Genomic DNA, 67732 nt, shown 5'->3' on the forward strand with positions numbered 1-67732 from the left:
ACACTAGAATGAAAATTTTAAAGCCTCCTGTTAGTGCTTCATCTACACGTTATAGCCCTGCATTTTCCAATGCCTATCTCTTTGCAAAAGAGAGATATCGGCAAGGAAAAGCTGCATTGTACTTTTGCATTTTTCTCCCAAACGAAAGACACTAGAATGAAAATTTTAAAGCCTCCTGTTAGTGCTTCATCTACACGTTATAGCCCTGAATTTTCCAATGCCTATCTCTTTGCAAAAGAGAGATATCGGCAAGGAAAAGCTGTATTGTACCTTTGCATTTTTCTCCCAAACGAAGGACACTAGAATAAAAATTTTAAAGCCTCCTGTTAGTGCTTCATCTACACGTTATAGCCCTGAATTTTCCAATGCCTATCTCTTTGCAAAAGAGAGATATCGGCAAGGAAAAGCTGTATTGTACCTTTGCATTTTTCTCCCAAACGAAGGACACTAGAATGAAAATTTTAAAGCCTCCTGTTAATGCTTCATCTACACGTTATAGCCCTGAATTTTCCAATGCCTATCTCTTTGCAAAAGAGAGATATCGGCAAGGAAAAGCTGTATTGTACCTTTGCATTTTTCTCCCAAACGAAAGACACTAGAATGAAAATTTTAAAGCCTCCTGTTAGTGCTTCATCTACTTGTTATAGCCCTGAATTTTCCAATGCCTATCTCTTTGTTATCATGCTGTTAACTGGGTTCAGATCACAAGTTGTACGGTGTGATTGGTGTGGCTGGTATGAGTCTTACCCGGGATTCAAAATCCTTCCTTATTGTGTACGCTCGTCCGGGCACAGTATCCTAACTGAGGCTTGGAGGAGGGTCATAGGGGGAGGAGCCAGTGCACACCAGCTAGTCCTAAAGCTTTTACTTTGTGCCCAGTCTCCTGCGGAGCCGCTATTCCCCATGGTCCTTTCGGAGTCCCCAGCATCCACTACGGACTATGAGAAATAGAATTATCGGTAAGTAAATTCTTATTTTCTGGACTGTGTCCAGGATCATCCTTAGGAATAGAAGACGTGTCGTCGGGATCAGCTGCGATTTTGGAATATTAAGAATCCAACCGTGCTGCCGCAACACTACCTGAGATAGTGCTACCCCGACTACCAACTGTTCCCTGGATCTTGCCCTTATCCGGAGATCGTCCAAGTAAGGGATAATTAAAACTCCCTTCCTTCGAAGGAGTATCATCATTTCGGCCATTACTTTGGTAAAGACCCGGGGTGCCGTGGACAAACCAAACGGCAGCGTCTGAAACTGATAGTGACAGTTCTGTACCACAAACCTGAGGTACCCTTGGTGAGAAGGGTAATTTGGGACATGGAGATAAGCATCCTTGATGTCCAGAGACACCATATAATCCCCTTCTTCCCGGTTTGCCATCACCGCTCTGAGTGACTCCATCTTGAATTTGAACCTTTGTATGTAAGTGTTCAAGGATTTCAGATTTAAATTAGGTCTCACCGAGCCGTCCGGCTTCGGTACCACAAACAGCGTGGAATAATACCCCTTTCCCTGTTGTAGGAGGGGTACCTTGATTATCACCTGCTGGGAATACAGCTTGTGAATGGCTTCCCATACCGCCTCCCTGTCGGAGGGAGACGTCGGTAAAGCAGACTTTAGGAAAACGGCGAAGGGGAGACGTCTCGAATTCCAATTTGTACCCCTGAGATACCACCTGAAGGATCCAGGGGTCCACCTGTGAGTGAGCCCACTGCACGCTGAAATTTATGAGACGGGCCCACACCGTTTCTGTTCCTGGGAACTGGCTGTTTGCTGCAGCCTTTTTCCTCTCCCTCTGCCACGGGGCAGAAATGAGGAGCCTTTTGCCTGCTTGCCCTTATGGGGCCCAAAGGACTGCGCCTGATAATACGGCGTCTTCTTATGTTGAGAGGCTACCTGGGGTAAAAATGTGGATTTCCCAGCCGTTGCCGTGGCCACCAGGTCTGTTAGACCTACCCCAAATAACTCCTCCCTTTTATAAGGCGATACTTCCATATGCCTTTTGGAATCAGCATCACCTGACCACTGTCTTGTCCATAACCCTCTTCTGGCAGAAATGGACAGCGCACTTACTCTTGATGCCAGTCGGCAAATATCCCTCTGTGCATCACGCATATATAGAAAGCATATTTTAAATGCTCTATAGTCAGTAATATACTGTCCCTATCTAGGGTATCAATATTGTCAGTCAGGGAATCCGACCAAGCTACCCCAGCACTGCACATCCAGGCTGAGGCGATTGCTGGTCGCAGTATCACACCCGTGTGAGTGTATATACATTTTAGGATATTTTACTGCTTTCTGTCAGCAGGTTCCTTAAGGGCGGCCGTATCCGGGGACGGTAGTGCCACCTGTTTAGACAAGCGTGTGAGCGCTTTATTCACCCTAGGGGGTGTTTCCCAATGTGCCCTATCCTCTGGCGGGAAGGGGTATGATGCTAATAACTTTTTAGGAATTAACAGTTTTTATCGGGGGAAACCCACGCATCATTACACACTTCATTTAATTCCTCAGATGCAGGAAAAACTACAGGCAGTTTTTTCTCACCCAACATAATACCCTTTTTAGTGGTACTGGTATTATCAGAAATGTGTAAAAACATTTTCCATAGCCTCAATCATGTAACGTGTGGCCCTACTGGAAGTCACATTCGTCTCTTAATCGTCGACACCGGAATCAGTATCCGTGTCGGCGTCTGTATCTGCCATCTGCGGTAACGGGCGTTTTAGAGCCCCTGATGGCTTTTGAGACACCTGGACAGGCACAGGCTGAGTAGCCGGCTGTCTCATGTCATCAATCTTTTGTAAAGAGCTGACACTGTCACGTAATTCCTTCCATAAGCTCAGCCACTCAGGTGTTGACTCCCTAGGGGGTGACAACTCCATTACAGGCAATTGCTCCGCCTCCACACCATTTTCCTCCTCATACATGTCGACACAATCGTACCGACACACAGCACACACACAGGGAATGCTCTGATAGAGGACAGGACCCCACTAGCCCTTTGGGGAGACAGAGGGAGAGTATGCCAGCACACACCAGAGCGCTAATAATATATATACAGGGATAACCTTATATAAGTGTTTTTCCCCTTATAGCTGCTGTATTGTTATACTACGCCTAATTAGTGCCCCCCTCTCTTTTTTAACCCCTTTCTGTAGTGTAGTAACTGCAGGGGAGAGCCAGGGAGCTTCCCTCCAATGGAGCTGTGAGAGAAAATGGCGCCAGTGTGCTGAGGAGATAGGCTCCGCCCCCTTCTCGGCGGCCTTTTCTCCCGTTTTTCTGTGGAATCTGGCAGGGGTTAAAATTCATCCATATAGCCCTGGGGGCTATATGTGATGTATTTTCGCCAGCCAAGGTGTTTCTATTGCTGCTCAGGGCGCCCCCCCCTAGCGCCCTGCACCCTCAGTGACCGAAGTGTGAAGTGTGCTGAGGAGCAATGGCGCACAGCTGCAGTGCTGTGCGCTACCTTGGTGAAGACAGGATGTCTTCTGCCGCCGATTTTCCGGACCTCTTCTTGCTTCTGGCTCTGTAAGGGGGCCGGCGGCGCGGCTCTGGGACCGAGCTCCGAGGCTGGGCCTGTGTTCGGTCCCTCTGGAGCTAATGGTGTCCAGTAGCCTAAGAAGCCCAATCCACTCTGCACGCAGGTGAGTTCGCTTCTTCTCCCCTTAGTCCCTCGATGCAGTGAGCCTGTTGCCAGCAGGTCTCACTGAAAATAAAAAACCTAAAACTAAACTTTCACTAAGAAGCTCAGGAGAGCCCCTAGTGTGCACCCTTCTCGGCCGGGCACAAAAATCTAACTGAGGCTTGGAGGATTGTCATAGGGGGAGGAGCCAGTGCACACCAGGTAGTCCTAAAGCTTTACTTTTGTGCCCAGTCTCCAGCGGAGCCGCTAATCCCCATGGTCCTTATGGAGTTCCCAGCATCCACTAGGACGTCAGAGAAACACTGATAGAGTACATTATATTTATGAATTAATTGCTTCCAGATTCTGCAGCAGCATCATCAGCACCACCAGTGTTACTCACAGTCACTTCACACTGACTGCTGCACAACACATCACTTAATTTCCGGGCCGCCCGCCACCTGGTGAAGAGACATGGGAGATGAAGGACCAGCAGTGCCACGTTGAGCGGAAGTATTGTGAATTAGTTACCCACACACTCCTTGTGACACCTGCTCCCCGTCTGCCCTCCCACCCGCCGCCTGCCGTCCGGAACCCGCACTGACAAGTAAGTCTCAGCAGAATGTGTCTGCCAGCAGCTCCCAGTCCCTCCTAGAGGAACACTGCCAGTGGTGTGGCGGCCGCGGCACACTAGGACTGAGAGACCGCAGCAGGAGGAAAGCACAGGTGGGCGGGAGGAGAGCATGGGCGGACATCACCATGTCACATTGCAAGGTGACGCCAGTCCCCCCAGTGAGGCCGCCGACGAATGCACTCAGCATAGTATTAGCAGCAGGCAGAGGGGGGTCGGGTGCAGCGGTGGTGGGAGGTACGGAAATGAGCTGCAGGCTAGGCTCCACCGATCACACACTCAGCGATCACTGTGCTACAGCAAGCGTGGCGTGCAGCGGTGCTGGACATTAGGGAGTGCCTGTGCGCACCAGGCACCCCCTGTACGCACGCCTATGCGCTACCACCACCCATATGCCACACTACATCACTATGCTACAGCCCTCCCATATGCTGCACTTCATAATTACACTATACCCCCCATACAACATACTACATCACCACACTACACTACTCACAATAAAATTAAAACATCCCAGTTCCTCATTCTTAATGAGCTCACGTGAGTTCTCTCCCCAACGGAGCTCCAGACCAAGTAACAATGAAGACACCAGCAGCGTGTAGGGGGCAGGCCTGGTCCACTTGTCAGGAGAGAGCAGTCACAGGAGGGTAAGAAGGGGGCGGGGCCTAGTCCTACAGACGGGAGAGAGCACAGACAGGAGAGAGCAAGGTACAGGGGTAGAAGGGGACGGAGCCTATTCTTACACGCTTTCAAAATTCGACTTTAAAATTCGACATTTGACAAATTCGACTTTTCTGCAATGGTACAAATGCGGCAATTCGACAAAAGTATATTCAATTGAAGTTTGTAAATTCGACAACAGTGCTTTTAAACAGTAAATTCGTCATTTTCAATCCGCCACACTTTGCTGGCGGAATCTAATAAAAAAAATTTAAAAACATGTTTTTTTTTTGCAGTTTTTTTTTTTTTGGTAATAGCATATCTATTTATATTAGAAGGGATTAGGTACTTGGTTTGTCTTTTTTGGAGGCACAAGTATTATTTATATATTTTTTAAAATATTATTTATTTTTTAAATGGAATGTGAAAAACCCGAAAAAAAATTGCGTGGGTCCCCCCTCCAAAGCATAACGAGCCTCGGGCTCTTCGAGCCGGTCCTGGTTCTAAAAATCTGGGGGAAAAACGGACAGGGGATCCCCCGTATTTTTAAAACCAGCACCGGGCTCTGCGCCTGGTGCTGGTGCAAAAAATACGGGGAACAAAAAGAGTAGGGGTCCCCCGTATTTTTTACACCAGCATCGGGCTCCACTAGCTGGACAGATAATGCCACAGCCGGGGGTCACTTTTATACAGTGCCCTGCGGCCGTGGCATTAAATATCCAACTAGTCACCCCTGGCCGGGGTACCCTTGGGGAGTGGGGACCCCTTCAATCAAGGGGTCCCCCCCAGCCACCCAAGGGCCAGGGGTGAAGCCCGAGGCTGTCCCCCCCATCCAAGGGCTGCGGATGGGAGGCTGATAGCCTTGAGAAAATTTAAATAATATTGTTTTTTCTAGTAGTACTACAAGTCCCAGCAAGCCTCCCCCGCAAGCTGGTACTTGGAGAACCACAAGTACCAGCATGCAGGAGAAAAACGGGCCCGCTGGTACCTGTAGTTCTACTGGGGAAAAAATACCCAAATAAAAACAGGACACAGACACCGTAAAAATTTAACTTTATTTCCCACCTGCCGACACACCCATACTTACCTATGTTGACATGAAGCAGTCGGTCCTCTTCTCCAAGTAGAATCCACGGGTACCTGAAAATAAAAGATAATTATACTCACCTGATCCAGGTTCCAGATTAAATCCACGTACTTGGCAAAACAACAAACCGAACACCCGGACCAGACGGACTGAAAGGGGTCCCATGTTTACACATGGGATCCCTTTCCACGAATGCAGACATCCGAATCTCGCGAGAATCCGACAGCGGGATGATGACGTTCGTGCGCGCTCGGGCTAGCCGAGCAAGGCGGGAAGGTTCGAACCTGCCTCGGACCCGTGTAAAATGGGTGAAGTTCGGGGGGTTCGGATTCCGACGAACCGAACCCACTCATCACTAGTATGTACGTGAGTGTCAGGTGCCGTGCGCGTACATACGTGTCAGTGCCGTGTGTGTACGTACGTGTGTGTCAAGTGTCGTGCGTGTACGTGTGTGTGTGTGTGTCAGGTGGCGCGTACCTACATGTGTGTATGTCAGGTGCTGTGCATGTGTGTACGTACAGGCGTGTGTCAGGTGCCGCGCGTGTACGTACGTGTGTGTGTGTGCCAGGAGCCGCGCGTGTACATGCGTGTGGGTGTCAGGAGCCGTGCGTATACGTACATACGTGTAGGTGTCAGGTGCCGTGCGTATACGTATATACGTGTGTGTGTCAGGAGCCGCGCGTGTTCGTACATGTGTGTGTGTGTCAGGAGCCACGCGTGTGTGTGTGTGTCAGGAGCCGCGCGTGTTCGTACATGTGTGTCAGGTGCCGCACGTGTATGTGTGTGTGTGTGTGTTAAATTCCGCGTGTGTACGTACGTATGTGTGTGCCTGGAGCCGCGCGTGTACATACATGTGTGTGTGTGTCAGGTGCTGTACGTGTATGTGTGTGTCTCAGGTGCTGCACGTGTATATGTGTGTATCTCAGGTGCTGCATTTGTATGCGTCAGCTGCCACGTGGGTGTCAGGTGTTGAGCGTGTATGTGTTTGTGTCGCATCTGTATGTGTGTGACTGTCAGGTGCTGCACGTGTATGTGTGTGTCAGGTGCTGCATGTATATATGTGTGTGTTAGGTGCTGTTCATGTATGTGGGAGTGGCAGGTGCTACATGTGTATATATGTGTGAGTGGCAGGTGCTGCGTGTGTATACGAGTGTGTGTGAGGTGCTGCGAGTGTATGTGTGTGTTAGGTGCTCTGAGTGTATATGATTGTGTGTCAGGTGCTGTGCGTGTGTGCGTTAAATGCCACATGTATGTATGTATGTGTGTCAGGTGCTGCGTGTGTGTGTGGGTGTGTCAGGTGCTGCATGTCTGTGTGTGTGGGTGTGTCAGGTGCTGCATGTGTGTGTGTGTGTGTGTCTGTCAGGTGCTGCATGTGTGTGTCAGGTGCTGCATGTCTGCGTGTGTGTCAGGCGCTGCATGTCTGTGTCAGGTGCTGCGTGTGTGTGTGTGTGTCAGGTGCTGTGTGTGTGTGTGTGTGTGTGTGTGTCAGGTGCTGCGTGTCTGCGTGTGTGTGTCAGGTGCTGCGTGTCTGCGTGTGTGTGTCAGGTGCTGCGTGTGTGTGTGTGTGTGTCAGGTGCTGCGTGTCTGCGTGTGTGTGTCAGGTGCTGCATGTCTGCGTGTGTGTGTCAGGCGCTGCATGTCTGTGTGTCAGGTGCTGCGTGTGTGTGTGTCAGGTGCTGTGTGTGTGTGTCAGGTGCTGCGTGCCGTGTGCGTGTGTCAGGTGCGTGAGTGTGCGTGTGTCAGGTGCGTGAGTGTGTGTGTGTCAGGTGCGTGAGTGTGTGTGTGTGTGTCAGGTGCGTGAGTGTGTGTGTCAGGTGCGTGAGTGTGTGTGTGTCAGGCGCTGCGTGTCTGTGTGTGTCAGGCGCTGCGTGTCTGTGTGTGTAAGGCGATGCGTGTGAGTGTGTGCGTGTGTGTCAGGTCCGTGTGAGTGTCAGGTGCTGCGTCTGTGTGTGTGTGTCAGGTGCTGCGTGTGTGCGTGTGTGTCAGGCGCTGCGTGTGCGTGTGTCAGGCGCTGCAGGGAGGGCGGGAAGGACGGACAGCAGGGAGGGCGGGGGGGGGACGGACACACAGCAGGGAGGGCGGGGGGAGAACGGACACACAGCAGAGAGGAGGAGGGGGGGTGGCCGGACACAGCGGGAGGAGGGGGGGTGGCCGGACACAGCGGGAGGAGGGGGGTGGCCGGACACAGCGGGAGGAGGGGGGGTGGCCGGACACAGCGGGAGGAGAGGGGGTGGCCGGACACAGCGGGAGGGGGGGGTGGCCGGACACAGCGGGAGGGGGGGGTGGCCGGACACAGCGGGAGGGGGGGGTGGACGGACACAGCGGGAGGGGGGGTGGCCGGACACAGCGGGAGGGGGGGGTGGCCGGACACAGCGGGAGGAGGGGAGGGTGGCCGGACACAGCGGGAGGGGGGGTGGCCAGACACAGCGGGAGGGGGGGGTGGCCGGACACAGCGGGAGGGGGTGGTGGCCGGACACAGCGGGAGGGGGGGTGGACGGACACAGCGAGAGGGGGGGGTGGCCGGACACAGCGGGAGGGGGGGGTGGCCGGACACAGCGGGAGGAGGGGAGGGTGGCCGGACACAGCGGGAGGAGGGGAGGGTGGCCGGACACACAGCAGGGAGGGCGCGGTGGGGAACACACTGCAGGGAGGAGGGGGGGGGACACACAGCAGGGAGGGCAAGGGGGGGGCGACGGACACACAGCAGGGGGGGGGAGGGAGACGGACACACAGCAGGGAGGGCGAGAGGGGGAGGGGGGGGTGACTGGTGACCATAGAGACCTTGATAAATACCGCATACTGCACGGAGGGAGGGCCGGACACAGCGGGAGGAGGAGGAGGGAGGAGTGGCCGGACACAGCTGCCCGAGGCGCCTCCTACTGCCAGCCGCACTACAGACGCGGGGAGGAGACGCAGGCAGCCACCAGGGAAGGTCCGGCGGGCGGCCGGGCACACAGCGGGCGAGCGGGCGGGCGAGCGGGCGGGCGGGCGGGAGGGGAGGGTGGCCGGGCGGGCGGGAGGGGAGGGTGGCCGGACACGCGGGGGAGAAGTGGAAGCTGGGTACACAGCGGTGGGCTGCCTGACAGAACTCACCCAGTGCTACGCAGCTCCGGCGATCTCCTCCCGCTTCATGGACCTCAATGAACTCACACGCCGGGAACCGCTGGCTGTCCTCCTGCAGCTCCACGTGACTCCTTCCCGCTCTGTCTCCTCGTGCCCAACTGCCAGAGCTACTCTCTGTACACCCCCTGCTGGCGGTCACTGCGCAGGCGCAACAAATTGAAATGCCCTATCTCTATAATGGGGCATATTTCTCTTAATTAAAAAAACCCTATAACTTTCTGAAAAACCACAACCCCAAAAGGCACTACACTGGGGCATACTCTATCTAGTAAAACAAACCCCAAGTCTTAATTCGTCCTCTATCCTGACTTATGCCTTCCCAAAAAAATCTTCATTCACTCTATGGGAAAACGTTGTCAAAAAGCCACAGAGGGAGTGGCAGAAAAAAACTGACAGTTGGAAATTTAGCTTACTCCCAATTCCTCATTTTTTATTATTTTGCCCTGAAATTTGTCCTGCAGCAGCGGGTGACGATTCTACGCGTCCATACCAAATTTCAGCTCAGTACGTCCAATCAGTTTTGAGGTGTAGCCCCTCAAACACCATGCCCCCATCTCAGAAGTTCCCTATGGGAGAATTCCGTTTGTTCGATTCAGCCTTAATATAAGGGCACGACCGTGCCCTTATAATTGACTGTATTGTTTTCTTTCAAAAATCCACTTAATTTTCTTTACCCGATTATTAAAATGGTAATTGACAAAAACAAACTACATTGTCACCAGAAGAGCAATACAAAATGTACAAGTGATATATTAAAATCATCTTTCCAGCTTGAATTTCAATGATGCATTGGGGCAACGATTTTGTGAGAAACATCTTCACCCTTAAATAAAGATTTTCTTAATTCCTTACCTGTGTGCTAATTAGATATCACCTTGTTTTCACATTAAACAGACTTCCACATGAGAAAACAGCAAAGATGCAGTGGCGTTAATGTTTCCTGGTGTCAACCTGTATTATTTCCGTAGATATTGAAATGAGGATGCATCTTGCTGCCTTTCCAATGAAGCAAGTTTAATTTAGTAATAGGTGAAAAACCATCCCTACAAAGATGTTAATCAGATACTTGGCTTTGTGGACACTTTTCAGAGAACAAATTTGTTATCATAAAAATAAAGCCAGAAAATGAAGAGCTGTTTAATCACTCAATTGGATTTTTCTGCCAGCATTTTTCTTTTTCTCTGCAACCCACTGCTAAATTGTGCTTCCTAGCTGTTTTTTTATAAAATCACTTAATCAAATCTAACTCTGATTACATCAGAGAAGGCCAGGTACCCTACACCATAAGAGGGGGTTTGCAATTTTGACTTGTCTACTTAAATATCACCAAAATCTGATCACAAGGTCAATTACGTCCCTGGGTGGGATTGAACCACCAACCTTTTGATTAATAGCTGAACACATTAACCGATTGCGCCACAGAGACACTTTGCAAAAACTATATACTGACAAAGACTAATAAGCATTCATCTAGAACGTTTCCTAGAAAAACTTTAAAAAGTCAATAATCTGGAGAGTTTTTGTAAGATGTTTCTTCCAGCAACCAATGAAGAAACACATTGGTACTTTCGCATGATGAGTGAGTGCTTCAGGATCTCTTGCACTTACATGTGCAGCAGAGTACTGCAATGGAAGCATGCTGGGCCCATAACCCAGAGGTAGGCAGATTGAAACTATCCTTTGCTATATGCATTTTTTTTTGTTCATTAAAGTAATCCAAAACTGGGATTGATATTTTAGCTTTTATTTTTACTTAAAGTACAATAACTTTTACCATTTTAATTTGTTTTAATAGTATATTGACAGTATTGTTTTCTTTCAAAAATCCACTTAATTTTCTTTACCCTATTATTAAAATGGTAATTGACAAAAACAAACTACATTGTCACCAGAAGAGCAATACAAAATGTACAAGTGATATATTAAAATCATCTTTCCAGCTTGAATTTCAATGATGCATTGGGGCAACGATTTTGTGAGAAACATCTTCACCCTTAAATAAAGATTTTCTTAATTCCTTACCTGTGTGCTAATTAGATATCACCTTGTTTTCACATTAAACAGACTTCCACATGAGAAAGCAGCAAGGATGCAGTGGCGTTAATGTTTCCTGGTGTCAACCTGTATTATTTCAGTAGATATTGAAATGAGGATGCATCTTGCTGCCTTTCCAATGAAGCAAGTTTAATTTAGTAATAGGTGAAAAACCATCCCTACAAATATGTTAATCAGATACTTGGCTTTGTGGACACTTTTCAGAGAACAAATTAGTTAGCATAAAAATAAAGCCAGAAAATGAAGAGCTGTTTAATCACTCAATTGGATTTTTCTGCCAGCATATTTCTTTTTCTCTGCAACCCACTGCTAAATTGTGCTTCCTAGCTGTTTTTATAAAATCACTGAATCAAATCTAACTCTGATTACATCAGAGAAGGCCAGGTACCCTACACCATAACAAGGGGTTTGAAATTTTGACTTGTCTACTTAAAGATCACCAAAATCTGATAACAAGGTCAATTAAGTCCCTGGGTGGAATTGAACCACCAACCTTTTGGTTAATAGCCTTACACACTAACTGATTGCGCCACAGCAACACTTTGCAAAAGTATATACTGACAAAGGCTAATAAGCATTCATCTAGAACGATTCCTAGAAACATTTTAAAAAGTCAATAATGTGGAGAGTTTTTGTAAGATGTTTCTTCCATCAACCAATGAAGAAACACATTGGTACTTTCCCATGATGAGTGAGTGCTTCAGGATCTCTTGCACTTACATGTGCAGCAGAGTACTGTAATGGAAGCATGCTGGGTCCATAACCCAGAGGTAGGCAGATTGAAACTATCCTCTGCTATATGCATTTTTTTTGTTAATTAAAGTAATCCAAAACTGGGATTGAAATTTTTGCTCTTTTATTTTTACTTAAAGTACAATAACTTTTACCATTTTAATTTGTTTTAATAGTATATTGACAGTATTGTTTTCTTTCAAAAATCCAATTAATTTTCTTTACCCGATTATTAAAATGGTAATTGACAAAAGCAAACTACATTGTCACCAGAAGAGCAATACAAAATGTACAAGTGATATATTAAAATCATCTTTCCAGCTTGAATTTCAATGATGCATTGGGGCAACGATTTTGTGAGAAACATCTTCACCCTTAAATAAAGATTTTCTTAATTCCTTACCTGTGTGCTAATTAGATATCTCCTTGTTTTCACATTAAACAGACTTCCACATGAGAAAGCAGCAAGGATGCAGTGGCGTTGATGTTTCCTGGTGTCAACCTGTATTATTTCAGTAGATATTGAAATGAGGATGCATCTTGCTGCCTTTCCAATGAAGCAAGTTTAATTTAGTAATAGGTGAAAAACCATCCCTACAAAGATGTTAATCAGATACTTGGCTTTGTGGACACTTTTCAGAGAACAAATTTGTTAGCATAAAAATAAAGCCAGAAAATGAAGAGCTGTTTAATCACGCAATTGGATTTTTTTGCCAGCATATTTCTTTTTCTCTGCAACCCACTGCTAAATTGTGCTTCCTAGCTGTTTTTATAAAATCACTGAATCAAATCTAATTCTGATTCCATCAGAGAAGGCCAGGTACCCTACACCATAACAGGGGTATTCGAAATTTTGACTTGTCTACTTAAAGATCAACAAAATCTGATAACAAGGTCAATTACGTCCCTGGGTGGGATTGAACCACCAACCTTTTGGTTAATTGCTGTACACACTAACTGATTGCGCCACAGCGATACTTTTCAAAAGTACATACTGACAAAGGCTAATAAGCATTCATCTAGAACGTTTCCTATAAAAACTTTAAATAGTCAATAATCTGGAGAGTTTTTGTAAGATGTTTCTTCCATCAACCAATGAAGAAACACATTGGTACTTTCCCATGATGAGTGAGTGCTTCAGGATCTCTTGCACTTACATGTGCAGCAGAGTACTGTAATGGAAGCATGCTGGGTCCATAACCCAGAGGTAGGCAGATTGAAACTATCCTCTGCTATATGCATTTTTTTTGTTAATTAAAGTAATCCAAAACAGGGATTGACATTTTTGCTCTTTTATTTTTACTTAAAGTACAATAACTTTTACCATTTTAATTTGTTTTAATAGTATATTGACAGTATTGTTTTCTTTCAAAAATCCAATTAATTTTCTTTACCCGATTATTAAAATGGTAATTGACAAAAACAAACTACATTGTCACCAGAAGAGCAATACAAAATGTACAAGTGATATATTAAAATCATCTTTCCAGCTTGAATTTCAATGATGCATTGGGGCAACGATTTTGTGAGAAACATCTTCACCCTTAAATAAAGATTTTCTTAATTCCTTACCTGTGTGCTAATTAGATATCACCTTGTTTTCACATTAAACAGACTTCCACATGAGAAAACAGCAAAGATGCAGTGGCGTTAATGTTTCCTGGTGTCAACCTGTATTATTTCCGTAGATATTGAAATGAGGATGCATCTTGCTGCCTTTCCAATGAAGCATGTTTAATTTAGTAATAGGTGAAAAACCATCCCTACAAAGATGTTAATCAGATACTTGGCTTTGTGGACACTTTTCAGAGAACAAATTTGTTATAAAAATAAAGCCAGAAAATGAAGAGCTGTTTAATCACTCAATTGGATTTTTCTGCCAGCATTTTTCTTTTTCTCTGCAACCCACTGCTAAATTGTGCTTCCTAGCTGTTTTTTTATAAAATCACTTAATCAAATCTAACTCTGATTACATCAGAGAAGGCCAGGTACCCTACACCATAAGAGGGGGTTTGCAATTTTGACTTGTCTACTTAAATATCACCAAAATCTGATCACAAGGTCAATTACGTCCCTGGGTGGGATTGAACCACCAACCTTTTGATTAATAGCTGAACACACTAACCGATTGCGCCACAGAGACACTTTGCAAAAAGTACATACTGACAAAGACTAATAAGCATTCATCTAGAACGTTTCCTAGAAAAACTTTAAAAAGTCAATAATCTGGAGAGTTTTTGTAAGATGTTTCTTCCAGCAACCAATGAAGAAACACATTGGTACTTTCGCATGATGAGTGAGTGCTTCAGGATCTCTTGCACTTACATGTGTAGCAGAGTACTGCACTGGAAGCATGCTGGGCCCATAACCCAGAGGTAGGCAGATTGAAACTATCCTTTGCTATATGCATTTTTTTTTGTTCATTAAAGTAATCCAAAACTGGGATTGATATTTTAGCTTTTATTTTTACTTAAAGTACAATAACTTTTACCATTTTAATTTGTTTTAATAGTATATTGACAGTATTGTTTTCTTTCAAAAATCCAATTAATTTTCTTTACCCGATTATTAAAATGGTAATTGACAAAAACAAACTACATTGTCACCAGAAGAGCAATACAAAATGTACAAGTGATATATTAAAATCATCTTTCCAGCTTGAATTTCAATGATGCATTGGGGCAACGATTTTGTGAGAAACATCTTCACCCTTAAATAAAGATTTTCTTAATTCCTTACCTGTGTGCTAATTAGATATCACCTTGTTTTCACATTAAACAGACTTCCATATGAGAAAACAGCAAAGATGCAGTGGCTTGGATTTTTGAAAGAAAACAATACTGTCAATATACTATTAAAACAAATTAAAATGGTAAAAGTTATTGTACTTTAAGTAAAAATAAAAGCTAAAATATCAATCCCAGTTATGAATTACTTTAATGTACAAAAAAATAATGCATATAGCAAAGGATAGTTTCAATCTGCCTACCTCTGGGTTATGGGCCCAGCATGCTTCCATTGCAGTACTCTGCTGCACATGTAAGTGCAAGAGATCCTGAAGCACTCACTCATCATGCGAAAGTACCAATGTGTTTCTTCATTGGTTGCTGGAAGAAACATCTTACAAAAACTCTCCAGATTATTGACTTTTTAAAGTTTTTCTAGGAAACGTTCTAGATGAATGCTTATTAGTCTTTGTCAGTATGTATTTTCTGCAAAGTGTCTCTGTGGCGCAATCGGTTAGTGTGTTCAGCTATTTATCAAAAGGTTGGTGGTTCAATCCCACCCAGGGACGTAATTGACCTTGTGATCAGATTTTGGTGATATTTAAGTAGACAAGTCAAAATTGCAAACCCCCTCTTATGGTGTAGGGTACCTGGCCTTCTCTGATGTAATCAGAGTTAGATTTGATTAAGTGATTTTATAAAAAAAACAGCTAGGAAGCACAATTTAGCAGTGGGTTGCAGAGAAAAAGAAAAATGCTGGCAGAAAAATCCAATTGAGTGATTAAACAGCTCTTCATTTTCTGGCTTTATTTTTATGATAACAAATTTGTTCTCAGAAAAGTGTCCACAAAGCCAAGTATCTGATTAACATCTTTGTAGGGATGGTTTTTCACCTATTACTAAATTAAACTTGCTTCATTGGAAAGGCAGCAAGATGCATCCTCATTTCAATATCTACGGAAATAATACAGGTTGACACCAGGAAACATTAACGCCACTGCATCTTTGCTGTTTTCTCATGTGGAAGTCTGTTTAATATGAAAACAAGGTGATATCTAATTAGCACACAGGTAAGGAATTAAGAAAATCTTTATTTAAGGGTGAAGATGTTTCTCACAAAATCATTGCCCCAATGCATCATTGAAATTCAAGCTGGAAAGATGATTTTAATATATCACTTGTACATTTTGTATTGCTCTTCTGGTGACAATGTAGTTTGTTTTTGTCAATTACCATTTTAATAATCGGGTAAAGAAAATTAATTGGATTTTTGAAAGAAAACAATACTGTCAATATACTATTAAAACAAATTAAAATGGTAAAAGTTATTGTACTTTAAGTAAAAATAAAAGAGCAAAAATATCAATCCCAGTTTTGGATTACTTTAATTAACAAAAAAAAATGCATATAGCAGAGGATAGTTTCAATCTGCCTACCTCTGGGTTATGGACCCAGCACTTCCATTACAGTACTCTGCTGCACATGTAAGTGCAAAAGATCCTGAAGCACTCACTCATCATGGGAAAGTACCAATGTGTTTCTTCATTGGTTGATGGAAGAAACATCTTACAAAAACTCTCCACATTATTGACTTTTTAAAATGTTTCTAGGAATCGTTCTAGATGAATGCTTATTAGCCTTTGTCAGTATGAACTTTTGCAAAGTGTTGCTGTGGCGCAATCAGTTAGTGTGTAAGGCTATTAACCAAAAGGTTGGTGGTTCAATCCCACCCAGAGACTTAATTGACCTTGTTATCAGATTTTGGTGATCTTTAAGTAGACAAGTCAAAATTTCAAACCCCCTGTTATGGTGTAGGGTACCTGGCCTTCTCTGATGTAATCAGAGTTAGATTTGATTCAGTGATTTTATAAAAACAGCTAGGAAGCACAATTTAGCAGTGGGTTGCAGAGAAAAAGAAATATGCTGGCAGAAAAATCCAATTGAGTGATTAAACAGCTCTTCATTTTCTGGCTTTATTTTATGCTAACAAATTTGTGCTCTGAAAAGTGTCCACAAAGCCAAGTATCTGATTAACACCTTTGTAGGGATGGTTTTTCACCTATTATTAAATTAAACTTGCTTCATTGGAAAGGCAGCAAGTGATGTCATCCAAGCAGTGGGTCAAAGTTGGCTTCAAACCTCGTCTGCTTATGAAAAGAGAAAAGGGGTATGCAGGGCATGGCGGCCTTTTGCGGTGCTTGGATGACCCCTAGTTCGCATTAAATAATGCAGTCGAGTTTCCCACATTTGGGGAAATCACAGGGGTCAGCATACCCAGAATGCAATGAATGAACCGCTCCCTGGGAGAACAGTCTTCATGACCATGGTATCTCCTATGCAAAATAAGTATGATTTGGGATAGGGCTGGGGAGGGCCGCTGCTCAGGCACATCTCTGTCAAGTAAAGGAGATTCAACTGAGGCAGCACAAGGGAACTCTCATCTGGGGACAACAACTGCAGGGAGAACACATATTTTCAGATGAACATGGGAGGGCAGAAGGCTGCCTAATACTGAAGCACCCCCAAACAACAAACCAAATGCAACAACTAGTGCAAGCATTCCTGGGGGAAGGCCTGCAGCAGATGGATTTGCATATGGCGATGTCATCCAAGCAGTGGGTCAAAGTTGGCTTCAACCCTCGTCTGCATATGAAAAGAGAAAAGGGGCGTGCAGGGCATGGCGGCCTTTTGCGGCACTTGGATGACACCTAGTTCACATTTCTTGCAGCAGCTGGGCACTGTAACAGCTCCAGAGCTGCTCTGTAAGGCAAGTAAAAGGGTGTGGGCCCTGCAGCACTACCTGTAGTTCGCATTGTGCGAGACCCCTAGTTCGCATTAAACACCCCCACCCTCCTTCGGTGTGGGGCTCATGTTGGCCATGCCCCAGCCCCTGAAGCATTCACGCTGATTTCTTGCAGCAGCTGGGCACTGTAACAGCTCAAGAGCTGCTCTGTAAGGCAAGTAAAAGGGTGTGGGCCCTGCAGCACTACCTGTAGTTTGCATTGTGCTTTGGAAGGCACAAAGTAAGCAGACGGGAAGAGAAGTCAGGATAGTGCACAAGGGTATAGACGGGAGGGGCTCAAGAAAAAAGAAGTGGAAACAGACAGCAAACTAGGCTTCCAATGCACAATGCAAACTACAGGTAGTGCTGCAGGGCCCACACCCTTTTACTTGCCTTACAGAGCAGCTCTGGAGCTGTTTAATCACTCAATTGGATTTTTCTGCCAGCATAATTTTTCTCTTACGTCCTAGAGGATGCTGGGGACTCCGTAAGGACCATGGGGGATAGACGGGCTCCGCAGGAGACATGGGCACTTTAAGAAAGACTTTAGATCTGGGTGTGCACTGGCTCCTCCCTCTATGCCCCTCCTCCAGACCTCAGTTTACTACTGTGCCCAGAGGAGACTGGGTGCTTTTCAGGGAGCTCTCCTGAGTTTCCTGACAGAAAGTATATTTGTTAGATTTTTTTATTTTCAGGGAGCCTGCTGGCAACAGACTCCCTGCATCGAGGGGCGGAGGGGAGAGATGCACACCTACTTCTGTGAGTTGATAGGCTCTGCTTCTTAGGCTACTGTACAGCATTAGCTCCAGAGGGATCGGTACGCAGGTCTCACCCTCGACGTCCGTCCCAGCGCCGCGCCGCCGTCCCCCTCGCAGAGCCGGAAGATAGAAGCCGGGTGAGTATGAGAAGAAAAGAAGACTTCAGAGGCGGCGGAAGACTTCATGATCTTCACTGAGGTAACGCACAGCAGTAAAGCTGTGCTCCATTGCTCCCATACACCTCTCACACGGCAGTCAGTGTAAGGGTGAAGGGCGCAGGGGGGACGCCCTGGGCAGCAATATAGACCTCTCTTTGGCAAAATAAATATATATGCAGCTAGGCACTGTATATATATATAAGAGCCCCCGCCTTTTTTTTACTATATTTGAGCGGGACAGAAGCCCGTCGCTGAGGGGGTGGGGCTTCTCCCTCAGCACTCACCAGCGCCATTTTCTCCACAGCACCGCTGAGGGGAAGCTCCACGGACTCTCCCCTGCTTATACCACGGTAGAAAGAGGGTCTTAAAGAAGAGGGGGGCACATAATTAGGCGCATATATATATGGAAATACAGCGCTACTGGGTAAACATAAAATTATTGTGTTTTTTTCCTGGGTCATATAGCGCTGGGGTGTGTGCTGGCATACTCTCTCTCTCTGTCTCTCCAAAGGGCCTTGTTGGGGAACTGTCCTCAGATAAGAGGATTCCCTGAGTGTATGGTGTGTCGGTACACGTGTGTCGACATGTCTGAGGTAGAAGGCTCTCCTAGAGAGGAGCAGGAGCAAATTAATGTGGTGTCTCCATCGACAACGCCGACACCTGACTGGATGGATATGTGGAATGTTTTAAGTGCTAATGTAAACTTATTACACAAGAGATTAGACAAAGCTGAAGCTAGGGAACAGTCAGGGAGTCAACCCATGCCTGTCCCTATGTCGCAGGGACCTTCGGGGTCTCAAAAGCGCCCACTATCCCAAATAGTTGACACAGATACCGACACGGATTCTGACTCCAGTGTCGACTACGATGATGCAAAGTTACAGCCAAAATTGGCTAAATGTATTCGATATATGATTATTGCACTAAAAGATGTTTTGCACATCACAGAGTCCCCTGTCCCTGACACGAGGGTACACATGTATAAGGGAAAGAAACCTGAGATAACCTTTCCCCCCTCACATGAGTTGAACGAATTATGTGAAAAAGCTTGGGAATCTCCAGACAAAAAGCTGCAGATTCCCAAAAGGATTCTTATGGCGTATCCTTTCCCGCCAATGGACAGGATACGGTGGGAATCCTCCCCTAGGGTTGATAAAGCATTGACACGCTTATCCAAAAAGGTAGCGCTGCCATCCCAGGATACGGCTACCATCAGGGACCCTGCTGACCGCAAGCAGGAGGTTACCCTAAAGTCCATTTACACACATTCTGGTACCTTACTCAGACCGGCAATTGCGTCGGCCGGGGTTGTAGCGCGGTGGCAGCGGAATTGCAGACCCGTCCTCAATTCCTGCTAAAAGTGGAATCATCCTTTCATATGAACCAACCTATTGTGATGCCTGTGGCTACGCGTGACTTGGAGGATTCCGAGTCCCTTGATGTGGTCAGGGCTTTGAAAATTTACGTGGCCAGAACGGCTAGAGTCAGAAAAACAGAAGCACTGTTTGTCCTGTATGCAGCCAACAAGATTGGCACCCCTGCTTCAAAGCAGACTATTGCTCTCTGGATCTGTAACACGATTCAGCAGGCGCATTCTATGGCGGCAAATCCATCTGCGAACTACAGGTAGTGCTGCAGGGCCCACACCCTTTTACTTGCCTTACAGAGCAGCTCTGGAGCTGTTACAGTGCCCAGCTGCTGCAAGAATTCAGCTTGAATGCTTCAGGGGCTGGGGCATAGCCAACATGAGCCCCACACCAAAGGAGGGTGGAGGTGTTTAATGCAAACTAGGGGTCAGCCTAGCGCCGCAAAAGGCCACCATGCCCTGCACGCCCCTTTTCTCTTTTCATATGCAGACGAGGGTTGAAGCCAACTTTGACCAACTGCTTGGATGACATCACCATATGCAAATCCATCTGCGGCAGGCCTTCCCCCAGGAATGCTTGCACTAGTTGTTGCATTTGGTTTGTTGTTTGGGGGTGCTTCAGTATTAGGCAGCCTTCTGCCCTCCCATGTTCATCTGAAAATATATGTTCTCCCTGCAGTTGTTGTCCCAAGATGAGAGTTCCCTTGTGCTGCCTCAGTTGAATCTCCTTTACTTGACAGAGATGTGCATGAGCAGCGGCCCTCCCCAGCCCTATTCCAAATCATACTTATTTTGCATAGGAGATACCATGGTCATGAAGATTTTTCTCCCAGGGTGAGGTTCATTCATTGCATTTTGGGTATGCTGACCCCTGTGATTTCCCCAAATGTGGGAAACTCGACTGCATTATTTGTGGTAGTGGGAGGCTGTGTTTGTGATTTCTTCTGGTCAGCTCTGGTAAAAGTCAGATTTCTTTGTTTCAGATTTTCCTTTAGCCTTGTTCTTCTTTCGAGAGTTCCCTTGTGCTGCCTCAGTTGGATCTCCTTCACTTAACAGGGGGGTGCCCGAGCAGCGACCCTCCCCAGCTCTAGCCCAACTCCTACTTACCTGCCAGGTGAGATACTATGATCATGAAGGTGCTTCTCCCAGGGCAAGGCTCACCCATTGCACTCTGGGTGTGCTGCCCCTGCGATTTCCCCAAATGTGGGAAACTTGACTGCATAATTTGTGTTTCCCCTGGTCGGCTCTCGTATAATTCAGATCTCTTTGTCTCAGATCTCTCTCCAGCCTAGTTTGCTGTCTGTTTCCACTTCTCTTTTCTTCAGCCGCTCCCTTCTATACCCTTGTGCACTATCCTGACTTCTCCTCCCGTCTGCTTACTTTGTGCCTTCCAATGCACAATGCAAACTACAGGTAGTGCTGCAGGGCCCACACCCTTTTACTTGCCTTACAGAGCGTCTCTGGAGCTGTTACAGTGCCCAGCTGCTGCAAGAAATCTGCTTGAATGCTTCAGGGGATGGGACATGGCCAACATGAGCCCCACACCAAAGGAGGGTGGAGCAGAAGGCTGCCTAATACTGAAGCACCCCCAAACAACAAACCAAATGCAACAACTAGTGCAAGCATTCCTGGGGGAAGGCCTGCCGCAGATGGATTTGTGGTGATGTCATCCAAGCAGTTGGTCAAAGGTGGCTTCAACCCTCGTCTGCATATGAAAACAGAAAAGGGGCGTGCAGGGCATGGTGGCCTTTTGCGGCGCTTGACTGACCCCTAGTTTGCATTAAACACCTCCACCCTCCTTCGGTGTGGGGCTCATGTTGGCTATTCCCCAGCCCCTGAAGCATTCAAGCTGATTTCTTGCAGCAGCTGGCCACTGTAACAGCTCCAGAGCTGCTCTGTAAGGCAAGTAAAAGGGTGTGGGCCCTGCAGCACTACCTGTAGTTTGCATTGTGCATTGGAAGGCACAAAGTAAGCAGACGGGAGGAGAAGTCAGGATAGTGCACAAGGGTATAGAAGGGAGCGGCTGAAGAAAAGAGAAGTGGAAACAGACAGCAAACTAGGCTGGAGAGAGACCTGAGACAAAGAGATCTGAATTATACGAGAGCCGACCAGGGGAAACACAAATTATGCAGTCAAGTTTCCCACATTTGGGGAAATTGCAGGAGCAGCACACCCAGAGTACAATGGGTGAGCCTTGCCCTGGGAGAAGCACCTTCATGATCATAGTATCTCACCTGGCAGGTAAGTAGGAGTTGGGCTAGAGCTGGGGAGGGTCGCTGCTCGGGTACCCCCCTGTAAAGTGAAGGAGATCCAACTGAGGCAGCACAAGGGAACTCTCGAAAGAAGAACAAGGCTAAAGGAAAATCTGAGACAAAGAAATCTGACTTTTACCAGAGCTGACCAGAAGAAATCACAAACACAGCCTCCCACTACCACAAATAATGCAGTCAAGTTTCCCACATTTGGGGAAATCACAGGGGTCAGCATACCCAAAATGCAATGAATAAACCTCACCCTGGGAGAAAAATCTTCATGACCATGGTATCTCCTATGCAAAATAAGTATGATTTGGAATAGGGCTGGGGAGGGCCGCTGCTCATGCACATCTCTGTCAAGTAAAGGAGATTTAACTGAGGCAACACAAGGGAACTCTCATCTGGGGACAACAACTGCAGGGAGAACATATATTTTCAGATGAACATGGGAGGGCAGAAGGCTGCCTAATACTGAAGCACCCCCAAACAACAAACCAAATGCAACAACTAGTGCAAGCATTCCTGGGGGAAGGCCTGCCGCAGATGGATTTGCATATGGTGATGTCATCCAAGCAGTGGGTCAAAGTTGGCTTCAACCCTCGTCTGCATATGAAAAGAGAAAAGGGGCGTGCAGGGCATGGTGGCCTTTTGCGGCGCTTGGCTGACCCCTAGTTTGCATTAAACACCTCCACCCTCCTTTGGTGTGGGGCTCATGTTGGCTATGCCCCAGCCCCTGAAGCATTCAAGCTGATTTCTTGCAGCAGCTGGGCACTGTAACAGCTCCAGAGCTGCTCTGTAAGGCAAGTAAAAGGGTGTGGGCCCTGCAGCACTACCTGTAGTTCGCATTGTGCGTTGGAAGGCACAAAGTAAGCAGACAGGAGGAGAAGTCAGGATAGTGCGCAAGGGCATAGAAGGGAGCGGCTCAAGAAAAGAGAAGTGGAAACAGACAGCAAACTAGGCTGGAGAGAGACCTGAGACAAAGAGATCTGAATTATACGAGAGCCGACCAGGGGAAACACAAATTATGCAGTCAAGTTTCCCACATTTGGGGAAATCGCAGGAGCAGCACACCCAGAGCAATGGGTGAGCCTTGCCCTGGGAGAAGCACCTTCATGATCATAGTATCTCACCTGGCAGGTAAGTAGGAGTTGGGCTAGAGCTGGGGAGGGTCGCTGCTCGGGTACCCCCCTGTAAAGTGAAGGAGATCCAACTGAGGCAGCACAAGGGAACTCTCGAAAGAAGAACAAGGCTAGAGGAAAATCTGAGACAAAGAAATCTGACTTTTACCAGAGCTGACCAGAGGAAAGCACAAACACAGTCCCCCACTACCACAAATAATGCAGTCAAGTTTCCCACATTTGGGGAAATCACAGGGGTCAGCATACCCAAAATGCAATGAATGAACCTCACCCTGGGAGAAAAATCTTCATGACCATGGTATCTCCTATGCAAAATAAGCATGATTTGGAATAGGGCTGGGGAGGGCCGCTGCTCATGCACATCTCTGTCAAGTAAAGGAGATTCAACTGAGGCAGCACAAGGGAACTCTCATCTTGGGTCAACAACTGCAGGGAGAACACATATTTTCAGATGAACATGGGAGGGCAGAAGGCTGCCTAATACTGAAGCACCCCCAAACAACAAACCAAATGCAACAACTAGTGCAAGCATTCCTGGGGGAAGTTCTGCAGAAGACGGATTTGCATACGGTGATGTCATCCAAGCAGTGGGTCAAAGTTGGCTTCAACCCTCATCTGCATATGAAAAGAGAAAAGGGGCGTGCAGGGCATGGCGGCCTTTTGCGGTGCTTGGATGACCCGTAGTTCGCATTAAACACCTCCACCCTCCTTTGGTGTGGGGCTCATGTTGGCCATGCCCCATCCCCTGAAGCATTCAAGCTGATTTCTTGCAGCAGCTGGGTACTGTAACAGCTCCAGAGCTGCTCTGTAAGGCAAGTAAAAGGGTGTGGGCCCTGCAGCACTACCTGTAGTTTGCATTGTGCATTGGAAGGCACAAAGTAAGCAGACGGGAGGAGAAGTCAGGATAGTGCACAAGGGTATAGAAGGGAGCGGCTGAAGAAAAGAGAAGTGGAAACAGACAGCAAACTAGGCTGGAGAGAGACCTGAGACAAAGAGATCTGAATTATACGAGAGCCGACCAGGGGAAACACAAATTATGCAGTCAAGTTTCCCACATTTGGGGAAATTGCAGGAGCAGCACACCCAGAGTACAATGGGTGAGCCTTGCCCTGGGAGAAGCACCTTCATGATCATAGTATCTCACCTGGCAGGTAAGTAGGAGTTGGGCTAGAGCTGGGGAGGGTCGCTGCTCGGGTACCCCCCTGTAAAGTGAAGGAGATCCAACTGAGGCAGCACAAGGGAACTCTCGAAAGAAGAACAAGGCTAAAGGAAAATCTGAGACAAAGAAATCTGACTTTTACCAGAGCTGACCAGAGGAAAGCACAAACACAGTCTCCCACTACCACAAATAATGCAGTCAAGTTTCCCACATTTGGGGAAATCACAGGGGTCAGCATACCCAAAATGCAATGAATGAACCTCACCCTGGGAGAAAAATCTTCATGACCATGGTATCTCCTATGCAAAATAAGTATGATTTGGAATAGGGCTGGGGAGGGCCGCTGCTCATGCACATCTCTGTCAAGTAAAGGAGATTCAACTGAGGCAGCACAAGGGAACTCTCATCTTGGGACAACAACTGCAGGGAGAACACATATTTTCAGATGAACATGGGAGGGCAGAAGGCTGCCTAATACTGAAGCACCCCCAAACAACAAACCAAATGCAACAACTAGTGCAAGCATTCCTGGGGGAAGTTCTGCAGAAGACGGATTTGCATACGGTGATGTCATCCAAGCAGTGGGTCAAAGTTGGCTTCAACCCTCATCTGCATATGAAAAGAGAAAAGGGGCGTGCAGGGCATGGCGGCCTTTTGCGGTGCTTGGATGACCCCTAGTTCGCATTAAACACCTCCACCCTCCTTTGGTGTGGGGCTCATGTTGGCCATGCCCCATCCCCTGAAGCATTCAAGCTGATTTCTTGCAGCAGCTGGGCACTGTAACAGCTCCAGAGCTGCTCTGTAAGGCAAGTAAAAGGGTGTGGGCCCTGCAGCACTACCTGTAGTTTGCATTGTGCATTGGAAGGCACAAAGTAAGCAGACGGGAGGAGAAGTCAGGATAGTGCACAAGGGTATAGAAGGGAGCGGCTGAAGAAAAGAGAAGTGGAAACAGACAGCAAACTAGGCTGGAGAGAGACCTGTGACAAAGAGATCTGAATTATACGAGAGCCGACCAGGGGAAACACAAATTATGCAGTCAAGTTTCCCACATTTGGGGAAATCGCAGGAGCAGCACACCCAGAGTACAATGGGTGAGCCTTGCCCTGGGAGAAGCACCTTCATGATCATAGTATCTCACCTGGCAGGTAAGTAGGAGTTGGGCTAGAGCTGGGGAGGGTCGCTGCTCGGGTACCCCCCTGTAAAGTGAAGGAGATCCAACTGAGGCAGCACAAGGGAACTCTCGAAAGAAGAACAAGGCTAAAGGAAAATCTGAGACAAAGAAATCTGACTTTTACCAGAGCTGACCAGAGGAAAGCACAAACACAGTCTCCCACTACCACAAATAATGCAGTCAAGTTTCCCACATTTGGGGAAATCACAGGGGTCAGCATACCCAAAATGCAATGAATGAACCTCACCCTGGGAGAAAAATCTTCATGACCATGGTATCTCCTATGCAAAATAAGTATGATTTGGAATAGGGCTGGGGAGGGCCGCTGCTCATGCACATCTCTGTCAAGTAAAGGAGATTCAACTGAGGCAGCACAAGGGAACTTTCATCTGGGGACAACAACTGCAGGGAGAACACATATTTTCAGATGAACATGGGAGGGCAGAAGGCTGCCTAATACTGAAGCACCCCCAAACAACAAACCAAATGCAACAACTAGTCCAAGCATTCCTGGGGGAAGTTCTGCAGAAGACGGATTTGCATACGGTGATGTCATCCAAGCAGTGGGTCAAAGTTGGCTTCAACCCTCATCTGCATATGAAAAGAGAAAAGGGGCGTGCAGGGCATGGTGGCCTTTTGCGGTGCTTGGATGACCCCTAGTTCGCATTAAACACCTCCACCCTCCTTTGGTGTGGGGCTCATGTTGGCCATGCCCCATCCCCTGAAGCATTCAAGCTGATTTCTTGCAGCAGCTGGGCACTGTAACAGCTCCAGAGCTGCTCTGTAAGGCAAGTAAAAGGGTGTGGGCCCTGCAGCACTACCTGTAGTTTGCATTGTGCATTGGAAGGCACAAAGTAAGCAGATGGGAGGAGAAGTCAGGATAGTGCACAAGGGTATAGAAGGGAGCGGCTGAAGAAAAGAGAAGTGGAAACAGACAGCAAACTAGGCTGGAGAGAGACCTGAGACAAAGAGATCTGAATTATACGAGAGCCGACCAGGGGAAACACAAATTATGCAGTCAAGTTTCCCACATTTGGGGAAATCGCAGGGGCAGCACACCCAGAGTGCAATGGGTGAGCCTTGCCCTGGGAGAAGCACCTTCATGATCATAGTATCTCACCTGGCAGGTAAGTAGGAGTTGGGCTAGAGCTGGGGAAAGTCGCTGTTCGGGCACCCCCCTGTCAAGTGAAAGAGATCCAACTGAGGCAGCACAAGGGAACTCTCGAAAGAAGAACAAGGCTAGAGGAAGATCTGAGACAAAGAAATCTGACTTTTTCCAGAGCTGACCAGAGGAAAGCACAAACACAGTCCCCCACTACCACAAATAATGCAGTCGAGTTTCCCACATTTGGGGAAATCACAGGGGTCAGCATACCCAAAATGCAATGAATGAACCTCACCCTGGGAGAACAATCTTCATGACCATGGTATCTCCTATGCAAAATAAGTATGATTTGGGATAGGGCTGGGGAGGGCCGCTGCTCATGCACATCTCTGTCAAGTAAAGGAGATTCAACTGAGGCAGCACAAGGAAACTCTCATCTGGGGACAACAACTGCAGGGAGAACACATATTTTCAGATGAACATGGGAGGGCAGAAGGCTGCCTAATACTGAAGCACCCCCAAACAACAAACCAAATGCAACAACTAGTACAAGCATTCCTGGGGGAAGTTCTGCAGAAGACGGAATTGCATACGGTGATGTCATCCAAGCAGTGGGCCAAAGTTGGCTGGAACCCTCATCTGCATATGAAAAGAGAAAAGGGGTATGCAGGGCATGGCGGCCTTTTGCGGCGCTTGGATGACCCTTAGTTCGCATTAAACACCCCCACCCTCCTTCGGTGTGGGGCTCATGTTGGCCATGCCCCATCCCCTGAAGCATTCAAGCTGATTTCTTGCAGCAGCTTGGCACTGTAACAGCTCCAGAGCTGTTCTGTTAGGCAAGTAAAAGGGTGTGGGCCCTGCAGCACTACCTGTAGTTTGCATTGCGCATTGGAAGGCACAAAGTAAGCAGACAGGAGGAGAAGTCAGGATAGTGCACAAGGGTATAAAAGGGAGCGGCTCAAGAAAAGAGAAGTTGAAACAGACAGCAAACTAGGCTGGAGAGAGACCTGAGACAAAGAGATCTGAATTATACGAGACCTGACCAGGGGAAACACAAATTATGCAGTCAAGTTTCCCACATTTGGGGAAATCGCAGGGGCAGCACACCCAGAGTGCAATGGGTGAGCCTTGCCCTGGGAGAAGCACCTTCATGATCATAGTATCTCACCTGGCAGGTAAGTAGGAGTTGGGCTAGAGCTGGGGAGGGTCGCTGCTCGGGCACCCCCCTGTCAAGTGAAGGAGATCCAACTGAGGCAGCACAAGGAAACTCTCGAAAGAAGAACAAGGCTAGAGGAAGATCTGAGACAAAGAAATTTGACTTTTACCAGAGCTGACCAGAGGAAAACACAAACACAGTCCCCCACTACCAACAAATAAAGCAGTCGCGTTTCCCACATTTGGGGAAATCACAGGGGTCAGCATACCCAGAATGCAATGAATGAACCTCACCCTGGGAGAGTAATCTTCATGACCATGGTATCTCCTATGCAAAATAAGTATGATTTGGGATAGGGCTGGGGAGGGCCGCTGCTCATGCACATCTCTGTCAAGTAAAGGAGATTCAACTGAGGCAGCACAAGGGAACTCTCATCTGGGGACAACAACTGCAGGGAGAACACATATTTTCAGATGAACATGGGAGGGCAGAAGGCTGCCTAATACTGAAGCACCCCCAAACAACAAACCAAATGCAACAACTAGTGCAAGCATTCCTGGGGTAAGTTCTGCAGAAGACGGATTTGCATACGGTGATGTCATCCAAGTAGTGGGTCAAAGTTGGCTTCAACCCTCATCTGCATATGAAAAGAGAAAAGGGGCGTGCAGGGCATGGCGGCCTTTTGCGATGCTTGGATGACCCCTAGTTCGCATTAAACACCCCCACCCTCCTTTGGTGTGGGGCTCATGTTGGCCATGCCCCATCCCCTGAAGCATTCAAGCTGATTTATTGCAGCAGCTGGGCACTGTAACAGCTCCAGAGCTGCTCTGAACGGCAAGTAAAAGGGTGTGGGCCCTGCAGCACTACCTGTAGTTTGCATTGTGCATTGGAAGGCACAAAGTAAGCAGACGTGAGAAGTCAGGATAGTGCGCAAGGGCATAGAAGGGAGCGGCTCAAGAAAAGAGAAGTTGAAACAGACAGCAAACTAGGCTGGAGAGAGACCTGAGACAAAGAGATCTGAATTATACGAGAGCCGACCAGGGGAAACACAAATTATGCAGTCAAGTTTCCCACATTTGGGGAAATCGCAGGAGCAGCACACCCAGAGTGCAATGGGTGAGCCTTGCCCTGGGAGAAGCACCTTCCTGATTATAGTATCTCACCTGGCAGGTAAGTAGGAGTTGGGCTAGAGATTGGGAGGGTCGCTGCTCGGGCACCCCCCTGTCAAGTGAAGGAGATCCAACTGAGGCAGCACAAGGAAACTCTCGAAAGAAGAACAAGGCTAGAGGAAGATCTGAGACAAAGAAATCTGACTTTTACCAGAGCTGACCAGAGGAAAGCACAAACACAGTCCCCCACTACCACAAATAATGCAGTCGAGTTTCCCAAATTTGGGGAAATCACAGGGGTCAGCATACCCAGAATGCAATGAATGAACCTCACCCTGGGAGAACAATCTTCATGACCATGGTATCTCCTATGCAAAATAAGTATGATTTGGGATAGGGCTGGGGAGGGCCGCTGCTCAGGCACATCTCTGTCAAGTAAAGGAGATTCAACTGAGGCAGCACAAGGGAACTCTCATCTGGGGACAACAACTGCAGGGAGAACACATATTTTCAGATGAACATGGGAGGACAGAAGGCTGCCTAATACTGAAGCACCCCCAAACAACAAACCAAATGCAACAACTAGTAAAAGCATTCCTGGGTGAAGGTCTGCAGAAGACGGATTTGCATACGGTGATGTCATCCAAGCAGTGGGCCAAAGTTGGCTGGAACCCTCATCTGCATATGAAAAGAGAAAAGGGTTATGCAGGGCATGGCGGCCTTTTGCGGCGCTTGGATGACCCCTAGTTCGCATTAAACACCTCCACCCTCCTTCGGTGTGGGGCTCATGTTGGCTATGCCCCAGCCCCTGAAGCATTCAAGCTGATTTCTTGCAGCAGCTGGGCACTGTAACAGCTCCAGAGCTGCTCTGTAAGGCAACTAAAAGGGTGTGGGCCCTGCAGCACTACCTGTAGTTCGCATTGTGCGTAGGAAGGCACAAAGTAAGCAGACGGGAGAAGTCAGGATAGTGCGCAAGGGCATAGAAGGGAGCGGCTCAAGAAAAGAGAAGTGGAAACAGACAGCAAACTAGGCTGGAGAGAGACCTGAGACAAAGAGATCTGAATTATACGAGAGCCGACCAGGGGAAACACAAATTATGCAGTCAAGTTTCCCACATTTGGGGAAATCGCAGGGGCAGCACACCCAGAGTGCAATGGGTGAGCCTTGCCCTGGGAGAAGCACCTTCATGATCATAGTATCTCACCTGGCAGGTAAGTAGGAGTTGGGCAAGAGCTGGGGAGGGTCGCTGCTCGGGCACCCCCCTGTCAAGTGAAGGAGATCCAACTGAGGCAGCACAAAGGAACTCTCGAAAGAAGAACAAGGCTAGAGGAAGATCTGAGACAAAGAAATCTGACTTTTACCAGAGCTGACCAGAAGAAAGCACAAACACAGTCCCCCCACTACCAACAAATAAAAGCAGTCGCGTTTCCCACATTTGGGGAAATCACAGGGGTCAGCATACCCAGAATGCAATGAATGAACCTCACCCTGGGAGAGTAATCTTCATGACCATGGTATCTCCTATGCAAAATAAGTATGATTTGGGATAGGGCTGGGGAGGGCCGCTGCTCATGCACATCTCTGTCAAGTAAAGGAGATTCAACTGAGGCAGCACAAGGGAACTCTCATCTGGGGACAACAACTGCAGGGAGAACACATATTTTCAGATGAACATGGGAGGGCAGAAGGCTGCCTAATACTGAAGCACCCCCAAACAACAAACCAAATGCAACAACTAGTGCAAGCATTCCTGGGGGAAGGCCTGCAGCAGATGGATTTGCATACGGTGATGTCATCCAAGCAGTGGGTCAAAGTTGGCTTCAACCCTCGTCTGCATATGAAAAGAGAAAAGGGGCGTGCAGGGCATGGCGGCCTTTTGCGACGCTTGGATGACCCCTAGTTCGCATTAAACACCTCCACCCTCCTTCGGTGTGGGGCTCATGTTGGCTATGCCCCAGCCCCTGAAGCATTCAAGCTGATTTCTTGCAGCAGCTGGGCACTGTAACAGCTCCAGAGCTGCTCTGTACGGCAAGTAAAAGGGTGTGGGCCCTGCAGCACTACCTGTAGTTTGCATTGTGCATTGGAAGGCACAAAGAAAGCAGACAGGAGGAGAAGTCAGGATAGTGCACAAGGGTATAAAAGGGAGGGGCTCATGAAAAAAGAAGTGGAAACAGACAGCAAATTAGGCTGGAGAGAGACCTGAGACAAAGAGATCTGAATTATACGAGAGCCGACCAGGGGAAACACAAATTATGCAGTCAAGCTTCCCACATTTGGGGAAATCAGAGTGCAATGGGTGAGCCTTGCCCTGGGAGAAGCACCTTCATGATCATAGTATCTCACCTGGCAGGTAAGTAGGAGTTGGGCTAGAGCTGGGGAGGGTCGCTGCTCGGGCACCCCCCTGTCAAGTGAAAGAGATCCAACTGAGGCAGCACAAGGGAACGCTCGAAAGAAGAACAAGGCTAGAGGAAGATCTGAGACAAAGAAATCTGACTTTTACCAGAGCTGACCAGAGGAAAGCACAAACACAGTCCCCCACTACCACAAATAATGCAGTCGAGTTTCCCACATTTGGGGAAATCACAGGGGTCAGCATACCCAGAATACAATGAATGAACCTCACCCTGGGAGAACAATCTTCATGACCATGGTATCTCCTATGCAAAATAAGTATGATTTGGGATAGGGCTGGGGAGGGCCGCTGCTCAGGCACATCTCTGTCAAGTAAAGGAGATTCAACTGAGGCAGCACAAGGGAACTCTCATCTGGGGACAACAACTGCAGGGAGAACACATATTTTCAGATGAACATGGGAGGGCAGAAGGCTGCTTATTACTGAAGCACCCCCAAACAACAAACCAAATGCAACAACTAGTGCAAGCATTCCTGGGGGAAGGCCTGCAGCAGATGGATTTGCATACGGTGATGTCATCCAAGCAGTGGGTCAAAGTTGGCTTCAACCCTCGTCTGCATATGAAAAGAGAAAAGGGGCGTGCAGGGCATGGCGTCCTTTTGCGGCGCTTGGATGACCCCTAGTTCACATTAAACACCTCCACCCTCCTTCGGTGTGGGGCTCATGTTGGCTATGCCCCAGCCCCTGAAGCATTCAAGCTGATTTCTTGCAGCAGCTGGGCACTGTAACAGCTCCAGAGCTGCTCTGTACGGCAAGTAAAAGGGTGTGGGCCCTGCAGCACTACCTGTAGTTTGCATTGTGCATTGGAAGGCACAAAGTAAGCAGACAGGAGGAGAAGTCAGGATAGTGCACAAGGGTATAAAAGGGAGGGGCTCATGAAAAAAGAAGTGGAAACAGACAGCAAACTAGGCTGGAGAGAGACCTGAGACAAAGAGATCTGAATTATACGAGAGCTGACCAGGGGAAACACAAATTATGCAGTCAAGCTTCCCACATTTGGGGAAATCGCAGGGGCACCACACCCAGAGTGCAATGGGTGAGCCTTGCCCTGGGAGAAGCACCTTCATGATCAAAGTATCTCACCTGGCAGGTAAGTAGGAGTTGGGCTAGAGCTGAGGAGGGTCGCTGCTCTGGCACCCCCCTGTCAAGTGAAAGAGATCCAACTGAGGCAGCACAAGGGAACTCTCGAAAGAAGAACAAGGCTAGAGGAAGATCTGAGACAAATAAATCTGACTTTTACCAGAGCTGTCCAGAGGAAAGCACAAACACAGTCCCCCACTACCACAAATAATGCAGTCGAGTTTCCCACATTTGGGGAAATCACAGGGGTCAGCATACCCAGAATGCAATGAATGAACCTCACCCTGGGAGAACAATCTTCATGACCATGGTATCGCCTATGCAAAATAAGTATGATTTTGGATAGGGCTGGGGAGGGCCGCTGCTCAGGCACATCTCTGTCAAGTAAAGGAGATTCAACTGAGGCAGCACAAGGGAACTCTCATCTGGGGACAACAACTGCAGGGAGAACACATATTTCCAGATAAACATGGGAGGGCAGAAGGCTGCCTAATACTGAAGCACCCCCAAACAACAAACCAAATGCAACAACTAGTACAAGCATTCCTGGGGGAAGGCCTGCAGCAGATGGATTTGCATATGGTGATGTCATCCAAGCAGTGGGTCAAAGTTGGCTTCAAAGAGAAAAGGGGCGTGCAGGGCATGGCGGCCTTTTGCGGCGCTTGGATGACCCCTAGTTCGCATTAAACACCTCCACCCTCCTTCGGTGTGGGGCTCATGTTGGCTATGCCCCAGCCCCTGAAGCATTCAAGCTGATTTCTTGCAGCAGCTGGGCACTGTAACAGCTCCAGAGCTGCTCTGAACGGCAAGTAAAAGGGTGTGGGCCCTGCAGCACTACCTGTAGTTTGCATTGTGCATTGGAAGGCACAAAGTAAGCAGACGGGAGAAGTCAGGATAGTGCGCAAGGGCATAGAAGGGAGCGGCTCAAGAAAAGAGAAGTTGAAACAGACAGCAAACTAGGCTGGAGAGAGACCTGAGACAAAGAGATCTGAATTATATGAGAGCCGACCAGGGGAAACACAAATTATGCAGTCAAGTTTCCCACATTTGGGGAAATCGCAGGAGCAGCACACCCAGAGTGCAATGGGTGAGCCTTGCCCTGGGAGAAGCACTTACATGATCATAGTATCTCACCTGCCAGGTAAGTAGAAGTTGGGCTAGAGCTGGGGAGGGTCGCTGCTCGGGTACCACCCTGTCAAGTGAAGGAGATCCAACTGAGGCAGCACAAGGGAACTCTCGAAAGAAGAACAAGGCTAGAGGAAGATCTGAGACAAATAAATCTGACTTTTACCAGAGCTGACCAGAGGAAAGCACAAACACAGTCCCCCACTACCACAAATAATGCAGTCGAGTTTCCCACATTTGGGGAAATCACAGGGGTCAGCATACCCAGAATGCAATGAATGAACCTCACCCTGGGAGAACAATCTTCATGACCATGGTATCTCCTATGCAAAATAAGTATGATTTGGGATAGGGCTGGGGAGGGCCGCTGCTCAGGCACATCTCTGTCAAGTAAAGGAGATTCAACTGAGGCAGCACAAGGGAACTCTCATCTGGGGACAACAACTGCAGGGAGAACACAAATTTTCAGATGAACATGGGAGGGCAGAAGGCTGCCTAATAATGAAGCACCCCCAAACAACAAACCAAATGCAACAACTAGTGCAAGCATTCCTGGGGGAAGGCCTGCAGCAGATGGATTTGCATACGGTGATGTCATCCAAGCAGTGGGTCAAACAACAAACCAAATGCAACAACTAGTGCAAGCATTCCTGGGGGAAGGCCTGCAGCAGATGGATTTGCATACGGTGATGTCATCCAAGCAGTGGGTCAAAGTTGGCTTCAACCCTCGTCTGCATATGAAAAGAGAAAAGGGGCGTGCAGGGCATGGCGGCCTTTTGCGGTGCTTGGATGACCCCTAGTTCGCATTAAACACCTCCACCCTCCTTCGGTGTGGGGCTCATGTTGGCTATGCCCCAGCCCCTGAAGCATTCAAGCTGATTTCTTGCAGCAGCTGGGCACTGTAACAGCTCCAGAGCTGCTCTGTACGGCAAGTAAAAGGGTGTGGGCCCTGCAGCACTACCTGTAGTTTGCATTGTGCATTGGAAGGCACAAAGTAAGCAGGCAAGGTCCAGAGAACAGTTAGAGGTCGGAGTAGCACTATCTCAAGTAGTACTACGACAGCACGGATGGATTCTAAATATTCCAAAATCGCAGCTGATTCCGACGACACGTCTGCTGTTCCTAGGGATGATTCTGGACACAGTACAGAAAAAGGTGTTTCTCCCGGAGGAGAAAGCCAAGGAGTTATCCGACATAGTCAGGAACCTCCTAAGACCAGGCCAAGTGTCAGTACAATGCACAATGGTCCTGGGAAAGATGGTGGCTTCTTACGAAGCGATTCCATTCGGCAGATTCCATGCAAGAACTTTTCAGTGGGATCTGCTGGACAAATGGTCCGGATCGCATCTTCAAATGCATCAGCGGATAACCCTGTCTCCAAGGACAAGGATGTCTCTCCTGTGGTGGTTACAGAGTGCTCATCTCCTAGAGGGCCGCAGATTCGGCATTCAGGATTGGGTCCTGGTGACCACGGATGCCAGCCTGAGAGGCTGGGGAGCAGTCACACAGGGAAGAAATTTCCTGGGCTTGTGGTCAAGCATGGAAACGTCACTTCACATAAATATCCTGGAACTAAGGGCCATTTACAATGCCCTAAGTCAGGCAAGACCTCTGCTTCAGGGTCAGCCGGTGTTGATCCAGTCGGACAACATCACGGCAGTCGCCCACGTAAACAGACAGGGCGGCACAAGAAGCAGGAGGGCAATGATGGAAGTGGCAAGGATTCTTCGCTGGGCGGAGAATCATGTGATAGCACTGTCAGCAGTGTTCATTCCGGGAGTGGACAACTGGGAAGCAGACTTCCTCAGCAGACACGATCTTCACCCGGGGGAGTGGGGACTTCACCCAGAAGTCTTCCACATGATTGTGAACCGTTGGGAAAAACCAAAGGGTGGACATGATGGCGTCCCGCCTCAACAAAAAGCTGGACAGATATTGCGCCAGGTCAAGGGACCCTCAGGCAATAGCTGTGGACTCTCTGGTAACACCGTGGGTGTACCAGTCAGTGTATGTGTTCCCTCCTCTTCCTCTCATACCAAAAGTACTGAGAATCATAAGAAGGAGAGGAGTAAAGACTATACTCGTGGCTCCGGATTGGCCAAGAAGGACTTGGTACCCGGAAATTCAAGAGATGCTCACGGAAGACCCGTGGCCTCTACCTCTAAGAAAGGACCTGCTCCAGCAGGGACCATGTCTGTTCCAAGACTTACCGCGGCTGCGTTTGACGGCATGGCGGTTGAACGCCGGATCCTGAAGGAAAAAGGCATTCCGGATGAAGTCATCCCTACCCTGATCAAAGCCAGGAAGGATGTAACCATACAACATTATCACCGTATTTGGCGTAAATATGTTGCGTGGTGCGAGGCCAGGAAGGCCCCTACAGAGGAATTTCAACTGGGTCGTTTCCTGCATTTCCTGCAAACAGGACTGTCTATGGGCCTCAAATTAGGGTCCATTAAGGTTCAAATTTCGGCCCTGTCAATATTCTTCCAAAAAGAACTGGCTTCTGTTCCTGAAGTTCAGACGTTTGTCAAGGGAGTACTGCATATACAGCCTCCTTTTGTGCCTCCAGTGGCACCTTGGGATCTCAATATAGTTTTGGGATTCCTAAAATCACATTGGTTTGAACCACTCACCACTGTGGACTTAAAATATCTCACATGGAAAGTGGTAATGCTGTTAGCCCTGGCTTCAGCCAGGCGTGTCTCAGAATTGACCAAAACAAAAAACTGCAACAAACGAGCGCCTAATCATCAAAATAAAAAGTGAAAACCAATACGTGTTTCATAGAATTAAATAATCACAATTTTATGTTCCTGATAGTCTGCGCTTGCCGGAATACTATGTGTAGTATTGTGGTGATAGCATAGAAAAAGAACAAACGGCTGCGCTGAATATCAGGAACGAAACATGATGTACAGAGAGCCAACGTAAAAAATAACAATGTTTATTAATAAAACATATAAAAAGATTAATTGTCAAATAACCGGTGAAAAATATATACAAATATATATAAGAACAGTCACTAGACGTGAACTAGTGGTATATTGTAATGACTCAGCTTATTGGGGTGAAAAGTTCAGTGATTCACTTGTTAGATAGTTGATAAATACCAGGTGTGTTGGTAGGATCCTAATGAATAAAAAAGTCCCTCAGTTGAAATTGATATTCAATACCTTTCCAAAATGGGCTGGTAAGAGCCGAGCGTCCTCGGCTTCAATGTCCTGCAATGCCCATATACGCTGTGCAGCGGAAAGGAATGGACCGTCTCTCTCACAACCCGGTCGTGGCGGCGTGTGCGCTGAAGCCGCTGATGTCGGATGCTGTAGAAGGAGGGTGCAGCGGGGACCAAGGAACACCTGGAAGATTTCACCTGAGCTGAGTGTGGATAGGGGCGGGTCCTGACGCGTTTCGTCACGTTCACGTGACTTTCTCAAAGGTAGAATGTTCTTATATATATTTATATATATTTTTCACCGGTTATTTGACAATTAATCTTTTTATATGTTTTATTAATAAACATTGTTATTTTTTACGTTGGCTCTCTGTACATCGTGTCTCAGAATTGGCGGCTTTATCCTATAAAAGCCCTTACCTAATTTTTCATATGTGGTGCCTGCGGCTACTAGGGACTTGGAGGATTCCAAGTTGCTGGACGTAGTCAGGGCCCTGAAAATATATGTTTCCAGGACGGCTGGAGTCAGAAAATCTGATTCGCTGTTTATCCTGTATGCACCCAGCAAGCTGGGTGCTCCTGCTTCTAAGCAGACGATTGCTCGTTGGATTTGTAGTACAATTCAGCTTGCACATTCTGTGGCAGGCCTGCCACAGCCAAAATCTGTAAAAGCCCATTCCACACGGAAAGTGGGCTCATCTTGGGCGGCTGCCCGAGGGGTCTCGGCTTTACAACTTTGCCGAGCAGCTACTTGGTCAGGGGAAAACATGTTTGCTAAATTCTACAAATTTGATACCCTGGCTGAGGAGGACCTGGAGTTCTCTCATTCGGTGCTGCAGAGTCATCCGCACTCTCCCACCCGGTTGGGAGCTTTGGTATAATCCCCATGGTCCTTTCGGAGTCCCCAGCATCCACTAGGACGTTAGAGAAAATAAGAATTTACTTACCGATAATTCTATTTCTCATAGTCCATAGTGGATGCTGGGCGCCCATCCCAAGTGCGGATTGTCTGCATTACTTGTACATAGTTATTGTTACAAAAATCGGGTTATTGTTGTTGTGAGCCATCTTTTCAGAGGCTCCTTCTGTTATCATGCTGTTAACTGGGTTCAGATCACAAGTTGTACGGTGTGATTGGTGTGGCTGGTATGAGTCTTACCCGGGATTCAAAATCCTTCCTTATTGTGTACGCTCGTCCGGGCACAGTATCCTAACTGAGGCTTGGAGGAGGGTCATAGGGGGAGGAGCCAGTGCACACCAGCTAGTCCTAAAGCTTTTACTTTGTGCCCAGTCTCCTGCGGAGCCGCTATTCCCCATGGTCCTTTCGGAGTCCCCAGCATCCACTACGGACTATGAGAAATAGAATTATCGGTAAGTAAATTCTTATTTTCTGGACTGTGTCCAGGATCATCCTTAGGAATAGAAGACGTGTCGTCGGAATCAGCTGCGATTTTGGAATATTAAGAATCCAACCGTGCTGCCGCAACACTACTTGAGATAGTGCTACCCCGACTACCAACTGTTCCCTGGATCTTGCCCTTATCCGGAGATCGTCCAAGTAAGGGATAATTAAAACTCCCTTCCTTCGAAGGAGTATCATCATTTCGGCCATTACTTTGGTAAAGACCCGGGGTGCCGTGGACAAACCAAACGGCAGCGTCTGAAACTGATAGTGACAGTTCTGTACCACAAACCTGAGGTACCCTTGGTGAGAAGGGTAATTTGGGACATGGAGATAAGCATCCTTGATGTCCAGAGACACCATATAATCCCCTTCTTCCCGGTTTGCCATCACCGCTCTGAGTGACTCCATCTTGAATTTGAACCTTTGTATGTAAGTGTTCAAGGATTTCAGATTTAAATTAGGTCTCACCGAGCCGTCCGGCTTCGGTACCACAAACAGCGTGGAATAATACCCCTTTCCCTGTTGTAGGAGGGGTACCTTGATTATCACCTGCTGGGAATACAGCTTGTGAATGGCTTCCCATACCGCCTCCCTGTCGGAGGGAGACGTCGGTAAAGCAGACTTTAGGAAAACGGCGAAGGGGAGACGTCTCGAATTCCAATTTGTACCCCTGAGATACCACCTGAAGGATCCAGGGGTCCACCTGTGAGTGAGCCCACTGCACGCTGAAATTTATGAGACGGGCCCCCACCGTTTCTGTTCCTGGGAACTGGCTGTTTGCTGCAGCCTTTTTCCTCTCCCTCTGCCACGGGGCAGAAATGAGGAGCCTTTTGCCCGCTTGCCCTTATGGGGCCCAAAGGACTGCGCCTGATAATACGGCGTCTTCTTATGTTGAGAGGCTACCTGGGGTAAAAATGTGGATTTCCCAGCCGTTGCCGTGGCCACCAGGTCTGTTAGACCTACCCCAAATAACTCCTCCCTTTTATAAGGCGATACTTCCATATGCCTTTTGGAATCAGCATCACCTGACCACTGTCTTGTCCATAACCCTCTTCTGGCAGAAATGGACAGCGCACTTACTCTTGATGCCAGTCGGCAAATATCCCTCTGTGCATCACGCATATATAGAAAGCATCTTTTAAATGCTCTATAGTCAGTAATATACTGTCCCTATCTAGGGTATCAATATTGTCAGTCAGGGAATCCGACCAAGCCACCCCAGCACTGCACATCCAGGCTGAGGCGATTGCTGGTCGCAGTATCACACCCGTGTGAGTGTATATACATTTTAGGATATTTTACTGCTTTCTGTCAGCAGGTTCCTTAAGGGCGGCCGTATCCGGGGACGGTAGTGCCACCTGTTTAGACAAGCGTGTGAGCGCTTTATTCACCCTAGGGGGTGTTTCCCAATGTGCCCTATCCTCTGGCGGGAAGGGGTATGATGCTAATAACTTTTTAGGAATTAACAGTTTTTATCGGGGGAAACCCACGCATCATCACACACTTCATTTAATTCCTCAGATGCAGGAAAAACTACAGGCAGTTTTTTCTCACCCAACATAATACCCTTTTTAGTGGTACTGGTATTATCAGAAATGTGTAAAAACATTTTCCATAGCCTCAATCATGTAACGTGTGGCCCTACTGGAAGTCACATTCGTCTCTTAATCGTCGACACTGGAATCAGTATCCGTGTCGGCGTCTGTATCTGCCATCTGCGGTAACGGGCGTTTTAGAGCCCCTGATGGCTTTTGAGACACCTGGACAGGCACAGGCTGAGTAGCCGGCTGTCTCATGTCATCAATCTTTTGTAAAGAGCTGACACTGTCACGTAATTCCTTCCATAAGCTCAGCCACTCAGGTGTCGACTCCCTAGGGGGTGACAACTCCATTACAGGCAATTGCTCCGCCTCCACACCATTTTCCTCCTCATACATGTCGACACAATCGTACCGACACACACACACACAGGGAATGCTCTGATAGAGGACAGGACCCCACTAGCCCTTTGGGGAGACAGAGGGAGAGTATGCCAGCACACACCAGAGCGCTATATATATATATATATATACAGGGATAACCTTATATAAGTGTTTTTCCCCTTATAGCTGCTGTATTGTTATACTACGCCTAATTAGTGCCCCCCTCTCTTTTTTAACCCCTTTCTGTAGTGTAGTAACTGCAGGGGAGAGCCAGGGAGTTTCCCTCCAACGGAGCTGTGAGAGAAAATGGCGCCAGTGTGCTGAGGAGATAGGCTCCGCCCCCTTCTCGGCGGCCTTTTCTCCCGTTTTTCTGTGGAATCTGCCAGGGGTTAAAATTCATCCATATAGCCCTGGGGGCTATATATGATGTATTTTCGCCAGCCAAGGTGTTTCTATTGCTGCTCAGGGTGCCCCCCCCTAGCGCCCTGCACCCTCAGTGACCGAAGTGTGAAGTGTGCTGAGGCGCAATGGCGCACAGCTGCAGTGCTGTGCGCTACCTTGGTGAAGACAGGATGTCTTCTGCCGCCGATTTTCCGGACCTCTTCTTGCTTCTGGCTCTGTAAGGGGGCCGGCGGCGCGGCTCTGGGACCGAGCTCCGAGGCTGGGCCTGTGTTCGGTCCCTCTGGAGCTAATGGTGTCCAGTAGCCTAAGAAGCCCAATCCACTCTGCACGCAGGTGAGTTCGCTTCTTCTCCCCTTAGTCCCTCGATGCAGTGAGCCTGTTGCCAGCAGGTCTCACTGAAAATAAAAAACCTAAAACTAAACTTTCACTAAGAAGCTCAGGAGAGCCCCTAGTGTGCACCCTTCTCGGCCGGGCACAAAAATCTAACTGAGGCTTGGAGGATTGTCATAGGGGGAGGAGCCAGTGCACACCGGTAGTCCTAAAGCTTTACTTTTGTGCCCAGTATCCTGCGGAGCCGCTAATCCCCATGGTCCTTACGGAGTTCCCAGCATCCACTAGGACGTCAGAGAAACACTGATAGAGTACATTATATTTATGAATTAATTGCTTCCAGATTCTGCAGCAGCATCATCAGCACCACCAGTGTTACTCACAGTCACTTCACACTGACTGCTGCACAACACATCACTTAATTTCCGGGCCGCCCGCCACCTGGTGAAGAGACATGGGAGATGAAGGACCAGCAGTGCCACGTTGAGCGGAAGTATTGTGAATTAGTTACCCACACACTCCTTGTGACACCTGCTCCCCGTCTGCCCTCCCACCCGCCGCCTGCCGTCCGGAACCCGCACTGACAAGTAAGTCTCAGCAGAATGTGTCTGCCAGCAGCTCCCAGTCCCTCCTAGAGGAACACTGCCAGTGGTGTGGCGGCCGCGGCACACTAGGACTGAGAGACCGCAGCAGGAGGAAAGCACAGGTGGGCGGGAGGAGAGCATGGGCGGACATCACCACGTCACATTGCAAGGTGACGCCAGTCCCCCCAGTGAGGCCGCCGACGAATGCACTCAGCATAGTATTAGCAGCAGGCAGAGGGGGGTCGGGTGCAGCGGTGGTGGGAGGTACGGAAATGAGCTGCAGGCTAGGCTCCACCGATCACACACTCAGCGATCACTGTGCTACAGCAAGCGTGGCGTGCAGCGGTGCTGAACATTAGGGAGTGCCTGTGCGCACCAGGCACCCCCTGTACGCACGCCTATGCGCTACCACCCCCCATATGCCACACTACATCACTATGCTACAGCCCTCCCATATGCTGCACTTCATAATTACACTATACCCCCCATACAACATACTACATCACCACACTACACTACTCACAATAAAATTAAAACATCCCAGTTCCTCATTCTTAATGAGCTCACGTGAGTTCTCTCCCCAACGGAGCTCCAGACCAAGTAACAATGAAGACACCAGCAGCGTGTAGGGGGCAGGCCTGGTCCACTTGTCAGGAGAGAGCAGTCACAGGATGGTAAGAAGGGGGCGGGGCCTAGTCCTACAGACGGGAGAGAGCACAGACAGGAGAGAGCAAGGTACAGGGGTAGAAGGGGACGGAGCCTATTCTTACAGGCTTTCAAAATTCGACTTTAAAATTCGACATTTGACAAATTCGACTTTTCTGCAATGGTACAAATGCGGCAATTCGACAAAAGTATATTCAATTGAAGTTTGTAAATTCGACAACAGTGCTTTTAAACAGTAAATTCGTCATTTTCAATCCGCCACACTTTGCTGGCGGAATCTAATAAAAAAAATTTAAAAACATGTTTTTTTTTTGCAGTTTTTTTTTTTTGGTAATAGCATATCTATTTATATTAGAAGGGATTAGGTACTTGGTTTGTCTTTTTTGGAGGCACAAGTATTATTTATATATTTTTTAAAATATTATTTATTTTTTAAATGGAATGTGAAAAACCCGAAAAAAAAATTGCGTGGGTCCCCCCTCCAAAGCATAACCAGCCTCGGGCTCTTCGAGCCGGTCCTGGTTCTAAAAATCCGGGGGAAAAACGGACAGGGGATCCCCCGTAATTTTAAAACCAGCACCGGGCTCTGCGCCTGGTGCTGGTGCAAAAAATACGGGGGACAAAAAGAGTAGGGGTCCCCCGTATTTTTTACACCAGCATCGGGCTCCACTAGCTGGACAGATAATGCCACAGCCGGGGGTCACTTTTATACAGTGCCCTGCGGCCGTGGCATTAAATATCCAACTAGTCACCCCTGGCCGGGGTACCCTGGGGGAGTGGGGACCCCTTCAATCAAGGGGTCCCCCCCAGCCACCTAAGGGCCAGGGGTGAAGCCCGAGGCTGTCCCCCCCATCCAAGGGCTGCGGATGGGAGGCTGATAGCCTTGAGAAAATTTAAAGAATATTGTTTTTTCTAGTAGTACTACAAGTCCCAGCAAGCCTCCCCCGCAAGCTGGTACTTGGAGAACCACAAGTACCAGCATGCAGGAGAAAAACGGGCCCGCTGGTACCTGTAGTTCTACTGGGGAAAAAATACCCAAATAAAAACAGGACACAGACACCGTGAAAGTATAACTTTATTTCCCACCTGCCGACACACACATACTTACCTATGTTGACATGAAGCAGTCGGTCCTCTTCTCCAAGTAGAATCCACGGGTACCTGAAAATAAAAGATAATTATACTCACCTGATCCAGGTTCCAGATTAAATCCACGTACTTGGCAAAACAACAAACCGAACACCCGGACCAGACGGACTGAAAGGGGTCCCATGTTTACACATGGGATCCCTTTCCACGAATGCAGACATCCGAATCTCGCGAGAATCCGACAGCGGGATGATGACGTTCGTGCGCGCTCAGGCTAGCCGAGCAAGGCGGGAAGGTTCGAACCTGCCTCGGACCCGTGTAAAATGGGTGAAGTTCGGGGGGTTCGGATTCCGACGAACCGAACCCACTCATCACTAGTATGTACGTGAGTGTCAGGTGCCGTGCGCGTACATACGTGTCAGTGCCGTGCGTGTACGTACGTGTGTGTCAAGTGTCGTACGTGTACGTGTGTGTGTGTGTGTGTGTCAGGTGGCGCGTACCTACATGTGTGTATGTCAGGTGCTGTGCATGTGTGTACGTACAGGCGTGTGTCAGGTGCCGCGCGTGTACGTACGTGTGTGTGTGTGTGTGTGCCAGGAGCCGCGCGTGTACATGCGTGTGGGTGTCAGGAGCCGTGCGTATACGTACATACGTGTAGGTGTCAGGTGCCGTGCGTATACGTATATACGTGTGTGTGTCAGGAGCCGCGCGTGTTCGTACATGTGTGTGTGTGTGTCAGGAGCCACGCGTGTGTGTGTGTCAGGAGCCACGCGTGTTCGTACATGTGTGTCAGGTGCCGCACGTGTATGTGTGTGTGTGTGTTAAATTCCGCGTGTGTACGTACGTATGTGTGTGCCTGGAGCCGCGCGTGTACATACATGTGTGTGTGTGTCAGGTGCTGTACGTGTATGTGTGTGTCTCAGGTGCTGCACGTGTATATGTGTGTATCTCAGGTGCTGCATTTGTATGCGTCAGCTGCCACGTGGGTGTCAGGTGTTGAGCGTGTATGTGTTTGTGTCGCATCTGTATGTGTGTGACTGTCAGGTGCTGCACGTGTATGTGTGTGTCAGGTGCTGCATGTATATATGTGTGTGTTAGGTGCTGTTCATGTATGTGGGAGTGGCAGGTGCTACATGTGTATATATGTGTGAGTGGCAGGTGCTGCGTGTGTATACGAGTGTGTGTGAGGTGCTGCGAGTGTATGTGTGTGTTAGGTGCTCTGAGTGTATATGATTGTGTGTCAGGTGCTGTGCGTGTGTGCGTTAAATGCCACATGTATGTATGTGTGTCAGGTGCTGCGTGTGTGTGTGGGTGTGTCAGGTGCTGCATGTCTGTGTGTGTGGGTGTGTCAGGTGCTGCATGTGTGTGTGTGTGTGTGTGTGTGTGTGTGTGTGTCTGTCAGGTGCTGCATGTGTGTGTCAGGTGCTGCATGTCTGCGTGTGTGTGTCAGGCGCTGCATGTCTGTGTCAGGTGCTGCGTGTGTATGTGTCAGGTGCTGTGTGTGTGTGTGTGTCAGGTGCTGCGTATGTGTGTGTGTGTCAGGTGCTGCGTGTCTGTGTCAGGTGCTGCGTGTCTGCGTGTGTGTGTCAGGTGCTGCGTGTCTGCGTGTGTGTGTCAGGTGCTGCATGTCTGCGTGTGTGTGTCAGGTGCTGCGTGTGTGTGTGTGTGTCAGGTGCTGCGTGTCTGCGTGTGTGTGTCAGGTGCTGCGTGTCTGTGTGTGTGTGTCAGGCGCTGCATGTCTGTGTGTCAGGTGCTGCGTGTGTGTGTGTGTGTCAGGTGCTGTGTGTGTGTGTCAGGTGCTGCGTGCCGTGTGCGTGTGTCAGGTGCGTGAGTGTGCGTGTGTCAGGTGCGTGAGTATGTGTGTGTCAGGTGCGTGAGTGTGTGTGTGTGTGTCAGGTGCGTGAGTGTGTGTGTCAGGTGCGTGAGTGTGTGTGTGTCAGGCGCTGCGTGTCTGTGTGTGTCAGGCGCTGCGTGTCTGTGTGTGTCAGGCGCTGCGTGTGAGTGTGTGCGTGTGTGTCAGGTCCGTGTGAGTGTCAGGTGCTGCGTCTGTGTGTGTGTGTCAGGTGCTGCGTGTGTGCGTGTGTGTCAGGCGCTGCATGTGCGTGTGTCAGGCGCTGCAGGGAGGGCGGGGGGGGACGGACACACAGCAGGGAGGGCGGGGGGAGAACGGACACACAGCAGAGAGGAGGAGGGGGGGTGGACAGACACAGCGGGAGGAGGGGGGGTGGCCTGACACAGCGGGAGGAGGGGGGGTGGCCGGACACAGCGGGAGGAGGGGGGGGTGGCCGGACACAGCGGGAGGGGGAGGGTGGCCGGACACAGCGGGAGGGGGGGGTGGACGGACACAGCGGGAGGGGGGGTGGCCGGACACAGCGGGAGGGGGGGGTGGCCGGACACAGCGGGAGGAGGGGAGGGTGGCCGGACACAGCGGGAGGAGGGGAGGGTGGCCGGACACAGAGGGAGGGGGGGGGTGGCCAGACACAGCGGGAGGGGGGGTGTGGACGGACACAGCGAGAGGGGGGGGGGGTGGCCGGACACAGCGGGAGGGGGGGTGGCCGGACACAGCGGGAGGAGGGGAGGGTGGCCGGACACACAGCAGGGAGGGCACGGGGGGAACACACTGCAGGGAGGAGGGGGGGACACACAGCAGGGAGGGCAAGGGGGGGGGGGCGACGGACACACAGCAGGGGGGGGGAGACGGACACACAGCAGGGAGGGCGAGAGGGGGAAGGGGGGGTGACTGGTGACCATAGAGACCTTGATAAATACCGCATACTGCAGGTAGGGAGGGCCGGACACAGCGGGAGGAGGAGGAGGGAGGAGTGGCCGGACACAGCTGCCCGAGACGCCTCCTACTGCCAGCCGCACCACAGACGCGGGGAGGAGACGCAGGCAGCCACCAGGGAAGGTCCGGCGGGCGGCCGGGCACACAGCGGGCAAGCGGGCGGGCGGGCGGGCGGGCGGGAGGGGAGGGTGGCCGGGCGGGCGGGAAGGGAGGGTGGCCGGACACGCGGGGGAGAAGTGGAAGCTGGGTACACAGCGGTGGGCTGCCTGACAGAACTCACCCAGTGCTACGCAGCTCCGGCGATCTCCTCCCGCTTCATGGACCTCAATGAACTCACACGCCGGGAACCGCTGGCTGTCCTCCTGCAGCTCCACGTGACTCCTTCCCGCTCTGTCTCCTCGTGCCCAACTGCCAGAGCTACTCTCTGTACACCCCCTGCTGGCGGTCACTGCGCAGGCGCAACAAATTGAAATGCCCTATCTCTATAATGGGGCATATTTCTCTTAATTAAAAAACCCCTATAACTTTCTGAAAAACCACAACCCCAAAAGGCACTACACTGGGGCATACTCTATCTAGTAAAACAAACCCCAAGTCTTAATTCGTCCTCTATCCTGAGTTATGCCTTCCCAAAAAAATCTTCATTCACTCTATAGGAAAACGTTGTCAAAAAGCCACAGAGGGAGTGGCAGAAAAAAACTGACAGTTGGAATTTAGCTTACTCCCAATTCCTCATTTTTTATTATTTTGCCCTGAAATTTGGCCTGCAGCAGCGGGTGACGATTCTACGCGTCCATGCCAAATTTCAGCTCAGTACGTCCTATCAGTTTTGAGGTGTAGCCCCTCAAACACCATGCCCCCATCTCAGAAGTTCCCTATGGGAGAATTCCGTTTGTTCGATTCAGCCTTAATATAAGGGCACGACCGTGCCCTTATAATTGACAGTATTGTTTTCTTTCAAAAATCCACTTAATTTTCTTTACCCGATTATTAAAATGGTAATTGACAAAAACAAACTACATTGTCACCAGAAGAGCAATACAAAATGTACTAGTGATATATTAAAATCATCTTTCCAGCTTGAATTTCAATGATGCATTGGCGCAACGATTTTGTGAGAAACATCTTCACCCTTAAATAAAGATTTTCTTAATTCCTTACCTGTGTGCTAATTAGATATCACCTTGTTTTCACATTAAACAGACTTCCACATGAGAAAACAGCAAAGATGCAGTGGCGTTAATGTTTCCTGGTGTCAACCTGTATTATTTCCGTAGACATTGAAATGAGGATGCATCTTGCTGCCTTTCCAATGAAGCAAGTTTAATTTAGTAATAGGTGAAAAACCATCCCTACAAAGATGTTAATCAGATACTTGGCTTTGTGGACACTTTTCAGAGAACAAATTAGTTAGCATAAAAATAAAGCCAGAAAATGAAGAGCTGTTTAATCACTCAATTGAATTTTTCTGCCAGCATTTTTCTTTTTCTCTGCAACCCACTGCTAAATTGTGCTTCCTAGCTGTTTTTTTATAAAATCACTGAATCAAATCTAACTCTGATTACATCAGAGAAGGCCAGGTACCCTACACCATAAGAGGGGGTTTGCAATTTTGACTTGTCTACTTAAATATCACCAAAATCTGATCACAAGGTCAATTACGTCCCTGGGTGGGATTGAACCACCAACCTTTTGATTAATAGCTGAACACACTAACCGATTGCGCCACAGAGACACTTTGCAAAAAGTATATACTGACAAAGACTAATAAGCATTCATCTAGAACGTTTCCTAGAAAAACTTTAAAAAGTCAATAATCTGGAGAGTGTTTGTAAGATGTTTCTTCCAGCAACCAATGAAGAAACACATTGGTACTTTCGCATGATGAGTGAGTGCTTCAGGATCTCTTGCACTTACATGTGCAGCAGAGTACTGCAATGGAAGCATGCTGGGTCCATAACCCAGAGGGTAGGCAGATTGAAACTATCCTTTGCTATATGCATTTTTTTGTTGTTCATTAAAGTAATCCAAAACTGGGATTGATATTTTAGCTTTTATTTTTACTTAAAGTACAATAACTTTTACCATTTTAATTTGTTTTAATAGTATATTGACAGTATTGTTTTCTTTCAAAAATCCACTTAATTTTCTTTACCCTATTATTAAAATGGTAATTGACAAAAACAAACTACATTGTCACCAGAAGGGCAATACAAAATGTACAAGTGATATATTAAAATCATCTTTCCAGCTTGAATTTCAATGATGCATTGGGGCAACGATTTTGTGAGAAACATCTTCACCCTTAAATAAAGATTTTCTTAATTCCTTACCTGTGTGCTAATTAGATATCACCTTGTTTTCACATTAAACAGACTTCCACATGAGAAAGCAGCAAGGATGCAGTGGCGTTAATGTTTCCTGGTGTCAACCTGTATTATTTCAGTAGATATTGAAATGAGGATGCATCTTGCTGCCTTTCCAATGAAGCAAGTTTAATTTAGTAATAGGTGAAAAACCATCCTACAAATATGTTAATCAGATACTTGGCTTTGTGGACACTTTTCAGAGAACAAATTAGTTAGCATAAAAATAAAGCCAGAAAATGAAGAGCTGTTTAATCACTCAATTGGATTTTTCTGCCAGCATTTTTCTTTTTCTCTGCAACCCACTGCTAAATTGTGCTTCCTAGCTGTTTTTATAAAATCACTGAATCAAATCTAACTCTGATTACATCAGAGAAGGCCAGGTACCCTACACCATAACAGGGGGTTTGAAATTTTGACTTGTCTACTTAAAGATCACCAAAATCTGATAACAAGGTCAATTAAGTCCCTGGGTGGGATTGAACCACCAACCTTTTGGTTAATAGCCTTACACACTAACTGATTGCGCCACCGCGACACTTTGCAAAAGTACATACTGACAAAGGCTAATAAGCATTCATCTAGAACGATTCCTAGAAACATTTTAAAAAGTCAATAATGTGGAGAGTTTTTGTATGATGTTTCTTCCATCAACCAATGAAGAAACACATTGGTACTTTCCCATGATGAGTGAGTGCTTCAGGATCTCTTGCACTTACATGTGCAGCAGAGTACTGTAATGGAAGCATGCTGGGTCCATAACCCAGAGGTAGGCAGATTGAAACTATCCTCTGCTATATGCATTTTTTTTTTGTTAATTAAAGTAATCCAAAACTGGGATTGATATTTTTGCTCTTTTATTTTTACTTAAAGTACAATAACTTTTACCATTTTAATTTGTTTTAATAGTATATTGACAGTATTGTTTTCTTTCAAAAATCCAATTAATTTTCTTTACCCGATTATTAAAATGGTAATTGACAAAAGCAAACTACATTGTCACCAGAAGAGCAATACAAAATGTACAAGTGATATATTAAAATCATCTTTCCAGCTTGAATTTCAATGATGCATTGGGGCAACGATTTTGTGAGAAACATCTTCACCCTTAAATAAAGATTTTCTTAATTCCTTACCTGTGTGCTAATTAGATATCACCTTGTTTTCACATTAAACAGACTTCCACATGAGAAAGCAGCAAGGATGCAGTGGCGTTAATGTTTCCTGGTGTCAACCTGTATTATTTCAGTAGATATTGAAATGAGGATGCATCTTGCTGCCTTTCCAATGAAGCAAGTTTAATTTAGTAATAGGTGAAAAACCATCCCTACAAAGATGTTAATCAGATACTTGGCTTTGTGGACACTTTTCAGAGAACAAATTTGTTAGCATAAAAATAAAGCCAGAAAATGAAGAGCTGTTTAATCAGTCAATTGGATTTTTTTGCCAGCATATTTCTTTTTCTCTGCAACCCACTGCTAAATTGTGCTTCCTAGCTGTTTTTATAAAATCACTGAATCAAATCTAACTCTGATTACATCAGAGAAGGCCAGGTACCCTACACCATAACAGGGGTTTTCGAAATTTTGACTTGTCTACTTAAAGATCACCAAAATCTGATAACAAGGTCAATTAAGTCCCTGGGTGGAATTGAACCACCAACCTTTTGGTTAATAGCCTTACACACTAACTGATTGCGCCACCGCGACACTTTGCAAAAGTACATACTGACAAAGGCTAATAAGCATTCATCTAGAACGATTCCTAGAAACATTTTAAAAAGTCAATAATGTGGAGAGTTTTTGTATGATGTTTCTTCCATCAACCAATGAAGAAACACATTGGTACTTTCCCATGATAAGTGAGTGCTTCAGGATCTCTTGCACTTACATGTGCAGCAGAGTACTGTAATGGAAGCATGCTGGGTCCATAACCCAGAGGTAGGCAGATTGAAACTATCCTCTGCTATATGCATTTTTTTTTTTGTTAATTAAAGTAATCCAAAACTGGGATTGATATTTTTGCTCTTTTATTTTTACTTAAAGTACAATAACTTTTACCATTTTAATTTGTTTTAATAGTATATTGACAGTATTGTTTTCTTTCAAAAATCCAATTAATTTTCTTTACCCGATTATTAAAATGGTAATTGACAAAAGCAAACTACATTGTCACCAGAAGAGCAATACAAAATGTACAAGTGATATATTAAAATCATCTTTCCAGCTTGAATTTCAATGATGCATTGGGGCAACGATTTTGTGAGAAACATCTTCACCCTTAAATAAAGATTTTCTTAATTCCTTACCTGTGTGCTAATTAGATATCACCTTGTTTTCACATTAAACAGACTTCCACATGAGAAAGCAGCAAGGATGCAGTGGCGTTAATATTTCCTGGTGTCAACCTGTATTATTTCAGTAGATATTGAAATGAGGATGCATCTTGCTGCCTTTCCAATGAAGCAAGTTTAATTTAGTAATAGGTGAAAAACCATCCCTACAAAGATGTTAATCAGATACTTGGCTTTGTGGACACTTTTCAGAGAACAAATTTGTTAGCATAAAAATAAAGCCAGAAAATGAAGAGCTGTTTAATCAGTCATATGGATTTTTTTGCCAGCATATTTCTTTTTCTCTGCAACCCACTGCTAAATTGTGCTTCCTAGCTGTTTTTATAAAATCACTGAATCAAATCTAACTCTGATTACATCAGAGAAGGCCAGGTACCCTACACCATAACAGGGGTTTTCGAAATTTTGACTTGTCTACTTAAATATCACCAAAATCTGATCACAAGGTCAATTACATCCCTGGGTGGGATTGAACCACCAACCTTTTGATTAATAGCTGAACACACTAACCGATTGCGCCACAGAGACACTTTGCAAAAAGTACATACTGACAAAGACTAATAAGCATTCATCTAGAACGTTTCCTAGAAAAACTTTAAAAAGTCAATAATCTGGAGAGTTTTTGTAAGATGTTTCTTCCAGCAACCAATGAAGAAACACATTGGTACTTTCGCATGATGAGTGAGTGCTTCAGGATCTCTTGCACTTAAATGTGCAGCAGAGTACTGCACTGGAAGCATGCTGGGCCCATAACCCAGAGGTAGGCAGATTGAAACTATCCTTTGCTATATGCATTTTTTTTTTTGTTCATTAAAGTAATCCAAAACTGGGATTGATATTTTAGCTTTTATTTTTACTTAAAGTACAATAACTTTTACCATTTTAATTTTTTTTAATAGTATATTGACAGTATTGTTTTCTTTCAAAAATCCAATTAATTTTCTTTACCCGATTATTAAAATGGTAATTGACAAAAGCAAACTACATTGTCACCAGAAGAGCAATACAAAATGTACAAGTGATATATTAAAATCATCTTTCCAGCTTGAATTTCAATGATGCATTGGGGCAACGATTTTGTGAGAAACATCTTCACCCTTAAATAAAGATTTTCTTAATTCCTTACCTGTGTGCTAATTAGATATCACCTTGTTTTCACATTAAACAGACTTCCACATGAGAAAGCAGCAAGGATGCAGTGGCGTTAATGTTTCCTGGTGTCAACCTGTATTATTTCAGTAGATATTGAAATGAGGATGCATCTTGCTGCCTTTCCAATGAAGTAAGTTTAATTTAGTAATAGGTGAAAAACCATCCCTACAAAGATGTTAATCAGATACTTGGCTTTGTGGACACTTTTCAGAGAACAAATTTGTTAGCATAAAAATAAAGCCAGAAAATGAAGAGCTGTTTAATCAGTCAATTGGATTTTTTTGCCAGCATATTTCTTTTTCTCTGCAACCCACTGCTAAATTGTGCTTCCTAGCTGTTTTTATAAAATCACTGAATCAAATCTAACTCTGATTACATCAGAGAAGGCCAGGTACCCTACACCATAACAGGGGTTTTCGAAATTTTGACTTGTCTACTTAAATATCACCAAAATCTGATCACAAGGTCAATTACGTCCCTGGGTGGGATTGAACCACCAACCTTTTGATTAATAGCTGAACACACTAACCGATTGCGCCACAGAGACACTTTGCAAAAAGTACATACTGACAAAGACTAATAAGCATTCATCTAGAACGTTTCCTAGAAAAACTTTAAAAAGTCAATAATCTGGAGAGTTTTTGTAAGATGTTTCTTCCAGCAACCAATGAAGAAACACATTGGTACTTTCGCATGATGAGTGAGTGCTTCAGGATCTCTTGCACTTACATGTGCAGCAGAGTACTGCACTGGAAGCATGCTGGGCCCATAACCCAGAGGTAGGCAGATTGAAACTATCCTTTGCTATATGCATTTTTTTTTTGTTCATTAAAGTAATCCAAAACTGGGATTGATATTTTAGCTTTTATTTTTACTTAAAGTACAATAACTTTTACCATTTTAATTTGTTTTAATAGTATATTGACAGTATTGTTTTCTTTCAAAAATCCAATTAATTTTCTTTACCCGAGTATTAAAATGGTAATTGACAAAAACAAACTACATTGTCACCAGAAGAGCAATACAAAATGTACAAGTGATATATTAAAATCATCTTTCCAGCTTGAATTTCAATGATGCATTGGGGCAACGATTTTGTGAGAAACATCTTCACCCTTAAATAAAGATTTTCTTAATTCCTTACCTGTGTGCTAATTAGATATCACCTTGTTTTCACATTAAACAGACTTCCACATGAGAAAGCAGCAAGGATGCAGTGGCGTTAATGTTTCCTGGTGTCAACCTGTATTATTTCAGTAGATATTGAAATGAGGATGCATCTTGCTGCCTTTCCAATGAAGCAAGTTTAATTTAGTAATAGGTGAAAAACCATCCCTACAAAGATGTTAATCAGATACTTGGCTTTGTGGACACTTTTCAGAGAACAAATTTGTTAGCATAAAAATAAAGCCAGAAAATGAAGAGCTGTTTAATCAGTCAATTGGATTTTTTTGCCAGCATATTTCTTTTTCTCTGCAACCCACTGCTAAATTGTGCTTCCTAGCTGTTTTTATAAAATCACTGAATCAAATCTAACTCTGATTACATCAGAGAAGGCCAGGTACCCTACACCATAACAGGGGTTTTCGAAATTTTGACTTGTCTACTTAAATATCACCAAAATCTGATCACAAGGTCAATTACGTCCCTGGGTGGGATTGAACCACCAACCTTTTGATTAATAGCTGAACACACTAACCGATTGCGCCACAGAGACACTTTGCAAAAAGTACATACTGACAAAGACTAATAAGCATTCATCTAGAACGTTTCCTAGAAAAACTTTAAAAAGTCAATAATCTGGAGAGTTTTTGTAAGATGTTTCTTCCAGCAACCAATGAAGAAACACATTGGTACTTTCGCATGATGAGTGAGTGCTTCAGGATCTCTTGCACTTACATGTGCAGCAGAGTACTGCACTGGAAGCATGCTGGGTCCATAACCCAGAGGTAGGCAGATTGAAACTATCCTTTGCTATATGCATTTTTTTTTGTTCATTAAAGTAATCCAAAACTGGGATTGATATTTTAGCTTTTATTTTTACTTAAAGTACAATAACTTTTACCATTTTAATTTGTTTTAATAGTATATTGACAGTATTGTTTTCTTTCAAAAATCCAATTAATTTTCTTTACCCGATTATTAAAATGGTAATTGACAAAAACAAACTACATTGTCACCAGAAGAGCAATACAAAATGTACAAGTGATATATTAAAATCATCTTTCCAGCTTGAATTTCAATGATGCATTGGGGCAACGATTATGTGAGAAACATCTTCACCCTTAAATAAAGATTTTCTTAATTCCTTACCTGTGTGCTAATTAGATATCACCTTGTTTTCACATTAAACAGACTTCCACATGAGAAAGCAGCAAGGATGCAGTGGCGTTAATGTTTCCTGGTGTCAACCTGTATTATTTCAGTAGATATTGAAATGAGGATGCATCTTGCTGCCTTTCCAATGAAGCAAGTTTAATTTAGTAATAGGTGAAAAACCATCACTACAAATATGTTAATCAGATACTTGGCTTTGTGGACACTTTTCAGAGAACAAATTAGTTAGCATAAAAATAAAGCCAGAAAATGAAGAGCTGTTTAATCACTCAATTGGATTTTTCTGCCAGCATATTTCTTTTTCTCTGCAACCCACTGCTAAATTGTGCTTCCTAGCTGTTTTTATAAAATCACTGAATCAAATCTAACTCTGATTACATCAGAGAAGGCCAGGTACCCTACACCATAACAGGGGGTTTGAAATTTTGACTTGTCTACTTAAAGATCACCAAAATCTGATAACAAGGTCAATTAAGTCCCTGGGTGGGATTGAACCACCAACCTTTTGGTTAATAGCCTTACACACTAACTGATTACGCCACAGCGACACTTTGCAAAACTATATACTGACAAAGGCTAATAAGCATTCATCTAGAACGATTCCTAGAAACATTTTAAAAAGTCAATAATGTGGAGAGTTTTTGTAAGATGTTTCTTCCATCAACCAATGAAGAAACACATTGGTACTTTCCCATGATGAGTGAGTGCTTCAGGATCTCTTGCACTTACATGTGCAGCAGAGTACTGTAATGGAAGCATGCTGGGTCCATAACCCAGAGGTAGGCAGATTGAAACTATCCTCTGCTATATGCATTTTTTTTGTTAATTAAAGTAATCCAAAACTGGGATTGATATTTTTGCTCTTTTATTTTTACTTAAAGTACAATAACTTTTACCATTTTAATTTGTTTTAATAGTATATTGACAGTATTGTTTTCTTTCAAAAATCCAATTAATTTTCTTTACCCGATTATTAAAATGGTAATTGACAAAAACAAACTACATTGTCACCAGAAGAGCAATACAAAATGTACAAGTGATATATTAAAATCATCTTTCCAGCTTGAATTTCAATGATGCATTGGGGCAACGATTTTGTGAGAAACATCTTCACCCTTAAATAAAGATTTTCTTAATTCCTTACCTGTGTGCTAATTAGATATCACCTTGTTTTCACATTAAACAGACTTCCACATGAGAAAGCAGCAAGGATGCAGTGGCGTTAATGTTTCCTGGTGTCAACCTGTATTATTTCAGTAGATATTGAAATGAGGATGCATCTTGCTGCCTTTCCAATGAAGCAAGTTTAATTTAGTAATAGGTGAAAAACCATCCCTACAAAGATGTTAATCAGATACTTGGCTTTGTGGACACTTTTCAGAGAACAAATTTGTTAGCATAAAAATAAAGCCAGAAAATGAAGAGCTGTTTAATCAGTCAATTGGATTTTTTTGCCAGCATATTTCTTTTTCTCTGCAACCCACTGCTAAATTGTGCTTCCTAGCTGTTTTTATAAAATCACTGAATCAAATCTAACTCTGATTACATCAGAGAAGGCCAGGTACCCTACACCATAACAGGGGTTTTCGAAATTTTGACTTGTCTACTTAAATATCACCAAAATCTGATCACAAGGTCAATTACGTCCCTGAACACACTAACCGATTGCGCCACAGAGACACTTTGCAAAAAGTACATACTGACAAAGACTAATAAGCATTCATCTAGAACGTTTCCTAGAAAAACTTTAAAAAGTCAATAATCTGGAGAGTTTTTGTAAGATGTTTCTTCCAGCAACCAATGAAGAAACACATTGGTACTTTCGCATGATGAGTGAGTGCTTCAGGATCTCTTGCACTTACATGTGCAGCAGAGTACTGCACTGGAAGCATGCTGGGTCCATAACCCAGAGGTAGGCAGATTGAAACTATCCTTTGCTATATGCATTTTTTTTTGTTCATTAAAGTAATCCAAAACTGGGATTGATATTTTAGCTTTTATTTTTACTTAAAGTACAATAACTTTTACCATTTTAATTTGTTTTAATAGTATATTGACAGTATTGTTTTCTTTCAAAAATCCAATTAATTTTCTTTACCCGATTATTAAAATGGTAATTGACAAAAACAAACTACATTGTCACCAGAAGAGCAATACAAAATGTACAAGTGATATATTAAAATCATCTTTCCAGCTTGAATTTCAATGATGCATTGGGGCAACGATTATGTGAGAAACATCTTCACCCTTAAATAAAGATTTTCTTAATTCCTTACCTGTGTGCTAATTAGATATCACCTTGTTTTCACATTAAACAGACTTCCACATGAGAAAGCAGCAAGGATGCAGTGGCGTTAATGTTTCCTGGTGTCAACCTGTATTATTTCAGTAGATATTGAAATGAGGATGCATCTTGCTGCCTTTCCAATGAAGCAAGTTTAATTTAGTAATAGGTGAAAAACCATCACTACAAATATGTTAATCAGATACTTGGCTTTGTGGACACTTTTCAGAGAACAAATTAGTTAGCATAAAAATAAAGCCAGAAAATGAAGAGCTGTTTAATCACTCAATTGGATTTTTCTGCCAGCATATTTCTTTTTCTCTGCAACCCACTGCTAAATTGTGCTTCCTAGCTGTTTTTATAAAATCACTGAATCAAATCTAACTCTGATTACATCAGAGAAGGCCAGGTACCCTACACCATAACAGGGGGTTTGAAATTTTGACTTGTCTACTTAAAGATCACCAAAATCTGATAACAAGGTCAATTAAGTCCCTGGGTGGGATTGAACCACCAACCTTTTGGTTAATAGCCTTACACACCAACTGATTGCGCCACAGCGACACTTTGCAAAACTATATACTGACAAAGGCTAATAAGCATTCATCTAGAACGATTCCTAGAAACATTTTAAAAAGTCAATAATGTGGAGAGTTTTTGTAAGATGTTTCTTCCATCAACCAATGAAGAAACACATTGGTACTTTCCCATGATGAGTGAGTGCTTCAGGATCTCTTGCACTTACATGTGCAGCAGAGTACTGTAATGGAAGCATGCTGGGTCCATAACCCAGAGGTAGGCAGATTGAAACTATCCTCTGCTATATGCATTTTTTTTGTTAATTAAAGTAATCCAAAACTGGGATTGATATTTTTGCTCTTTTATTTTTACTTAAAGTACAATAACTTTTACCATTTTAATTTGTTTTAATAGTATATTGACAGTATTGTTTTCTTTCAAAAATCCAATTAATTTTCTTTACCCGATTATTAAAATGGTAATTGACAAAAACAAACTACATTGTCACCAGAAGAGCAATACAAAATGTACAAGTGATATATTAAAATCATCTTTCCAGCTTGAATTTCAATGATGCATTGGGGCAACGATTTTGTGAGAAACATCTTCACCCTTAAATAAAGATTTTCTTAATTCCTTACCTGTGTGCTAATTAGATATCACCTTGTTTTCACATTAAACAGACTTCCACATGAGAAAGCAGCAAGGATGCAGTGGCGTTAATGTTTCCTGGTGTCAACCTGTATTATTTCAGTAGATATTGAAATGAGGATGCATCTTGCTGCCTTTCCAATGAAGCAAGTTTAATTTAGTAATAGGTGAAAAACCATCCCTACAAAGATGTTAATCAGATACTTGGCTTTGTGGACACTTTTCAGAGAACAAATTTGTTAGCATAAAAATAAAGCCAGAAAATGAAGAGCTGTTTAATCAGTCAATTGGATTTTTTTGCCAGCATATTTCTTTTTCTCTGCAACCCACTGCTAAATTGTGCTTCCTAGCTGTTTTTATAAAATCACTGAATCAAATCTAACTCTGATTACATCAGAGAAGGCCAGGTACCCTACACCATAACAGGGGTTTTCGAAATTTTGACTTGTCTACTTAAATATCACCAAAATCTGATCACAAGGTCAATTACGTCCCTGGGTGGGATTGAACCACCAACCTTTTGATTAATAGCTGAACGCACTAACCGATTGCGCCACAGAGACACTTTGCAAAAAGTACATACTGACAAAGACTAATAAGCATTCATCTAGAACGTTTCCTAGAAAAACTTTAAAAAGTCAATAATCTGGAGAGTTTTTGTAAGATGTTTCTTCCAGCAACCAATGAAGAAACACATTGGTACTTTCGCATGATGAGTGAGTGCTTCAGGATCTCTTGCACTTACATGTGCAGCAGAGTACTGCACTGGAAGCATGCTGGGCCCATAACCCAGAGGTAGGCAGATTGAAACTATCCTTTGCTATATGCATTTTTTTTTGTTCATTAAAGTAATCCAAAACTGGGATTGATATTTTAGCTTTTATTTTTACTTAAAGTACAATAACTTTTACCATTTTAATTTGTTTTAATAGTATATTGACAGTATTGTTTTCTTTCAAAAATCCAATTAATTTTCTTTACCCGAGTATTAAAATGGTAATTGACAAAAACAAACTACATTGTCACCAGAAGAGCAATACAAAATGTACAAGTGATATATTAAAATCATCTTTCCAGCTTGAATTTCAATGATGCATTGGGGCAACGATTTTGTGAGAAACATCTTCACCCTTAAATAAAGATTTTCTTAATTCCTTACCTGTGTGCTAATTAGATATCACCTTGTTTTCACATTAAACAGACTTCCACATGAGAAAGCAGCAAGGATGCAGTGGCGTTAATGTTTCCTGGTGTCAACCTGTATTATTTCAGTAGATATTGAAATGAGGATGCATCTTGCTGCCTTTCCAATGAAGCAAGTTTAATTTAGTAATAGGTGAAAAACCATCCCTACAAAGATGTTAATCAGATACTTGGCTTTGTGGACACTTTTCAGAGAACAAATTTGTTAGCATAAAAATAAAGCCAGAAAATGAAGAGCTGTTTAATCAGTCAATTGGATTTTTTTGCCAGCATATTTCTTTTTCTCTGCAACCCACTGCTAAATTGTGCTTCCTAGCTGTTTTTATAAAATCACTGAATCAAATCTAACTCTGATTACATCAGAGAAGGCCAGGTACCCTACACCATAACAGGGGTTTTCGAAATTTTGACTTGTCTACTTAAATATCACCAAAATCTGATCACAAGGTCAATTACGTCCCTGGGTGGGATTGAACCACCAACCTTTTGATTAATAGCTGAACACACTAACCGATTGCGCCACAGAGACACTTTGCAAAAAGTACATACTGACAAAGACTAATAAGCATTCATCTAGAACGTTTCCTAGAAAAACTTTAAAAAGTCAATAATCTGGAGAGTTTTTGTAAGATGTTTCTTCCAGCAACCAATGAAGAAACACATTGGTACTTTCGCATGATGAGTGAGTGCTTCAGGATCTCTTGCACTTACATGTGCAGCAGAGTACTGCACTGGAAGCATGCTGGGTCCATAACCCAGAGGTAGGCAGATTGAAACTATCCTTTGCTATATGCATTTTTTTTTGTTCATTAAAGTAATCCAAAACTGGGATTGATATTTTAGCTTTTATTTTTACTTAAAGTACAATAACTTTTACCATTTTAATTTGTTTTAATAGTATATTGACAGTATTGTTTTCTTTCAAAAATCCAATTAATTTTCTTTACCCGATTATTAAAATGGTAATTGACAAAAACAAACTACATTGTCACCAGAAGAGCAATACAAAATGTACAAGTGATATATTAAAATCATCTTTCCAGCTTGAATTTCAATGATGCATTGGGGCAACGATTATGTGAGAAACATCTTCACCCTTAAATAAAGATTTTCTTAATTCCTTACCTGTGTGCTAATTAGATATCACCTTGTTTTCACATTAAACAGACTTCCACATGAGAAAGCAGCAAGGATGCAGTGGCGTTAATGTTTCCTGGTGTCAACCTGTATTATTTCAGTAGATATTGAAATGAGGATGCATCTTGCTGCCTTTCCAATGAAGCAAGTTTAATTTAGTAATAGGTGAAAAACCATCACTACAAATATGTTAATCAGATACTTGGCTTTGTGGACACTTTTCAGAGAACAAATTAGTTAGCATAAAAATAAAGCCAGAAAATGAAGAGCTGTTTAATCACTCAATTGGATTTTTCTGCCAGCATATTTCTTTTTCTCTGCAACCCACTGCTAAATTGTGCTTCCTAGCTGTTTTTATAAAATCACTGAATCAAATCTAACTCTGATTACATCAGAGAAGGCCAGGTACCCTACACCATAACAGGGGGTTTGAAATTTTGACTTGTCTACTTAAAGATCACCAAAATCTGATAACAAGGTCAATTAAGTCCCTGGGTGGGATTGAACCACCAACCTTTTGGTTAATAGCCTTACACACTAACTGATTGCGCCACAGCGACACTTTGCAAAACTATATACTGACAAAGGCTAATAAGCATTCATCTAGAACGATTCCTAGAAACATTTTAAAAAGTCAATAATGTGGAGAGTTTTTGTAAGATGTTTCTTCCATCAACCAATGAAGAAACACATTGGTACTTTCCCATGATGAGTGAGTGCTTCAGGATCTCTTGCACTTACATGTGCAGCAGAGTACTGTAATGGAAGCATGCTGGGTCCATAACCCAGAGGTAGGCAGATTGAAACTATCCTCTGCTATATGCATTTTTTTTGTTAATTAAAGTAATCCAAAACTGGGATTGATATTTTTGCTCTTTTATTTTTACTTAAAGTACAATAACTTTTACCATTTTAATTTGTTTTAATAGTATATTGACAGTATTGTTTTCTTTCAAAAATCCAATTAATTTTCTTTACCCGATTATTAAAATGGTAATTGACAAAAACAAACTACATTGTCACCAGAAGAGCAATACAAAATGTACAAGTGATATATTAAAATCATCTTTCCAGCTTGAATTTCAATGATGCATTGGGGCAACGATTTTGTGAGAAACATCTTCACCCTTAAATAAAGATTTTCTTAATTCCTTACCTGTGTGCTAATTAGATATCACCTTGTTTTCACATTAAACAGACTTCCACATGAGAAAGCAGCAAGGATGCAGTGGCGTTAATGTTTCCTGGTGTCAACCTGTATTATTTCAGTAGATATTGAAATGAGGATGCATCTTGCTGCCTTTCCAATGAAGCAAGTTTAATTTAGTAATAGGTGAAAAACCATCCCTACAAAGATGTTAATCAGATACTTGGCTTTGTGGACACTTTTCAGAGAACAAATTTGTTAGCATAAAAATAAAGCCAGAAAATGAAGAGCTGTTTAATCAGTCAATTGGATTTTTTTGCCAGCATATTTCTTTTTCTCTGCAACCCACTGCTAAATTGTGCTTCCTAGCTGTTTTTATAAAATCACTGAATCAAATCTAACTCTGATTACATCAGAGAAGGCCAGGTACCCTACACCATAACAGGGGTTTTCGAAATTTTGACTTGTCTACTTAAATATCACCAAAATCTGATCACAAGGTCAATTACGTCCCTGGGTGGGATTGAACCACCAACCTTTTGATTAATAGCTGAACACACTAACCGATTGCGCCACAGAGACACTTTGCAAAAAGTACATACTGACAAAGACTAATTAGCATTCATCTAGAACGTTTCCTAGAAAAACTTTAAAAAGTCAATAATCTGGAGAGTTTTTGTAAGATGTTTCTTCCAGCAACCAATGAAGAAACACATTGGTACTTTCGCATGATGAGTGAGTGCTTCAGGATCTCTTGCACTTACATGTGCAGCAGAGTACTGCACTGGAAGCATGCTGGGTCCATAACCCAGAGGTAGGCAGATTGAAACTATCCTTTGCTATATGCATTTTTTTTTGTTCATTAAAGTAATCCAAAACTGGGATTGATATTTTAGCTTTTATTTTTACTTAAAGTACAATAACTTTTACCATTTTAATTTGTTTTAATAGTATATTGACAGTATTGTTTTCTTTCAAAAATCCAATTAATTTTCTTTACCCGATTATTAAAATGGTAATTGACAAAAACAAACTACATTGTCACCAGAAGAGCAATACAAAATGTACAAGTGATATATTAAAATCATCTTTCCAGCTTGAATTTCAATGATGCATTGGGGCAACGATTATGTGAGAAACATCTTCACCCTTAAATAAAGATTTTCTTAATTCCTTACCTGTGTGCTAATTAGATATCACCTTGTTTTCACATTAAACAGACTTCCACATGAGAAAGCAGCAAGGATGCAGTGGCGTTAATGTTTCCTGGTGTCAACCTGTATTATTTCAGTAGATATTGAAATGAGGATGCATCTTGCTGCCTTTCCAATGAAGCAAGTTTAATTTAGTAATAGGTGAAAAACCATCACTACAAATATGTTAATCAGATACTTGGCTTTGTGGACACTTTTCAGAGAACAAATTAGTTAGCATAAAAATAAAGCCAGAAAATGAAGAGCTGTTTAATCACTCAATTGGATTTTTCTGCCAGCATATTTCTTTTTCTCTGCAACCCACTGCTAAATTGTGCTTCCTAGCTGTTTTTATAAAATCACTGAATCAAATCTAACTCTGATTACATCAGAGAAGGCCAGGTACCCTACACCATAACAGGGGGTTTGAAATTTTGACTTGTCTACTTAAAGATCACCAAAATCTGATAACAAGGTCAATTAAGTCCCTGGGTGGGATTGAACCACCAACCTTTTGGTTAATAGCCTTACACACTAACTGATTGCGCCACAGCGACACTTTGCAAAACTATATACTGACAAAGGCTAATAAGCATTCATCTAGAACGATTCCTAGAAACATTTTAAAAAGTCAATAATGTGGAGAGTTTTTGTAAGATGTTTCTTCCATCAACCAATGAAGAAACACATTGGTACTTTCCCATGATGAGTGAGTGCTTCAGGATCTCTTGCACTTACATGTGCAGCAGAGTACTGTAATGGAAGCATGCTGGGTCCATAACCCAGAGGTAGGCAGATTGAAACTATCCTCTGCTATATGCATTTTTTTTGTTAATTAAAGTAATCCAAAACTGGGATTGATATTTTTGCTCTTTTATTTTTACTTAAAGTACAATAACTTTTACCATTTTAATTTGTTTTAATAGTATATTGACAGTATTGTTTTCTTTCAAAAATCCAATTAATTTTCTTTACCCGATTATTAAAATGGTAATTGACAAAAACAAACTACATTGTCACCAGAAGAGCAATACAAAATGTACAAGTGATATATTAAAATCATCTTTCCAGCTTGAATTTCAATGATGCATTGGGGCAACGATTTTGTGAGAAACATCTTCACCCTTAAATAAAGATTTTCTTAATTCCTTACCTGTGTGCTAATTAGATATCACCTTGTTTTCACATTAAACAGACTTCCACATGAGAAAGCAGCAAGGATGCAGTGGCGTTAATGTTTCCTGGTGTCAACCTGTATTATTTCAGTAGATATTGAAATGAGGATGCATCTTGCTGCCTTTCCAATGAAGCAAGTTTAATTTAGTAATAGGTGAAAAACCATCCCTACAAAGATGTTAATCAGATACTTGGCTTTGTGGACACTTTTCAGAGAACAAATTTGTTAGCATAAAAATAAAGCCAGAAAATGAAGAGCTGTTTAATCAGTCAATTGGATTTTTTTGCCAGCATATTTCTTTTTCTCTGCAACCCACTGCTAAATTGTGCTTCCTAGCTGTTTTTATAAAATCACTGAATCAAATCTAACTCTGATTACATCAGAGAAGGCCAGGTACCCTACACCATAACAGGGGTTTTCGAAATTTTGACTTGTCTACTTAAATATCACCAAAATCTGATCACAAGGTCAATTACGTCCCTGGGTGGGATTGAACCACCAACCTTTTGATTAATAGCTGAACGCACTAACCGATTGCGCCACAGAGACACTTTGCAAAAAGTACATACTGACAAAGACTAATAAGCATTCATCTAGAACGTTTCCTAGAAAAACTTTAAAAAGTCAATAATCTGGAGAGTTTTTGTAAGATGTTTCTTCCAGCAACCAATGAAGAAACACATTGGTACTTTCGCATGATGAGTGAGTGCTTCAGGATCTCTTGCACTTACATGTGCAGCAGAGTACTGCACTGGAAGCATGCTGGGCCCATAACCCAGAGGTAGGCAGATTGAAACTATCCTTTGCTATATGCATTTTTTTTTTGTTCATTAAAGTAATCCAAAACTGGGATTGATATTTTAGCTTTTATTTTTACTTAAAGAACAATAACTTTTACCATTTTAATTTGTTTTAATAGTATATTGACAGTATTGTTTTCTTTCAAAAATCCAATTAATTTTCTTTACCCGAGTATTAAAATGGTAATTGACAAAAACAAACTACATTGTCACCAGAAGAGCAATACAAAATGTACAAGTGATATATTAAAATCATCTTTCCAGCTTGAATTTCAATGATGCATTGGGGCAACGATTTTGTGAGAAACATCTTCACCCTTAAATAAAGATTTTCTTAATTCCTTACCTGTGTGCTAATTAGATATCACCTTGTTTTCACATTAAACAGACTTCCACATGAGAAAGCAGCAAGGATGCAGTGGCGTTAATGTTTCCTGGTGTCAACCTGTATTATTTCAGTAGATATTGAAATGAGGATGCATCTTGCTGCCTTTCCAATGAAGCAAGTTTAATTTAGTAATAGGTGAAAAACCATCCCTACAAAGATGTTAATCAGATACTTGGCTTTGTGGACACTTTTCAGAGAACAAATTTGTTAGCATAAAAATAAAGCCAGAAAATGAAGAGCTGTTTAATCAGTCAATTGGATTTTTTTGCCAGCATATTTCTTTTTCTCTGCAACCCACTGCTAAATTGTGCTTCCTAGCTGTTTTTATAAAATCACTGAATCAAATCTAACTCTGATTACATCAGAGAAGGCCAGGTACTCTACACCATAACAGGGGTTTTCGAAATTTTGACTTGTCTACTTAAATATCACCAAAATCTGATCACAAGGTCAATTACGTCCCTGGGTGGGATTGAACCACCAACCTTTTGATTAATAGCTGAACACACTAACCGATTGCGCCACAGAGACACTTTGCAAAAAGTACATACTGACAAAGACTAATAAGCATTCATCTAGAACGTTTCCTAGAAAAACTTTAAAAAGTCAATAATCTGGAGAGTTTTTGTAAGATGTTTCTTCCAGCAACCAATGAAGAAACACATTGGTACTTTCGCATGATGAGTGAGTGCTTCAGGATCTCTTGCACTTACATGTGCAGCAGAGTACTGCACTGGAAGCATGCTGGGCCCATAACCCAGAGGTAGGCAGATTGAAACTATCCTTTGCTATATGCATTTTTTTTTTGTTCATTAAAGTAATCCAAAACTGGGATTGATATTTTAGCTTTTATTTTTACTTAAAGTACAATAACTTTTACCATTTTAATTTGTTTTAATAGTATATTGACAGTATTGTTTTCTTTCAAAAATCCAATTAATTTTCTTTACCCGATTATTAAAATGGTAATTGACAAAAACAAACTACATTGTCACCAGAAGAGCAATACAAAATGTACAAGTGATATATTAAAATCATCTTTCCAGCTTGAATTTCAATGATGCATTGGGGCAACGATTTTGTGAGAAACATCTTCACCCTTAAATAAAGATTTTCTTAATTCCTTACCTGTGTGCTAATTAGATATCAAATTGTTTTCACATTAAACAGACTTCCACATGAGAAAGCAGCAAGGATGCAGTGGCGTTAATGTTTCCTGGTGTCAACCTGTATTATTTCAGTAGATATTGAAATGAGGATGCATCTTGCTGCCTTTCCAATGAAGCAAGTTTAATTTAGTAATAGGTGAAAAACCATCACTACAAATATGTTAATCAGATACTTGGCTTTGTGGACACTTTTCAGAGAACAAATTAGTTAGCATAAAAATAAAGCCAGAAAATGAAGAGCTGTTTAATCACTCAATTGGATTTTTCTGCCAGCATATTTCTTTTTCTCTGCAACCCACTGCTAAATTGTGCTTCCTAGCTGTTTTTATAAAATCACTGAATCAAATCTAACTCTGATTACATCAGAGAAGGCCAGGTACCCTACACCATAACAGGGGGTTTGAAATTTTGACTTGTCTACTTAAAGATCACCAAAATCTGATAACAAGGTCAATTAAGTCCCTGGGTGGGATTGAACCACCAACCTTTTGGTTAATAGCCTTACACACTAACTGATTGCGCCACAGAGACACTTTGCAAAACTATATACTGACAAAGGCTAATAAGCATTCATCTAGAACGATTCCTAGAAACATTTTAAAAAGTCAATAATGTGGAGAGTTTTTGTAAGATGTTTCTTCCATCAACCAATGAAGAAACACATTGGTACTTTCCCATGATGAGTGAGTGCTTCAGGATCTCTTGCACTTACATGTGCAGCAGAGTACTGTAATGGAAGCATGCTGGGTCCATAACCCAGAGGTAGGCAGATTGAAACTATCCTCTGCTATATGCATTTTTTTTGTTAATTAAAGTAATCCAAAACTGGGATTGATATTTTTGCTCTTTTATTTTTACTTAAAGTACAATAACTTTTACCATTTTAATTTGTTTTAATAGTATATTGACAGTATTGTTTTCTTTCAAAAATCCAATTAATTTTCTTTACCCGATTATTAAAATGGTAATTGACAAAAACAAACTACATTGTCACCAGAAGAGCAATACAAAATGTACAAGTGATATATTAAAATCATCTTTCCAGCTTGAATTTCAATGATGCATTGGGGCAACGATTTTGTGAGAAACATCTTCACCCTTAAATAAAGATTTTCTTAATTCCTTACCTGTGTGCTAATTAGATATCACCTTGTTTTCACATTAAACAGACTTCCACATGAGAAAACAGCAAAGATGCAGTGGCGTTAATGTTTCCTGGTGTCAACCTGTATTATTTCCGTCGATATTGAAATGAGGATGCATCTTGCTGCCTTTCCAATGAAGCAAGTTTAATTTAGTAATAGGTGAAAAACCATCCCTACAAAGATGTTAATCAGATACTTGGCTTTGTGGACACTTTTCAGAGAACAAATTTGTTATCATAAAAATAAAGCCAGAAAATGAAGAGCTGTTTAATCACTCAATTGGATTTTTCTGCCAGCATTTTTCTTTTTCTCTGCAACCCACTGCTAAATTGTGCTTCCTAGCTGATTTTTTATAAAATCACTTAATCAAATCTAACTCTGATTACATCAGAGAAGGCCAGGTACCCTACACCATAACAGGGGTTTTCGAAATTTTGACTTGTCTACTTAAATATCACCAAAATCTGATCACAAGGTCAATTACGTCCCTGGGTGGGATTGAACCACCAACCTTTTGATTAATAGCTGAACACACTAACCGATTGCGCCACAGAGACACTTTGCAAAAAGTACATACTGACAAAGACTAATTAGCATTCATCTAGAACGTTTCCTAGAAAAACTTTAAAAAGTCAATAATCTGGAGAGTTTTTGTAAGATGTTTCTTCCAGCAACCAATGAAGAAACACATTGGTACTTTCGCATGATGAGTGAGTGCTTCAGGACCTCTTGCACTTACATGTGCAGCAGAGTACTGCACTGGAAGCATGCTGGGCCCATAACCCAGAGGTAGGCAGATTGAAACTATCCTTTGCTATATGCATTTTTTTTTGTTCATTAAAGTAATCCAAAACTGGGATTGATATTTTAGCTTTTATTTTTACTTAAAGTACAATAACTTTTACCATTTTAATTTTTTTTAATAGTATATTGACAGT

General features: G+C 44.3%; 22 non-coding genes and 2 pseudogenes across 22 annotated transcripts; 2 read left to right on the top strand and 22 right to left on the bottom strand.

Annotated features, from left to right (window-relative positions):
* Positions 1–16810: 16810 nt before the first annotated feature.
* On the bottom strand, positions 16811–16989 carry LOC135049655 (U1 spliceosomal RNA; annotated as a pseudogene).
* Positions 16990–20486: 3497 nt separating this feature from the next.
* Positions 20487–20650, top strand: LOC135049327 (U1 spliceosomal RNA). Its single transcript, XR_010241088.1, has one exon. It is a non-coding gene; the product is annotated as a U1 spliceosomal RNA (small nuclear RNA).
* A 152-nt stretch (positions 20651–20802) lies between these two features.
* On the top strand, positions 20803–20965 carry LOC135049424 (U1 spliceosomal RNA). The gene has a single exon (XR_010241179.1). It is a non-coding gene; the product is annotated as a U1 spliceosomal RNA (small nuclear RNA).
* An 824-nt stretch (positions 20966–21789) lies between these two features.
* LOC135049474 (U1 spliceosomal RNA) lies at positions 21790–21952 on the bottom strand. The gene has a single exon (XR_010241227.1). It is a non-coding gene; the product is annotated as a U1 spliceosomal RNA (small nuclear RNA).
* Positions 21953–22104: 152 nt separating this feature from the next.
* Positions 22105–22268, bottom strand: LOC135049320 (U1 spliceosomal RNA). Its single transcript, XR_010241081.1, has one exon. It is a non-coding gene; the product is annotated as a U1 spliceosomal RNA (small nuclear RNA).
* A 674-nt stretch (positions 22269–22942) lies between these two features.
* LOC135049619 (U1 spliceosomal RNA) lies at positions 22943–23103 on the bottom strand. The gene has a single exon (XR_010241347.1). It is a non-coding gene; the product is annotated as a U1 spliceosomal RNA (small nuclear RNA).
* Positions 23104–23255: 152 nt separating this feature from the next.
* LOC135049266 (U1 spliceosomal RNA) lies at positions 23256–23419 on the bottom strand. Its single transcript, XR_010241030.1, has one exon. It is a non-coding gene; the product is annotated as a U1 spliceosomal RNA (small nuclear RNA).
* A 674-nt stretch (positions 23420–24093) lies between these two features.
* Positions 24094–24256, bottom strand: LOC135049476 (U1 spliceosomal RNA). Its single transcript, XR_010241229.1, has one exon. It is a non-coding gene; the product is annotated as a U1 spliceosomal RNA (small nuclear RNA).
* A 152-nt stretch (positions 24257–24408) lies between these two features.
* On the bottom strand, positions 24409–24572 carry LOC135049308 (U1 spliceosomal RNA). Its single transcript, XR_010241069.1, has one exon. It is a non-coding gene; the product is annotated as a U1 spliceosomal RNA (small nuclear RNA).
* Positions 24573–25246: 674 nt separating this feature from the next.
* LOC135049493 (U1 spliceosomal RNA) lies at positions 25247–25409 on the bottom strand. Its single transcript, XR_010241241.1, has one exon. It is a non-coding gene; the product is annotated as a U1 spliceosomal RNA (small nuclear RNA).
* A 152-nt stretch (positions 25410–25561) lies between these two features.
* LOC135049309 (U1 spliceosomal RNA) lies at positions 25562–25725 on the bottom strand. The gene has a single exon (XR_010241070.1). It is a non-coding gene; the product is annotated as a U1 spliceosomal RNA (small nuclear RNA).
* Positions 25726–26399: 674 nt separating this feature from the next.
* LOC135049425 (U1 spliceosomal RNA) lies at positions 26400–26562 on the bottom strand. Its single transcript, XR_010241180.1, has one exon. It is a non-coding gene; the product is annotated as a U1 spliceosomal RNA (small nuclear RNA).
* A 152-nt stretch (positions 26563–26714) lies between these two features.
* On the bottom strand, positions 26715–26878 carry LOC135049207 (U1 spliceosomal RNA). The gene has a single exon (XR_010240974.1). It is a non-coding gene; the product is annotated as a U1 spliceosomal RNA (small nuclear RNA).
* A 674-nt stretch (positions 26879–27552) lies between these two features.
* LOC135049443 (U1 spliceosomal RNA) lies at positions 27553–27715 on the bottom strand. The gene has a single exon (XR_010241196.1). It is a non-coding gene; the product is annotated as a U1 spliceosomal RNA (small nuclear RNA).
* Positions 27716–27867: 152 nt separating this feature from the next.
* Positions 27868–28032, bottom strand: LOC135049459 (U1 spliceosomal RNA). Its single transcript, XR_010241212.1, has one exon. It is a non-coding gene; the product is annotated as a U1 spliceosomal RNA (small nuclear RNA).
* A 671-nt stretch (positions 28033–28703) lies between these two features.
* LOC135049530 (U1 spliceosomal RNA) lies at positions 28704–28866 on the bottom strand. Its single transcript, XR_010241276.1, has one exon. It is a non-coding gene; the product is annotated as a U1 spliceosomal RNA (small nuclear RNA).
* A 152-nt stretch (positions 28867–29018) lies between these two features.
* On the bottom strand, positions 29019–29182 carry LOC135049161 (U1 spliceosomal RNA). Its single transcript, XR_010240928.1, has one exon. It is a non-coding gene; the product is annotated as a U1 spliceosomal RNA (small nuclear RNA).
* Positions 29183–29853: 671 nt separating this feature from the next.
* On the bottom strand, positions 29854–30016 carry LOC135049426 (U1 spliceosomal RNA). The gene has a single exon (XR_010241181.1). It is a non-coding gene; the product is annotated as a U1 spliceosomal RNA (small nuclear RNA).
* Positions 30017–30168: 152 nt separating this feature from the next.
* Positions 30169–30335, bottom strand: LOC135049564 (U1 spliceosomal RNA). Its single transcript, XR_010241302.1, has one exon. It is a non-coding gene; the product is annotated as a U1 spliceosomal RNA (small nuclear RNA).
* A 972-nt stretch (positions 30336–31307) lies between these two features.
* On the bottom strand, positions 31308–31471 carry LOC135049175 (U1 spliceosomal RNA). The gene has a single exon (XR_010240942.1). It is a non-coding gene; the product is annotated as a U1 spliceosomal RNA (small nuclear RNA).
* A 674-nt stretch (positions 31472–32145) lies between these two features.
* Positions 32146–32308, bottom strand: LOC135049621 (U1 spliceosomal RNA). Its single transcript, XR_010241349.1, has one exon. It is a non-coding gene; the product is annotated as a U1 spliceosomal RNA (small nuclear RNA).
* Positions 32309–32460: 152 nt separating this feature from the next.
* Positions 32461–32624, bottom strand: LOC135049216 (U1 spliceosomal RNA). The gene has a single exon (XR_010240983.1). It is a non-coding gene; the product is annotated as a U1 spliceosomal RNA (small nuclear RNA).
* Positions 32625–33297: 673 nt separating this feature from the next.
* Positions 33298–33439, bottom strand: LOC135049413 (U1 spliceosomal RNA; annotated as a pseudogene).
* Positions 33440–33591: 152 nt separating this feature from the next.
* On the bottom strand, positions 33592–33755 carry LOC135049359 (U1 spliceosomal RNA). Its single transcript, XR_010241119.1, has one exon. It is a non-coding gene; the product is annotated as a U1 spliceosomal RNA (small nuclear RNA).
* Positions 33756–67732: the final 33977 nt, after the last annotated feature.

Source organism: Pseudophryne corroboree, unplaced genomic scaffold (assembly GCF_028390025.1).
Source record: "Pseudophryne corroboree isolate aPseCor3 unplaced genomic scaffold, aPseCor3.hap2 scaffold_99, whole genome shotgun sequence".
Taxonomy (NCBI): domain Eukaryota; kingdom Metazoa; phylum Chordata; class Amphibia; order Anura; family Myobatrachidae; genus Pseudophryne; species Pseudophryne corroboree.